Source organism: Camellia sinensis, chromosome 5 (assembly GCF_055761805.1).
Source record: "Camellia sinensis isolate YWXY chromosome 5, ASM5576180v1, whole genome shotgun sequence".
Lineage (NCBI taxonomy): Eukaryota > Viridiplantae > Streptophyta > Magnoliopsida > Ericales > Theaceae > Camellia > Camellia sinensis.
The window spans coordinates 123,975,236-124,047,324 of NC_138965.1; the positions used below are offsets into that span (position 1 = coordinate 123,975,236).

At 38.0% G+C, this 72,089-nt stretch overlaps 1 protein-coding gene across 1 annotated transcript; it reads left to right on the top strand.

The window, feature by feature from the left end:
- Positions 1-16,872: 16,872 nt before the first annotated feature.
- Positions 16,873-44,264, top strand: LOC114319585 (uncharacterized). The gene is made up of 7 exons (XM_082872057.1): positions 16,873-17,002; positions 20,813-21,326; positions 22,365-22,557; positions 25,111-25,175; positions 39,197-39,407; positions 40,287-40,614; positions 44,158-44,264. The coding sequence occupies exons 1-7, from the start codon at positions 16,873-16,875 to the stop codon at positions 44,235-44,237; spliced, it is 1,521 nt and encodes a 506-aa protein (XP_082728183.1). The 3' UTR covers positions 44,238-44,264.
- Positions 44,265-72,089: the final 27,825 nt, after the last annotated feature.

The window sequence follows — 72,089 nt, forward strand, 5'->3', positions numbered from 1 at the left end:
ATGCTTAGTTTGTGCGGATTTGTATCGTAAATTAATTAATTAGTTAGCTAATTAGTTAAAGTGTTGTAATAATTAGTAATTAGCTTAGCTAATTATTCATTTGGCTTGTAATAATTAGTCTAATTAGCTTAATTAGATTAGTTTAATCAGCTAGCTAGTTAGCTCTTATTCATTCGGACCCTCCTTTGCAAGGGCGTAATGTTGTAATAAGTGTGCGTGCGTATGTATGTCTTCCAACCCCACGTCTTTCTCCCTTTTATTTACCCGCTTTTGGTAGTTAGATGAGGGACATGTTTTAATTAGCATATCACATGCTTGCATCCATTCATCTTGTATTGCATGCACCGAGGCTCAGCGCATCATTCAAACTGCATTGTTATTTCAATACCTTATTTGAATACGTGTTTAATCGCATGTTATCAAATTGATTCATATGTCATATTAGTAGTCGAGCCTATTAATTGCATATTGCATGTGTTGCATTAAGCATATTGTATAGTTAGGAATCATGCATATTTTTTCTAACTCATATCTTCTTTGCTCGGAGTACTAGGTGAGTTTTTATGCTTTAGCATACTCTCATGAATGTAAATGTTGCCATGATTAACATGTTGCCATGAGACTATGTGCTTAAATGCTAAACTGCATGAATGCCAGTGGATGAAGGCTTGTTGTTTGAATTGGAACGATTCAACAAATGTGTGTTTTAAGCCCACTTTGTTAAGCGGCAAATCATGTTTTAAGCCCACTATGTTTGGTGGCAAATCTGCAATGTTTAAGCCCACTTGAGGTGGCAAATTCAAACTATTTTCACAAACAAACATGAGTTGAATTGTTCCAAATTGAGCGAACTAGTCTATACTTGCTTGTGCGCATCACATAGTAATGTTGGCTTAATAACCAAAATAAGAACACATAATGTTGATAAAAAAATCATATCATGATTACTAAAGGCTGATCTTTTGATTGGGCGAGCAGGGGTGCTCAATTCATGACCTTCACCTCTCGTACCTAAGTTTCCGAGCCGAGGCAACTTTGGTGATGACGGATATGTGGCCTTTGGCACAAGTCAAGGTTTCCTAAATTTTTCCAAAACAAAAAATATTTAGGTAGCAACTCTGTATTTGGAAAAACAGTCCAATTTTGACATTATTTGATTTAAAATAGATTTTCCAAAAAGATTTGTCGGATTTGGACTCTTTAGTGTTTATCAATTTTACATTGCACTTTTGAGACTAGATTTAGAACCGCAGGAGTCCGAACTGTGAGGCCTTTCTTTCAAACCTTCCGAAAGGGGGTGCGAAAAGGGCGTGCCACACCTAGGATGGAATTAGGATGCAAAAATGCACGTAAAAACACTTAACAAAACTTGTTGAAAATAGGGTCCTCGCTCGAGCGCAACTTTCTACGCTCGAGCGGACATGCAAAATGTGAGCGGTCACTCGAGCCCAAGATCTGTCACTCGAGCAGCCTGTAAACTTTTGCAAAAGTGCCGGTTGCTTGATTTTTCTGCTCAATGCTCACTTGACGCTTGCTCGAGCGCAACTTTTGTCGCTCGAGCAGCCTGCAAAACATAAAAACTTCTGGGAGCATGCATTTCACTCTTGAGCGGACTTCTAGTCGCTCGAGCGGACTTCTAGTCGCTCGAGCGGAAGTGCACGCATTCATAGTGGTCGCTTGAGCCTGGATTTCTTTGCTCGAGTGTAGGAGCAGAATTTGGGATTTCCAGATTGCATCCCCAAGCTCAAAACTCGAATCCAACTCATCAAAACCTTGCTCTTGGCCTAAAACTTGAGAAAACACTTGTAAACTCAAAAATATGATGAATTAAGGATTATATCATGAAATCAAGATGTAAAAGCATGTGGATTGTACGCAATTCAAACTCATAACTTTGAAACATATCATGCATGAGATGATTTAGCTTCATGGCTTTCAAAACATAATCGGTTGAGGTCAAATGATATGTAACTTGATGAATTTTTAATGCTAAGGGAAAAAAATAACATGCATGAGGAAAAGTTTTTGGAAAACAACTTTAAAATTTATGAAATGTACATGCATGCATGATTTAGCTTCATACCCTCAATTCTAGTTCAATTCTTGTAAGTCATCTCTTAATTCACATGAATGCTAATAATAGTTATGTCAGTTACATAATTAAATGGTTGAGTTCTTACCTTGGCTTCTCAATTGAATGCTAGATAGCTAATTGTTTGAGTTTCTAAGCCAAACTTTCAAGTTCCTTTAATTTCCTCAATTCTCTAGTTGAAATCAAGTCTTTATTTTCTCTCTCTCTTTCTCTCTCATTTGTGCTCAAAAGATGAGGGAAAATGAGAGTGTAAAATGGATTCAAGGGCTCATTTAGGCTTTTTATAGGCTTGAGTAGAAAACTCATTAGTGGCTAATTTAATCAACATTATTTATTTCGATTCTGAATCAAATTTCAATTGAACCTACCTTAAATTTCTAAAAATCCCAAATAACACATAAATCAAGTCAATTTCTGAATAGGGTGCCGATAAGGCCTTCAATTTGCAAACCAAAATGGAAACATGAACAGATCTTTCGACGTTAAACAGATATAAACGCAAATAAGACAACATACAATGCAAAATTTCACTTTAATTACTTATTAGGCATAATTACGCATGGGTTAATGTTAATCATGGATTGGGCTTGTTACACCGTACATGGTCCAAATCACAGGGGCTAAAGTAAAGTTTGCCCTTTATTTTATTTATTTATATTTTTTACCCTTTTAGAAGAAAAATGTACAAGATTACGAGTGAAGTGTGAATACAATTACTATATAAAAGAGGGGTATATTATATTTACCTCCCCTGAGGTTTGCCTTAATTACAAATATCTTTTCTATGGTTTCAAAAATTACACAAACCTCCATTGCTTTTGAAAATAGTAGTCAGATTCTCCCTTCCCGTTAAAAAAGCCTTAACGACGTTAACTTGATAGTTGAATTGACCATAATACCCTTTAACCACATTGTGAAAAGACACAACAGATCCTTAATATAAAAAACCCTTCTCATTCATTCTTTTCTAAGGTAAATTACAGTTACCTCCCCTGAGGTTTAGCATAATTACAAGTACCTCCGTTTTACAATATTCTGAACAGTTTTCTTTCCCAAAAAATAATAAATAAAAGCTTACAAAAAAAGAATAAATACTCAAGTGATCTAAATCCAAACAGATAATCTTTTAAGATTTTTTTTTTTTAATTTTTATTTCATTACATTAGCATGTAAAATAAAAAATATATAAACAATGGTTGCATTTATTTTTATAATTAGTTTATTTAATATTTTTTATTTTGTTAATGTATTGTCTAAAAAATGTCTTTAAAAAATAAATAAAATCAGTAGTTCAAAAATAATTTTTGTTTATTGCACAATTTTTGTTTATAATCATTTCATTTAATACTTAATTGTAAACAATTTTATGTAGTTAGCTGTAAAGTGTTGTCTAAAAAAATGCCTCAAAAATAATTTTTGTTTATGGCACAATTTTTATTTTTATAATCATTTAATAATTGTGAATATTTTTATTCAATTAATTCAGGTATTGGTCAAAAATAATTTGTAAATATTTAAACTCAATTATTCTTAAAATCATTAACTATTGAAATAAAATGTAAAAAAACTCATTTTATAGTGATTTGAAAATATAAGGTTTGGAAATTTATTTGACAATGGGATTAGATTATGCATTGGTGGTTATCAATAACCCTACCAATGAGTTGAGGAGAAAGAGTGTAGAAAGAGTTTCCATAAAGAGAGACAATGTAGAAAAATAAATAATAAAAAAAGAAAAGAAAAATAGAATATATATGTAGTCACTTAGGCTAAGTTTGGCATATTGCAAAAAAAGTCAAAAAGTCAAAAAGTTACTCAAAAAGTTAAAAAGTTAACACTATTTACCAAAAGTCAACAATTACGGCTGCACAACTCCCAATCCTAATTTTTTCCTACAAATTAATTTTTACAATTTTTTATTACACATTTTTCTCTCTAGTTATAACATTTGTGATTTTTTAAATTATGACTTATTGGGGTGTTTATTATGGATTGGTTATGACTCATTATGGTGTTAATTATGGCTTAGTTATGACTCATTATGGTGTTAGTTACGACTCATTGTGATAGTAGTTATCATCTATTGTAATTATTATTTTGGTTATGATTCAAAATGCTTTTAATTATACTTTATATAGTATTTAATTATGACTTTTGTTTTTAATTATGACTGAAAAAGATTTAGTTATGAACACCATAAATGTCATAAGTTGCATATAGCTCACTATTTTGAGAATATGTATTATAACATGATTCATATATATATATATATATATATTAGCTATTTATATGTGCATATATAGATATGTATGTGTTTATATATATATATATATATATATGCAGGGGAGGTAAGTGTAATTTATTTCAATATATTAAGTAGCTGAAGGGTAGTATTGGAATTTGCAAAATAATTATGGATGACATCAGCAGATCTATTTGATTTTGGACGGATGGGTAACAGAAGGGGATCTTTATATATTAGTTTCAAAAGTAAGGGATGTCTGTGTAATTTTTGAAACTACAGGGAAGTATCTGTAATTAAGGCAAACCTCAGGGGAGGTAAGTGTAATTTACCCCCAAAAAAAGTTAACAACTAATTAATTATGAAACAAGATTTTGTTAATTTTGTGGCATCGTTTGGAAAGTTGACTATTTTGGTTGACTTTATAACTATTTTAGTTTGGTTAAAAAACTTATATTTGGGAAGATAGTTGCCTTTTTTCTTCACTTTTTTTTTTTTTTTTTTTTGATTTGATAGTTGTAAGAGAAAAATTAAAATAATTATCGGTTGGATTTGATATTTTATCTTATTAACTATTTTAACCTATTTTGTCTTTATTGATTATTGGGTAAATTACATTAACACCCCCTAAGATTTATGTTTATTACAGTTCTCCCTCTCACCTTTTGGAAATTACATCCTCCTCCCTGAGATTTAAAATTTCATTACAGATTGCTTTCCCTAGCAATTTAATTTTTTTAAATACCAATTTTTTCCTCACTAGGTAAATTACATTGACACCCCTCATATTTTAAAAATTACAATCCCCTCCCCAAGGTTTAAAGTAGCATTACCAATTACTCCCTAGATTAGTATTAGTTGAAAAAAAAATTCATTGAAAAAAAAAATTTAATTGGAAAAAAAATATTTGAAAAAAAAAATTATTTAAAAAAAAATTAATTGAAAAAATTTTTTGTTAGTCAAATTTTTAAATATCTATTTAAAAACCAACGTAAACTCATTTTTTGAATTTATGTTTTTTTCTCAAATTTACAAACTGGGACAACCATTTATAAATCAAAAAAGTTATCAAACAAGTTTTTATGCTAGTTTTTAAAATTTTTGTAAACATAAATTGAAAACTGAAAACAAAATGGTTATCAAACAGGTCTCAGATGGTAAAAATGTTGTAAAATTAACAAATAATTAAATAAGTTACCAGCGTAAGAAATGACTTATTAAAAGATTCTTAGGCTATGTATGGTTTGATTTTTAGAATTTTTTTTTTAGAAATTAAAAATTAATTTGGTTAAGAAATAATTAAAAGATTCTTAGGCTATGTATGGTTTGATTTTTAGAATTTTTTTTTTAGAAATTAAAAATTAATTTGGTTAAGAAATAAAAAATAATTATCATTTTTATATAATTTTTATCTTTCGAGTGTAACAAACATAAACCTCAAGGGGTGTCAATGTAATTTTTATCTTATGTTAGTTTTTAAACAGAAATTTAAAAATTTGACTAACAAAAAAATTTTTCAAATAATTTTTTTTTCAAATAAATTTTTTTCCAATTAATTTTTTTTCAATGATTTTTTGTTTTCAACTAATACTAACCGAGGTGGCAATTGGTAATGCTACTTTAAATCTTGCGGAAGGGATCGTAATTTCTAAAATGTGAGGGGTGTCAATGTAATTTACCCAGTGAGAGCAAAATTGGTATTTAAAAATAAATAAATTGCTGGAGAGATCAATCTGTAATGAAACTTTAAATCTTAGGAGGATGATATAATTTTCAAAAGGTAAGAGAGAAACTGTAATAAACATAAAGCTCAGGATATCAATATAACTTACCCTTGATTATTTTAACCCAAATAACCGTTCACAAACAGGGCCACAGTATAAGAAGAAACAACATTAATGTCCAATGAATTCCTTACTATAAAAGCAAACAATTAACACTAGAGTAATACTATACATAACCCTTAAATTCTAAAATCTAATTTTCTCACCAAATTTTTTTATTATTAGATCCAAAGATAGTAAGATCTATAATAATAAATAAATTTCTCAGTTTAATTAGTCAAGTCAATGGAGGCTAAAAGAGGTTGTTGATGATCTTAAGGTAAAAGGGTAGTAGTTGTAGTGGTGGTGGTGAAAAGAAGTGTTTGGAGGAAAGGAAAATTTTGTTATGGAAGAAGAAAATGTTCATCATGCAAACCATGGTTATCTGTTTCATGGAGCTAGGAAATGCAGTATGTTTCTATCAAAGATGGTTGAGCTGTCAACGAAGACCGGAGCGCCGGCGATAGCTTCCATCATCTTGTTCTCCATCCTCCTGATTGGTGCCTTTATATCCGTCCATTGGATTGATGTTGTCCCTGTAAGTTTCTCTTCCATAAACTCATTTTCCCAGAAAATTCTCCAATCCGTTTTCTTTTCTCTCTTATATATTGCTTTTTGTCCGGCCTCACCATGAATCAAAAGAACAGGCAACCAAGTATAGAGATGCTAATAACAAACGTTGAATCTCTGAAGCGAGTCAAAATCTTGAGAATTTGATTTTTGTCCATGTTTTCGGGATTTACTGATGCATTTAGGGCATGTTGATTGACAGAATTAAAATATACAATTGAGATTATTAATTCGTAGGTTTAATAATTTTATGTTTGTTTTGAATTTTTTTTTTAAAATTATTAATTTAACAAATTTGTAGGATTATTAGTAATAGAATAGGGGTGTGATTATATATCCTGAGTTCGGAAATAAAATACGAAAACTCTTTTATCCTCACTAAAAATTAAAACACTTATTATTTTTATATAATTTTATATTTTAGAAGGCTAAAAATAATTTTTAAAAATTTAAAAATATTTTTTGATATTTATTTTATCAAATTAATTTATATTTTAAAAAAATAAGAAACAAACCAAACATAGCCTTTGTATTTTGTATTTTATTTATTTATTTATAATTTTTTTTCAAAACCACGTTTATGAAGAAATTTTGATAATGTAAAGATTGTGAAGAAACATTGATGGAAGATAAGATTAGAAAAAAAAAGATAAATAATTATAATCTTACATTCATATATTTTGTTATCTAATGTAAATTAAACAATGGACAAAAGATTCCTGTTCAAAAAGTCATATTTTTTTATTCAAACTTTAGCTTTTAATCATTTTTTCCCTCAAATTTATGTTAAAATTTTAAAATTTTCAGTTCATTTAGTATAGAAGTATCTAAAAACTATAATAAAAAAAAATGCAAATTTAAGAAATCCAAGAAACTTCACTGAAGAAAAAAAGGTCAAAAAACTTCTTATTTTTTAAATTTTTGGTTAACTTTTTTTTTTTTCAATTTATTTTATTTTATTGTTACTTTTGTAGCCCGTGTAGTGGAGTAGAACTTCAGGGAAATTTTTAAAAAAAAACTTTTTTCAAAGAAGTTACCAAAAATATAATAAACAAAAAAAACACTAAAATAACCGATCGCAAACCACAATCTCGGGGGTAGGTCATAAACTTCAAAATCTTAAGCCACCTCCATATAAGGCATCTCTTTTTTTGAATTTATATTATCTTCAATAACCTTCTTTTTTTTCTTTTTAAATTATGTCAAAATTTTTTATTTTTTGGGTCCGGTTTGTGTAATATATAAAGGGTTCGTTTGGGAAGTGGGTTGGCTTTTTTAGCTATTTTAGCCTGGGGCTAAAAAGTCTTGTTTGGAAAGGACTTTTGATTTTTTTGACTTTTTTAACTTTTTTGTAAAAGAAAATATGTAATGATTATGGGTTAGATATGATATTTTGTCTTATCGAGTTAAAAAGCCTATTTTATTTTTTGTGACTATTTTAGCCAAAAAAAGCCTTGCTTTTTTCTTACCAAACGGAGCCAAAGTATTTTTTTATTTTTTTTGAAAAATTCAAAAAAAAATTACAAAAAGAAAAAGTAAGCTAAAAAAAGTCCACTATTTTGCACTTTTTTTTTTTTTTTGGAATTTTTTAGACTTTATTATTATTAATTTTTTATTTCCCGAATCATCTCGTCTTGTTGAATCTAGAAATCTAAATTTTTTTGAAAATTTTTTAAAAAAAGTTCATGAAAGATGAAAATAAGCCCAAAAAAAAATTTAAAAATTCCACTATATATGTAAACTCCTAACACCCATACTTCCAAGTTATAGTTTATTAGTAACTGTAGTTACTCAGAATTTACTTTGTAAGAATAGTCTAAAAAGTTGTGTCTACAAGAGATTCTGCGGCATAAAAATATATATTAAAAAGAACTTAGAATTGAATTTGGCTTGTGGGGTGGTTGTTTGGGAAGCAGATGAAACATTCCTATTTCTGTTTTATTTTAGGGTATTACAGGTCAGTGTATTTTTTAAATAAATAATAAAATTTATAGATATTAATAATTAAATTTATAATTTTTTTTTTAATTTATAAATATTTTATAAAAATTAATTTTTCTTTATCTTTCTTCACTTGTTTTATTGATTTATCAAATCAAAAGGTTTGCTACATTCCAAAAAAGAGGCTTCTGTCCATTTTGTTGGTCAAATTATTAAATAGGTTTTGTTTGATAACAGTTATAAGTTAACTTATTTATATTTGATTAAAAAGATAAATTAATGGTTTTTGGTTCCTTTTCTTGGAGTTCTAAATAAAAAATTGTCTATGAATTATGAAAAAAAAATAAAAAATCAGAACTTATCCAGAAATTTAAATGGAGAGTGAAGATTTGATTTTGTTGTTGTGGGATCTAACCATGAATGAATATTGGTCATAGATTATAAATTTTGAGTAATTTTCTAATTTTATTTCTGAATTTGTGTAATTGACTAAACGGAAAATCTATTTTTAAGACCTACACATAAATTTCTCTAAATATTTTCTGTATATGTGTGGTTTGTAAACACCCTTTTTGTCCTTTTGGTCTACTTGTTATAATAAGATGGAAAAACAAACCTACACCACCAACATTAAGGGGAACCCCCCCCCCCCCAAAAAAAAAAAAATTAAATTAAATTAAATTATACTTGTAATCTATTGCTAAAAAAAAAAACTCATAATCTATGTGGTTTGACTTTTATGTTGATTCAATTTTTGTTTCATCAATTTTATCATTGAATTATTCACATTATGTCAATTTTTGTCTAACAAATAACATCCCATTAGAAAATTTGTTAGAATTAAGGAATAAAATAATCTATTTACTCACTCGAAAGTAATTGAAGGATTGATGTCTAATTTGAAATTGTCAATTCCCTTTTAAATAGACAATTTTATCTTTAATTTTTGTCTAATTTCTTAAAGAGTGCTTTTAATTAGACTAATTGATATAATTGAAACTATAGCGACCAAACAAAACATAAATTACATAAATTATAAAATTGTGCTTGAATCATGAATTTTGATAAAGATTTAGAAAGAGAAAGAAAAAAATGTGAAGATAATGTGAATGAAATATAAGTTAAGTTTTTATTTGTTTGTTTGTTTGTTTTTTCCTATAATTTTTTTTTCATTTTTTTTTTCATTTATTATCTACATTCATGATTTAAACACAATGTACCTATAGTTTTTTCTAAAAAAAATTTCTAAGAATAAAAAAATGTTTAAAAAAACGAAAAAGAAAAAAAGAATGAAAAAAACAAAAAAATAAAGGCATAAAGAATTGCAAACATCAACTTGTTGCCAATCCACTTCTTTTGGTTCAACTTGTATGAATATTACATGAATCTACCTTTTTTTTCTTTTTTTTTAATCAAAACATGAATCTACCTTTGGAATTCGGATTGTGGTCAACTGCCAAATAAAGTAAATCCCGAACACTGCTATTAGTAGACCATTAGAACGACTAATAGCTACAATATCAATAACTTGAGAAAATTTTTGAGAGGACACAGTGCGGCTTGTGTACAACGGATTCTGTTGTGCGTGTAATACGGTCTATTTGAGATCCTAGCTCGATAATTTGAATCGTTTATTTTTTAAGGTATGTTAAATGAAATATTTTTGTAAAATTTTATAATTATTCGAATATTGATAATCTCATGATTAGATCAAATTTGTATTCAATTTTATAATCAAAATTACACCAATCATTTATTTTTATAGATTCAAATGTAATTTGATCATAAGCCTACCTATATTCCATCAATTTATAATTGTATTTGTATATTCTATTCAATGTATCTCAAAAAGTAAACAATTTAAATTATCAAAATAGAATCTAATTAAGCCCCATTATGCACACAACAGTGACTACTATGTAAAGCCACAATAGTCACATTGCATCCTTTTTGACGCCTGTAGGAGGGCGAAAATCTTAATGATGACTTAATCACTGAAGTCGCCTTCATTAATGGAGCAATTATGATTAAAGGTGTATAGGCGAAACCCTGTCGAAAGTGGGCCAATGAAGAACCGAATGGGGTTAGACCCACTGGACTCGAAAGTATCTTAGGCAACCATTTGAGGTTTAGGCAACCATTTGTGGTGGGACCTACTACAGCCCAATATTTGAGGTGACTCATTAAGGCACTGCCTTATTAGAAGACCATTTCAACGTCACCTCCAAGGGACAAGTACTTAAGGTGCAGCCCCAAGGGAAGTGTCCGATGTGATAGAAGCCCTAGTCACTACCATATGAGGCAAGAGTCCTTAGGGTGATAGTAAAAGTATTACTAGCTTGGCACTAATAACAAGGAATAATGCTTGGGATCTTCTTTTGGGGGTCACTCCTTCATTTCCTTTGTCACGTGACGGGTGGTGATTGGAGGAGTAGGAAAAAAAAGAAAAAGAAAAAAAAAATATAACCAATGAGAGAGAGAGGGGGTCAAAGAGAGTGGGGGGAAAAGGGGGATGAATCATTGTTGAATAACAAGCTCTCAAAAACTTATTGATTGGAGTTAATAGTAGGCTTTAGACGTACTAATATATTATGGAAAATTAAAATCATGATCCCCATGAAGGTGGATGCAAGGCAGCCTAAAAGTAAGTGACTCTTTTCTATTTATCCAGACTAAGGACTTGCCTCGGTTGCAATGGCAGAACCAAGGAAGCCCCCTGTGGCTTTGTATGAGGCACAATGCAAGCTGAGTCCTGACTTTGCTGTAGGCTTCGCCTTGAAAAGTTAGGTGGCCAAAAGTAGGAAAGTCGCTGAGGTAGATACAAGAATGGCTGATAGCGGGCTATAATTCCCAAGAAGGTATGTTATGGGAAATTGTACTGTGTAAGGAAGTGTCGTGCGAAGTACCATCGAGGAAGGTATCAAAAAATAGCACCTTCCGAAGAGCGTACCAAAAATTGCACCTTCTAAGATACACACAAAAAATGACCCATATAAAGGGACATGTCTCCACCAAAGCTTGGCGGTTAGGACAAGGAATATTCCGCGTGATCCTTATTCAGCCATTTGTATATTCAGTACCAAGGAAATGCCTATAAATAAACCCATTTTCCCAAGGTTTAAAAAGAGAATTTTTGGGGATTTGGGGAGGTGCTGCCCATTTCTCTACTACCATATATTCCTTTCTAAATCGCTTGCTCTATTCTCACCTAGCTACTTACTTTCCAGCCCTTAGATCATTGACTATTAGCATAGTTTTGCCTCTTTAAGTGATACTATTAATGTTGTTCATTTTGGATTCCTGATATTTTGGTGACACTAAACCTCGTGGCTAACTAGTTCCTTGAGAATTAGGCTCCAATCTAGGTACCAAACCCTCTGGCATTCCCTTAGGCAAATGGTACAGCCTCTGATTCCACTACCCAAAGATAGATGGATCCCTTTTAGCTGAACCACTTTGTCACAATTGCCAACATCCATTCTATGGTTCAACAAGTGCGTAGCAAGTAGAAGCTGTCATCACTACCTGACCCAGATATCAAATCCCTATACCCTCACGAGATACTGATGATGCTTGACAATTTTCCTACTTTGGCCCTTAAAATTTTGTCTTTCTCAATTTAACCTTTCATGTTCCAAATTTTTCTCAGTTTTAAGCTAATTTCTATTAAAAATTAGACAAAATGTAACGCCTCAAGAATTTACATAATAAAGGTGCACCAACTACCAACCCTTACGGTAAGCATATGTAAATTCTAATATCCACGTCAAACCCAAATCTCCAACATTTGCACACATAATCATAAGAGATTTACAAAAGAAGATCTCACATGCGAATATACATTCAACGACTTTAGTACATGAATCTATAGTATGTGAAATAACTAGTCAAGAGTAAATAAATGCCCTCAAGGGCTACAAAGTCCAAGGCTTAAGCCCAGTTACACAAAATCGTTGCTCGAAGCCACATACATATAGCCCTTGCCTTGTAAAAATAATTACAACAAAACAAGAGCCTTGTGCTCTCAAAATACACTCTACGCCCTTAATTTGGCGGAATCACCATATCTTCCTGCACAAAATCCCATTGGGTGAGCACAAAGCCCAATAAGAAATTTTTAACAAAATATATACATTTTATACAATTCTCATGAGATGAAATGCATATGCCATGCTATGTTTTAAAAAAAAAATCGCATCTATATCTTTTTGAAAACCATCATGCACAATGAAATCTTGAAAATTCAACAGTTCATTAATTTCAATCAAGTTCAAGGAGCGGTAAATACAACTCAAGTAATCCCTAAGTTGGTATTTGCAAGTAGGCATAACTAGCACTACTAAATCCCCACTTTACCGGTAGCTAACCAGAAGGTACGTGGTACCTCCTCCACACGTGTTTTCAATCTTTTATCCTGGACACTCAGGCCAACTTAACCAATAACAACTATACCCCCTATTCGGACTTACCAACGTATTTATCCCAAAAATAAATCAATGAAATCTTGTTTGACAAACATTTCCTTTCTCAACATAAAGTTTTCAAATCTCAATTCAAAATTCGTAACAACCAAATGAATTGAAATGCCAATGCAACATATATCAATGCATTGTAATATTTTTCCATTGTCAATTTCCTCCATGCAATTTTCCATTGTGATCACAATTTCCATATCTCTATTCAATATAACATCATAATTCAATCCCAAGAGATAGTACAACATTATCAACAATCATGTATTTCCCACATACCAAATATCATTTTCTAAATTTGGTTTTCCAAGACAAACCAACAAGAAAACTCAATTTAATCATTTCTCAAATTTCCATGGAATCTCTTCATCATACATAATCATAGGAATTTCTCAATCATACATTCATCATCATATTTGTTAAGTATCAATTCATAACATCTCAACAATTTCTAAAAAATTTCCAAATTTCTAGGGTTTCCACAAACTGGGTTTCTTCTCATTTTGAAAGAGTTTTTTTTTTTTTTTTTCCAAGACAACACTCCTCTTCAACAATATAGCTCAAAATTTCAAGGGGCTTTTTTAGAAAACATTGTAAAAACCCACTTTTAAGATCATCTACAATTTATGAGTCAAAACCAAGTTCAATACAACAAGAGGAAATTCCAACATTAACATAACTTGCAAAAATGTATATATAACTCAAAGAAAAATATTTACCTCAAGTTCTTGAGGGAAAGAAAAGAAACCCCCCAAAATCAACAGTGTTGAAATTTGATGTCCATCGCACAAAATGTAGCCCTTGAAAAGTTCTCCAACTTTGATGAAGGAGCTAGGGTCAAAACTCTAATGGATGTGAAGGAATCAAAGGTTTGATCTAATTTGGTGTAGGTAAATGTAGAAAGAAGGGAGAGAAATGGGTTTTAGAAAGAGAGAGATATATACAAAAAGTGAGATACACTCATCCCAAAATGAAGAAAAGAAGAGAAAATCTCAAACTCAGCACCTCCCGCACGTGTGCGCTTTTTCCCCCACATACAGCACGCCCTTCACCGCACGTGCGACCTCCTCCCCCGCACATGTGCCCACTTCCCGCACCTGCGATTGCTCGTACAATTAAAGCAGTCTTGCTCTTGAGCAACCCCTCCTCACCAGACGTGTGACCTCACATTTTGCACGTGCAGCCCATGCCCCCACACATGCAATTCTGCCTCCTAGCCATACATTTTAGCAACTAAACCTGAGACACCCCAGATCCAACCTCGCGCCTTCCGAAACAAGTGAAACTCAACTTAGGAATAAAATAAGGATGATAATTTGAAGAAGGTTTCAAAAACGATAGACCCAAACAGTTGACAAGGCCTCAAGTTAATCCCCGACACTCTAACACGAGAAAGCTCAACACAAGCCAAAGAAGAACGAGACAGGTTACGCACCCAGCCATCACAAAAAATGACACATTGACAAGAACGTAGCATAAAAATATTTTATTGTATATAACTCACATTTATGAGATAAACTTCAACCACAATATAATAATATATTTGTTATATTATGTGACAGTTATTACGGCATTTTTTTTTGTCTAATTTTGAACCGAAATTAGTTTTAGGAGTAAACTGGAAAAAAACTTGAAACATAAAGGGCCAAAGTGAAAAAAAATAAATTTTAAGAGCCAAAGTGGGAAAATGGGTAACATTATCACAAAAAATGAGTTATTTTATTTTTGATCCACAAATTATAACAACTCTACCAGAAGATCACGAAACATTTATCACAAAAATGCATAACATCTTTTACAAAAATGCATAACTAGGCACATACTGTATGCATTGCACACTAATATTTTTCGTAATATTTAAAATTTAGATAAGAAGAAATTACCATTTAGTAAGAAGTGGAACAATTATTTACTAGCGGGTGAGATCTTCTTTGGGTGAAATTTTTGCTATGTTTTTTATACATAAACAATTGCACTCTCTGTGTGGTTGTAATTATTTTAATATGTGCACTGATTTATAATTTTTCCTTAAATAATGAATTTTGAAAACTTAAAATGATGCTTTTACAAAAGTATCCCCACATACAGCCATCCTTTGAGGTGCATGTTTGTTGTTATTTTATAGGTGTACATAATTTCCGTGCTCAGTGTCAATCTTTCAAGAATTATCCATACCCATGGATGCTGTAACTCTCATTAAAAAAATTTAGGGTTCTTTTAGTCTGGTTATTTTTAAGTTTTTTTTTTTTTTTTTTGGTTTTGTCCAGACAATTCTAAAAATTTTAAAATTTTTGAAAAAAGCTTAGTGAATACAAATTTATGCCTATTTTTATAAAAATTTTCAACAAAATTTGTTTCATTTTCATTGTTAGTGAACTTCTTAAAAGAAATTTAATTTTGAGGATTGTCTGGTTTAGATTGACTTATAAATTAATTATTTTTTACATAATTTTTAAAAAAATCACTAAAAATGAAAACAACCTGATAAGAAGCTAATTTATAAATTCATGCCAAGGAAAATTCTTTTTAAACATAATGTTGGGAAGAGAGAATTTAAGATAGGGACCTGACAGAAATGAGGATACTGGCACCCTAACTAATTATGCAAAATAATATCTATCATAAATTCATGTAAATGACGTAGTTGGCCATTTCTTTTTCTTGTTCAAATTATACCCGCAATCCGTATAATTCTTTGCTTGTGTTATTTCGGTTCCCAATTTTGTCCCCCCCCCACTTTTTTTTTTTTTTTCAAATCGTGTGAATTTTATCTACTTGATAACATCTATTAAGAAATTAGATAAAAATAAGAGTAAAATGATCCATTTAAAATGGAACCATTTGAGTTGGATGAAAATCCAAGAGCCTCTACACGGGAAAATTTTATTTTCACACACTTAATGACCTCAGTGCGTATCTTCTCTTAGTACACACATTTATTAATTTTGTTATTAATTAATTTTTTCAATAGAAATAAAGACGTCCACACATTTAGAAACTAAGGACTTTAACCTACTAATAGAAATATGCCCTAAGCGACAATGCCAAAGATGAAAAAGGAAAAAAAAAAAAGAATTAGGTGCAGAAGTAGCTAATGGTATGGAGTCCGGAACAAGAAGGTGAATGAGCTCGTAGAGACGTCCATACCTACGGCTGATCCCAGGAGTCTGTCCCGTCTGAGGGTCCTGCACCAAACAACCATTAGCAGAAAATGTGACAGTTAGACCAAGCTCACATAATTGACTAATGGAGATAAGGTTTAATGTAAGAGTAGGAATATGATAAACATGTGCTAAAGACAAATGAGAGGTGGAAACAGAACCAACATGACTTACGGATATAAGAGACCCATCGACAGTATGAATAGAGGGAATATGAGCATAGGGAGAGAGGAATGAAAATAGTAAAATTGGAAGTCATATAATTATAGCATACGGAGTCAAAATACCAAGAAGATGTACCTGAAGTCACAGACAAAGTAGTAGGAGGAGGTGTACCAGATGTGGAGAAAAATTGTTTGAACAGGGCCTCAACATCAGTTTGGGAAAAAATAGGGACAGACAGATCGAGAGACTCAGAGAAAACCTTAGAGGCAGCAGTAATAGTGCGATGAGCAGGCAAAGGTCTAGACTGATTCCTGGGATGATGTGAACTACACCTGGACGAGCCACCGTGAGAGGAAGGGCCAGTAGAAGATAACCAAGAGAGATTGTAAAAACAATCCTGTTGTAGATGACCAAGACCGATTTTGTTGCAGTACTGACAGGGTCTGACTGGGCAATAAACCAGAAGATGAGTAGAAAAAAGCCCTCGATTCTAACAATAAATGCAGGCAGTGGATCGTTGGGTCGGCATGGAAGAAGTCCGTGACTGAGAAGTGGCAAGAATAGAGTCTACATGATGAGTCTGGAGAGTACCGAGATGAGTCTCCTCAGATAACAGCTCTGAAATAGCCTACTCAAGAGTGGACAGGTGAGTGCGATGAAGGAGAGATGCATGCACAGGTTCAAAATGGGTAGTGAGAGCTATGAGAAATTGAACCAACCGTTGTTGATTACGATATGTAATGAATAAAGCAACATCATCAGTGTGAGGCCAGGTAGGTTTTGAGGAAGAAAGCTGGTCCCAAACAGAATACATCTAAGAAAGAAAGTCATTAATAGACTGACCAGGGTCTTGGCACATACGGTAAAGCTGACTCTGAAGTTGATACTGATGGGCAAGACCGATAGTTTGGTATCGTTCTTTCAAAAAATCCCAAATGTCTAGAGCAGGAGTAATAACAGAGTCAAGATGAAAATGTCCAAACTGAAGACTAATAAAAGTAACAGAGGTATTTCGAAGCCAAGTAATAATTTGGTAGTTCTTACTGTCCAAATCTTCTAATCGATTTTCATACTTAACAGCAGTTTCATTGGCCTTTTTCACCAGTTTGGTCACATCTCCGATGATAGTACGCTAGAGTTTCCTACCTTTTAGGAAGGAAGGCATGGCTTGGGCCCACAGAACAAAATTGGAGCCATTAAGAATAACATAAATTGGATGGGAGTCATCATGACGATCTATAATAATATTGTGGTAGGACTAAATAAATAGAAATAGTACTGTAGAAACAAAATTAGGTAAAATAGTGTGTACCAGTGAGTTCGGAAGATCGAAAATAGCCGAGAAAGGGGCGAAATCACCAAAAAATAGGCAAAATAAAGAAAAGGGCCAGAGATGACATCAAGAGGGGGTGGGTGACGTCAGCAGAAGGCATGGTGCATGTTAGCAGAATGGAAGTGCGATGTAAGATAGCAGAGAGAGCGCGTGACGCACAGTAGTAGGACGGTGCACGGAGGGCGCAAGAAAGGCTGACGTCAAGCTGACGTGAGTGACAACTGAAAGGCGCGTAAGGGTGCATGTGAGAGTGGTGATGGAAGACTTGGACGCACCGATGATAAAAACAACGAGTGTGGTGTTTGGCGATGGGCCTGGTGGGGTTGGAACCAGGAGAGAATTTCGAGCATGAAGATAAAAAAAAAAATTGTAAAATTTTGGTCAATAACGATGACGAAGCAGTGTTGTTGAGCAAAGAATGGTGTAATCTGGAACCCTGTGCTCTTTGCTTTGATAAGGCCATTGTGTACGGGCAATAAGTAAGAGAAAAATGAAGCTGGGATTTAAGACATGCGCTTCACGTTATAATGGTTGAGAGAAAATGAGAAAAAGTTGTGTATTTTATAGCTATTGAATTGAATAACATACAATATGAGAAGCCTTTATATGTAGGCTAAAAAGAAACCTAGATAAGTATAGAAATGCAAGGAGATAGAGATAGAGATACAAGGAGATAAGATGAGATATATCTAATACAGATAGATAAGTATAAAGCTAATATATATTAACTTTAACACACATATTGAAAGTTATAAGTATACCCTTCACTCATAATCATTGTACACACACCACTCAACTCTTATTTCCATACACTTGTTGAGTGACCCTGCTTCCAAATTTGTAGACCTATTGTAGACTTACATGAAGACCATTTAAGACCACAGTATGAAGTAAAGGCAAAGTCTTCTATTGAAGACCTCCATTAAAGACCCTATTGAACCTCTATTAAAAACACCATTGAAAATCCTTCAAAATATTGTTGAAGATATGATATTTTTCCATTTTTTTCATTGCATATGCCATTTCTAGATTTCAGTGCACTCCATTGTCAAAAAGCCCTCGTTTTTTTAAAAAAAAAATTATTTTTATTTTTTATGTTTTTCAGTTTGGGGATTTCGGCACTGGTTTTTTGAAATTATACATTTAATTCAAAACTTAACTTCCGAATAAAAGTGATTAGTTTGGCAAATTTCTTCCCAAAAAAAATAAAAATAAAAATAAAAACTTTCAGCAGTTGATGTCCGAATATAATGAAATAATTCGACAGTTGATGTCTAAATATAATGAAATAATTTGGCACTGGTTGTCCGACTGAAAACCGCAAAAGGAACCCAAAAAAAAAAAAGTTCTGCACGAAAAAACTAACATTTTCATATCACTAATAGAGTATAAATCTAAAGATTGAAGTAACATGAGAGTTGTTATGAGAGTATTGCTTTACAAGCAATAGAGGAGTATAGAATGTGTATCAAGCAAAATAACAACAATGGAAAAATTAGATTTAGTTTTTTTTTTTTTTAACTCAAAAAGAGACTAAAGAATATATGAGAGTTATTATGAAAGTATTGTTTTGCAAGCAATAGAGGAGTATAGAGCGTGTAGCAAGCAAAATGACGACAATGAAAAATTTTGGTTTAGTTTTTTTTAACTCAAAAAGATATTAAAGCAATATGAGAGTTGTTATGAGAGTATTGCTTTGCAAGCAATAGAGGAGTATAAAGTGTGTAGCAAGCAAAACAACAACAATGGAAAATTTTGGTTTAGTTTTTTTTAACTCAAAAAGATATTAAAGCAATATGAGAGTTGTTATGAGAGTATTGCTTTGCAAGCAATAGAGGAGTATAGACAAAATGACAACAATGGAAAAATTAAATTAAAATTTTCTTTTACTCAAAAGGTGTACATTGAGATTTTTTTATTTTTATTTTTATTTTTTTTTTGGTTTTTAAAAGATGTGTACAAAGAATATTTTCATATAATATTATGCGTGCTAGTGGATGTCCATTATGGTCATTTTAGTTTAGGGTATAATTGTCATTAAAATAATATTTCATTAAGTGTGTGCATTGAGATAATTAGGTGTGTAGAAATAGAATTTCCCCCTTTACACAACAAAATTATCTCTTTGCCCTCCTTATTTTGATTTGATTTGATTTTATTACAATTCTATCCCTAAACAAAATTACCAAAAAGTACTAAAGCCTAAAAAAATAAACCCTAATTTGAGGTGATTGGGGGTCAGCAAAGTTGTTGGTCAAGGAAGTTAGGGTTGCGGGGGCTGGTCATGGGTTGGGTAAGCTATCAGAGGTGGTTGGCAACGGAGTAGAGGTGGTGGGTATTGAGTTACAGTTTGGAATATTAAGTGTGTAAAGAAAGGATAAGAAGTTGGAGATGGGAATAATTTTGGAATTAAAGAGAGTGTAATGAGATAAAGTGTAAAAACCCTAATTTGGAAGAGGGTGTAATTAGGAAAAGGGTGTAAGCAAATTGTGTGTGTGTGTTGTAAATAGAAGCTCCTTGAAAATATTTCAATTACTTTGGGAAGAGTGAGTGAGTGAGTGAATGAATTATTTTGTCTCTTAATTTTAGTCTAATTTCTTAAAAGTATTATCAATTAGACAAAATTGACAAACTATGAAATTTTCAAAACTAAAATTGATTCAATTAAATTATAAAGATCAAATTAATTGAAGAATTAAATTATATGGACTAGTAGTGCAATTTACTCCTTTTTTATTTTCCATTAATGACTTGTGGAAGTATAAATCTATTCCATTACTCCTTTTGTTTTTTTGTCTCTTTACTTTTCTACCTAGGTACATCCAATGACTTGCAAAATAAAATGTGTGCTTTATCAAAATCATGCGAAATTGTTAATCAGTTTTGTCAATTATTAAACTATTCATAAATTTACATATATAAATGTAAACACATTATGTTTGCATCTACCATTAGTGTGTGCATATATATATTAATCTTTCTTATTAGTTGTTTTTTTAGTATGCTATTTTAGATATTTCACACCAAAAGACAATTCTACCGTCCAATAGTTCCGACATATATCTAGGCAGAATCAATTGCTCCATCACATGTCCAATACATTCTCTAGCGACAATCAAATCAAACGAATCCTCATTGTCCGAGGTGTGCCCAGAGTACTTCCAATGGATCCACCAAGACCTAAATCCATGGAAGGAAAATGGAATTACCAAAGAAATGGTAGACAGTGCTGAGAGCAAAGCATACACAAGAATAGTAATAGTGAATGGAAGAGTATATTGGAAGATGTTGAAGTTGGCGTTCCAAACAAGAGATGTGTTCAGTATTTGGGGCATATTGCAGTTGTTGAGGTTGTACCCTGGAAAGTTACCAGATTTGGATATCATGTTTGAGTATGGTGACATGCCAGTGATTCAAAAGAGAGACTATGGCGGATCATATGACAACAATGTGACTCCAATGTTTCACTACTGTGGGAGTGATTCAACCTTGGATATAGTTTTTCCTGATTGGTCCTTTTGGGGCTGGTAAAGATTCTCTTTTACTATTTATTTATTTATATTTTAAGTAGAAGTATACGTTATGTAAAGGATGTGTACCATACTACATGCATCTTATTACGTATTGCTCTAGTACATGTTAGTAACTTTCTAGTAGACTTGCAATATTTCGTGATTCAGAAATAAAATCACAGATTATACAGTTTTTCATCGAAACATTGTTTAATCACAAAATGTACAATATTATTACAAAAAATACATAATTTTATTTATGAATTACAAATTATCGTAACTCAATTAGAAAAATTACGTAATATTTAATAAAAAAAATGCATAACATGTGCTATAAATGCAATGCATGTATGTTGGATCTACTATCTCACCTGTCCAACGAATTGTTTTTGAGAGACTTGCGGGCCGAATTTTAAATTCTTAACATCTTTTTGAAAATAATTTTTTTGAATTTATAATATTGTTATTTATATAAACAGATGCATTTAAAGAGAAATTTCATGATACACATTCTAAAACGAGATGCGTGATATATGTTGTAGTTACAACGTTTATGATATTTGGTTATGATTTATTGTGATATTAGTTATGACTTGGTTATGACTAATTATTGTGTTAGTTATGACTAATTATAATATTAGTTATGACATATTGTAATTATTATTTTAGTTATGATCCAAAAAAAAAAAAAAAAAATGGTTATACCTTAGTGTTTGGTTATGACTTATTATTATTATTTTTAGTTATAATTGAAAATAATTTAGTCGTAACATTTGTGGTAATTAACACTACAAATTATGGCTTACATATGGTGGAGGATATGTACCACAAAATGACCCACATCTTAAATGGTAGAGTATTGCAGTAACAAATTTTAAATACTTTTGTAGTAAGTCAGGGAATTTAGAATTGGAACCTAATTTGTGTTCAGAATTTGGGTGTAGGGTGAAAATTGGATAAGAGTTCCATGTATAGGATGAATTTGAACAGCATATTGATATTTTTAAATAAGATTTCTGAGCTTGTAATCTAGATATTTTTGGTGTATGGCAGGCCAGAGCTCCAGATAAAGCCATGGGAAGCCCTTAGTAAGGATCTAGAAGAAGGCAACCAGAGAGTGAAGTGGATTGATAGAATACCCTATGCTTATTGGAAAGGGAACCCAAGAGTTAGTTTAGTCAGAAAAGAGCTTCTCAAATGCAATCTCACTGACCAACAGGATTGGGGTGCAGTCGTTTATGGCCTGGTAACAATTTCATCCCTTTCTTGTTACAGTAATAATTCAAAATAAATAACTAAATAAATAAATAAAAACTACACGAACAATTTTTTTTGTAGCAGCTAATGGCTCTGTTTGCTGCAGCTTAAACAAGTTGATTATAACTTGTTTAAATTAAAAAAATTGTAACAAACTGTTTGATATAATTTTTATTTACAGTTTATTAAGTAGAAATAGCTTAAATAATATAACAAAAGCTGATTATCTGAAAGTTAGAAAATTGGTACTTTTAATTTCTACTTTATAATTATTAACTATTAACTTACAGTAAGTTGCACGAAACAATGCCAATGTAGGTTGTAGTAACAAAATTTTGATATTTGAAATGTGCCCATCAAAATTAATATATATATATATATATATATATATATATATTATTTGTATAGTATTACTTTAGTTGAAACCCACATAACAAATTAAAGAATAATTACAAATATAAGAATTATTATATCAAACAACCATGAACCTAACAATAGTTAGAAAATCAACCATTATTAAGCCCAACAATCAATCACCAAACCTAAGCCCAAGGCCCACAACTGCAACTAGTTACATAGAACTTTCATAATAGGGGGATAAATAAACATCACAAATATCAAACTCTTCTTCATAAGAGTCGAATTCATAACCACACACACTATAAAATAGTGTTAGATAACCACTAGGCCAAAGACTCTGATTCAAGAGTCACATAATTATGGCAAACATGAAAACAGATTTGGTAGAGGTGGGCATGAGCCTGTTGACTTGGCCATTCTAATGCATTTATTAGGATCAAGTTGAAATGACTTTTGAAGCCTGAAAAATTTAGAAATCTCCTAGATATTGATTTGTGATTATGTATCAATTTTAAATAGTAAATAACAATCACAATCAAACAATCAAGACAAATCGACACAACGATTTAACGTGAAAAAATCACAATTGGAATGCCTCAAATTGTGATAAAAAAATCACAGGCAAAAGTCACAAAACAATCCATTAAGAAGATAAAAAGAATTACACAAGTGTACTCTTAGTTACCTAGCGAATCTATGCCCGAATTGAACCGACTCTTATATGCCTCTTCTATCACGGTCTTTACCTCAAAATTGTCTTACCCAACGTTCAATCCACAACATCGATGTCGAATCCACGACGATGAGCCACTCTAGAAACCACCAAAGCTTCAGGTCCAAATTCTACGGAATCCACCGAAGAACAACTCTTTCTTTTTTTAATAAACCAAACTAAACAAATCTTTTGATATAACCTCCTCAATTCATGTTAAACTCTCACAAATATCAAAGGAAACAAGCAAAGAAACTCCAGATAAAAACCCTAATACCCAAGGAGAAGATCTAGAAGCTGTACCCTAAAATCGGACTGAAACACATATTTATAGCAAACAGATCTGCGATCTCTGCTCAAGCGCAAGAATGGCCGCTCGAGCAGAAAAAAAGAACTCCCAGTACTTTTGCAAGCGAGTGAAACTTTTGAAAGGTCGCGATATCTGCTCAAGCGCAAGAATGATCGCTCGAGCAAAAAAACAACTTCGACTGCAATTTTGCCGCTCGACAGCGAAATGGAAAACATGAAAGAATTAACTTCACAAATTTCTCTATGAGGCACAATTTAGGTTGGATTCGCATCTAAAACTCATAGCCTCACTGAAATAAAAGAAAGAATAAAATTACAACTGAAAAGAGTTTTGTCAAACGGAATTGCCAAAGAATAAAAAACTAACAAAGTTCGTTTATTAAATGAGCTGAGTTTGAGAATGTTACTTTTAATCCAGTCTAATTTGACCCAATTATTAATATATTATATGAAATTTATATATTATGTACATGCATATATGTATTGGTATATATACATATATAATTTACTTAGTTTTATTTATTTATTTTTAAAAGCACTTATTATGTTATTATGAGGCTTTTCTCTATCTTTAGACTTTCTCCAAGAGTAAAATATAAGGTCAAACTCAATCTAATTTTTTAACTTCAAATGCCATGAGATGCAAAATGAATGGATTTCAAACTTTAAATAAAAGCCTCAACACATCACCAAAAAACTCAGCTCGAAAAAAACATTACCAAAAAACTAAAAATAAATAAACTATGCTTTAGCAAACATTGGGGCAGCTAAACCAATCCAAACCAAATCAAACCAAATCAAATCTTAAGTCGTGTCAAATGGAGTCGGTTACGTGAATCTTTCTTGTCCATTCGACTTTATCTAATGCTATTTCGTTAGTCAAACTAAGGAAGTTCATATTTCTATTTATTACACTAATCTATGTCAATCTAGATTTGTCCCTTCTCCTAACACTTCTATCTACGGTCACTATATCGCATCTACTGTCAGCTACTTTACATAAATAATTTTAGGTGATATTTCTATAGAAAATATTGAAACCCCAAATATAATACTTTTCTCCTTTTGAGTAACATTCTCTCTGTTTTTTATATTTTATTTTTGGTGGTCTCAATTTTGTTGTATAAATACAAATGCTGATAGTAAGTTGTAATTTTGTAGGATTGGAGATTTGCTCATCAACAGAGGTATAAAAATACAGATTTAGTAGACCAATGTACTCATAGGTGGGTAACCAAATTCTTATTTCTTTCAACACACTCGTGCCCTAAACTCTGAGTTGTTTTGGAGGATAAGATATTTTCTTATTTAGCGCATGTCGTACCGTGAGTTATATCTGCACAATGTAACTTTATTTTCTTAGGGTAAATTTGTTTAAAAATGTGAACAATACACACCACCTCATTGGTTTGTTTTGTACTTTTGGTAGGATCACCTCATAGGTTCAATCAATGAGATGGTGTGTATTGTTTATTTTGTGAACAAATTTACTCTCTGCATGACATAGACGGAGTTTGGCCATAGCAGAGCTATAGTTTGGTGTTAGGTATTTTGTAATTGGTAATCCCGTTTGACAAAACTTCATTCAAATGTAATTGCATTTCGCCTTTTGTATCTTCAAGTTTTTTAGAGTTTAGATGCAAATCCAACATAATTTGTGCCAGAATAGAGGAGTTTATGCTAAAGGAAATGTGTGTTTGAGCAGAGGAATTGTCGAGCCTGTCGAACTTCTTGAACCACTCGAGTGGTCAAGTGTGCGCCCAAACACTAATTTGGTTCATCCAGTGTCTCAATATAATTTCAGAGATACTGAGAGTTGTGTTTTACCCTTTGAGCGGTAAGTTTTGCGCTCGAGCAGAGTGACATGTGGAAGATTGTTTGCACTGCCTTACTAGTTTCACCCTTGAACAATCATTTTTGCGCTCAAGCGGTCTTCGGGACCCTATTTGTTATAAAGTTCTTGTTTGCTCGTTTTAGAGTTGAACCCTTCCAGAATTCTTAGAGAGGATAGAAGCAAAAGTGTTTTGTATTGGAGGATACATATATATATATATATATATATATATATTTTTTACCTTAATGATTTAAGGGTGATCGATGGATCAACGAATTTCATATTGACATTCATCAAGGGATTTCTTTCGTTTAATTCAAATTCAAAAGAGAGGTGTTCATCAATGGATTATGGGGAATTTGACCCTAAAGCTTTGGTGAATTCCGGAGTGGCTCATCATCGTGGATTCGACATCGGCGTCGTGGATTCAACGTTGGGTACAACAATTCCGGGGTGAAGACGATGGTGGAAGAGGCACATCGGGTTTGGTTCAATTTGGGCGTAAATTTGCTAGGTAATTAAGGGTTTTAGTGTGTAATTCCTTTATCTTCTTAGTGGATTGTTTTGTGACTTTGACTCCGTGATTTTTTATCACAATTGGAGGTGTTCCATTTGTGGTTTTTTTCACGTTATATCACTGTATCAATTTTGAAAGTCCTACGTGATTTGTGATTAGATCAAGATTAACTAATTCCAAAACCCAATAAATTCAAAACACTCAACCTAAAATCATCAAACACTTACGAGAGTGATTTTAGTTTGTTTGTTTTTTAGAATAAACAATAAATCAACACAAACGATTTTTTACGTGGAAAAAACCACAATTGAAGAACCTTCAATTGTAATCAAAAACCACGGGCGAACCGCCACTATCAATCCACTACTGAAGAACGAAAAGATTACAAAGAAATTGTGGGGACATATTTTTTGAATACCAACACGTGGCATGGTGACGCCGACGTGTCAGCCGAGGTGCCACGTGTCCTGGTAGTTAAGCCGAGGTAATCGCGGAGAAGCCGAGGTCATCTCCTAAGATGTCGGAATCCGAAGATAAGGGACAAGAGTCCTGGAGCAAAGAGGGGACTTAATTAAGATAAGGATAAATCTCTTAGGGAGTTTATCTCTATCTCCTAAAGAGTCCAGAGTAAGCACTAAGATTGGAGTTCATAGAAGTCATACTTCTAGTTGGACTTGGATTGAGTACATTATAAAAGAAAGGCACCCCCGTGGGTCTAAGGGATGTAATTCATACTTTGAGTATTCAGTTTAATACTTGATTATCCTTGAGAATCATACTGACTTGATCGTCGGAGTGCCCCCGGGTGGAAGAACCACCGCCGGAGCTTTTCTTTTCTGTTACAGGTTGCTGGAGTCATCTATTCTGCCGGTGCTTAGCTGCTGATCACTAAACGGGCAGTGTGGTCAGATTTTTACCCACACAATTTGGCGCCGTCTGTGGGAACGAAGGAAGAATAGATGGCCAGTAACGGACAACAAGGAAACGCTGGGGACGATGCTCCTTCTGGAAGCAGCAGACCGATTAACCTTGACACCGAAGGAGACAATCGCAATGCAGAAGCCCGTGACCAGGGTCACAGGGAGAACGACGATATCCAGGAAGGTGACACAACAAAAAGATCAAACCAAGGAAAATACTACAATGAAGACAACCTCCAGGTATGGAGGGACAGGTGCCTACGCAGAGACGAGGAAGTAAAGGAATTAGCAAACAAGTTGGCGGACCTCCAGTCGGTCGTCAACTTCATGATGCAGAACAATGTTATGCAACCACCATACCCGCTGCAAGATACGCCAATGCCAGCAACCAACACCCAGAAGGGTGGAGGAAAAACAATCCCCGAGGTCCCTCAACATACCAGGAGCGGAAGGCATTCTCACCGGCCTTCCAGGGAAGTCGGACGAGAAAGGCCGAGGCAAGAAGAGTCCCGAAGGACGCAACACATGAAGAATCCAGACCCCAAAGAACATCGACATGTTCAGGGGCAAGTACTCCACTTTGACACAACCCATGAAGAGAGACCCAAACGGACCCACCTCGAGGCCGAGAGCAGTATACCAAAAAGACTAAAATCAAAAGACAGCCGAGCTCCAGGGAGGAGCAAAGAAGACTTAAGGGACTACCTCAAGAGGAGGCAGCAAAATGCAGAGGCCGAGGTAAACTCCCCAGTAAAACCGAAGACAGCCTTCTCGGTAGAACTGGACAAATTCGAACCACCCAAGAGGTTCAGTATGCCGAGGTTCCAAATCTATGATGGTAAGTCAGATCCAAACTTTCATGTTGGGCTATACCTAAATTCAATGGCACTATATAGCGGGAACGAACCATTGCTCTGCAAGGTATTCCCCTCATCCTTTGGGGAAATTGCATCTGATTGGTTCCACAAGTTACCGAAAGGAAGTATAAAGACATGGGAAGGCCTGGCCGAGATGTTTGTGGCCAGGTTCGTGACCAACAAGCTGCAACCCCTGAGGGTTGATGCTTTGATGGCTCTAAGAATAACCAAGGAAGAAGGCCTTAGGGCCTATGCGAAGAGATACTACGAGGTGTTCAACCGAATACCTGAATGCAACCAGGAAGTAGCAGTCGTGTCTTTCAAGAACGGCCTGAAAGATGACTGCCCACTACGGAAGTCTTTGGCAAAAACACTGCCAAAGAGCATGGAAGAACTCATGGCACGAATTGAGAAATACGCCAGGGCCGAGGAAGATACGTCGGGAAACAAAGAGGTGAAGCAAGAAAAGGGAAACGGCTCGCCAAAGCGAGGCCGAGTCAACAATGGACCCACCAGACAAGAAATAGAATTAAGAAATAAACAGGCGGTAACCACGGTATTCCGGATCCCAATCCATAAAATCTTGGATCGGATTCGGAATCAACCATACTTCAGGGCTCCGGAAAGAGCACCAGGGGAATTCATGGGAAAAAACGTCGGCAGACGTTGTGCCTACCACAATGAAGGAGGGCATCCAACTCAAGGTTGCAGAGCCTTAAAAGCACACTTGGAGGACCTAGTAAGGCAAGGCCTTCTAAGGGACCTGGTCGATGAGGCCAGAACAAGGGAAGAACAGGCAAGGTTGCCTCAAGCACCAGCAGCACCCCCTCCCCCAGCACAGCTACCACAGACAAGAGAACCAAGGGTGGTCAATGTGATCCACTCAAGGGTCAACGAAAACGAGGTCAGAGGTGAAACCCAGAGGGTAAGACATTTACAGCATATCCACCAAGTTGGGGACAAGAGACATCGGCCAGAAGAATGCCAAGGGCCAACGATAGCCTTTACCGAAGCCGACCTAGAACTGGTCCAACATCCGCATAATGATGCCTTGGTAGTATCCCTCCAGGTTGGGGAATGCCAAGTAAAACGCATCCTAATAGACCAAGGCAGCTCCTGTGATATCATGTACGTCAGATGTTACAGAGAGCTAGGCCTTCACCCCGATGACCTAGAGGAATCCAGCGGCCCGATGGTCGGCTTTAATGGGACGCCAACATGGCCACTGGGCGCAACAAGCTTGGAGGTACAAGCCGGCACTAAAAAGATCAGGACAGAATTCCTGGTCATTGACACACCCTCACCATACAACATCATCCTTGGAAGACCGTGGTTGCATACAATGGGGGCAGTTCCCTCGACGTTGCACCAACTACTCCGATTCCCAACAGAGAATGGGATTGAAGAAGTCAGAGGGGATCAACTACAAGCCAAAAATTGCTCAATGGCAGCGATAAAGTCCACCTGTAGTATACAGGAGCCAAAGAAAGCAGAAGTTGAAGAGGGAGACATGGAAGTCCTGGAAGACGTCGGGAAAGAACCGACCGAAAAAAGCGAAGAAGCGCTAAAGAAAATCCTCGTCCAGGAGGGCGACGAAGAACGATTTTTTCTTCTCGGCTCTGGCTTAGCTAAAGAGGAAGAAAAGGAACTAGAAGATTTTTTAAGGGCAAACATAGAGGCATTCGCCTGGACACCCTATGAAATGCCTGGCATTGACCCCGAGGTCACTTGCCACATTCTGAATGTCGACAGATCGGCAAAACCAGTGATTCAACGAGCCCGAAGGCCGACGTTATTACACGTCGAAGCGGTCGAGGAAGAGGTAGACAGACTCCTTGAAGCCAGGGCAATCCGAGAAGTTCAGTACCCAACGTGGCTGTCCAACACAGTAGTGGTAAAAAAGAAGAATGGTAAGTGGAGGGTTTGTGTGGATTTTACCAGCCTCAACAAAGCTTGCCCCAAGGACAGCTTCCCTCTGCCCAAAATCGACCAACTGGTAGACGCCACTTCGGGACACGAAAGAATGAGTTTTTTAGACGCATACAGAGGGTACCACCAGATTGCTATGTACCCTCCAGATGAGGAGAAGACCGCGTTCATCACCCCGAAAGGCCTGTACTGTTATAAGGTAATGCCTTTTGGGCTGAAAAACGCAGGAGCAACCTATCAGAGGTTAGTAACAAAGATGTTTAAACATCTGATCGGCAAAACAGTAGAAGTTTACATTGACGACATGGTCGTAAAGACCAAGGAGTCAAAAGGTCATCTTGCCGACCTAAAAGAGGTCTTTGACATACTCAAAAGGTATCGGCTCCGACTCAACGCCGCAAAGTGCGCCTTCGGAGTTGGGTCAGGTAAATTCCTAGGCTATCTCGTAACAAGAAAGGGCATAGAGGCCAGCCCAGACCAAATCAAAGCCATCCTGGAGCTACAGAGCCCAACATCGGCAAAGCAAGTCCAAATGCTCACCGGAAGGGCCGCAGCCCTGAACCGATTCATCAGCAGAAGCTCAGACAAGTGCAGACCCTTCTTTAACCTGGTAAAAAAAAACACTGACTTCCTATGGACAGAAGAATGTGAAGCTGCCTTAGCCGACCTAAAAAAGTACCTGACCTCAACCCCGGTCCTTTCTAACCCAGTCCCAGGAGAGGAATTATTTTTGTACTTAGCAGTCTCTGAACACGCAGTCAGTGCTGTGCTAATCCGAGAGGAAAAAGGAGAACAAAAGGCTGTCTATTATGTAAGCAAGACTTTGGCAAGTGCAGAAACAAGGTACCTACCATTGGAAAAACTAATGCTAGCCCTGGTAATGGCTTCAAAGAAATTAAGCCATTACTTTCAGGCACACAAGATCGTGGTTCTAACGGAGCACCCACTGAAGTCCTTATTGCATCAAGGAGACTTAACAGGAAGGATAGCAAGATGGGCAGTGACACTGGGTCAGTTTGACCTGGAATTTAGACCAAGAACAGCAATAAAAGGCCAAGTTTTGGCCGACTTCGTCGCAGAACTCACACCTGAAGCCATCACACCTCGGGCCCCGTCAAGCCAAGATGAGGACCATCCCAATAAGCAGAAAGAATCCCAGTCAAAAACCAAAAACCAAGAGAAAGAAAAACTCAGACCATGCAGCATCTACATCGGCGATTCGTTCAGACTATTTGTCGATGGAAGTTCAAACCGCCAGGGAGCAGGAGCAGGAGTACTGCTGATATCTCCAGATGGAGAGATTGTAGAACAGTCCATCCGACTGGGGTTCAAAGCCTCCAATAATGAAGCAGAATATGAGGCGTTAATTGCAGGACTAAAGCTAGCAGCAGCAGCAGAGGCAGACGAGGTAATTGTTTTTTGTGATTCGCAATTAATTGTTAACCAGTCAACAGGAGAATTTGCAGCCAGAGACGAAAGAATGTCGGCATATGCAAAGGAAGTCATCCGACTGGCGGCCCTATTCCAGAACTGCAGATTACTCCAAGTCAGCCGAGATGACAACACCCACGCCGACGCGTTAGCCAACCTGGCCAGCTCAATTCAAACTAGAAAAACAAGGACAATTATGATCGACTACATGTCGGCCCCGAGTATAGATAAACAGAGCACCGAACATGAAACAATGTGCGTGGGCCTTGGACCAAGCTGGATGGATGCAATCATTGTATTCCTAAAAGAGGGGAAGCTGCCAGAAGACCACAAAGAAGCACATAAAATTAGGCTGAAATCGGCCAGATTCAGCCTAACAGCGGAAGGCCATCTCTACAGGAGGTCCTTCACTGGACCACTTTTAAGGTGCGTACACCCCCTGCAGGTTGAAGATTTTCTTTATGAGATTCATGAAGGCATTTGTGGAAGCCATGCTGGGGGCAGATCGTTAGCCCATAGGGCCATTACCCAGGGGTATTGGTGGCCCTACATGCAAAAGGATGCCGAAGCCTATGTAAAGAGGTGTGAGCAATGTCAAAGGTTTGCACCTTTGATACATCAGCCAGCTGCTGACCTAAACCCAGTATCCAGCCCTTGGCCGTTTGCCCAATGGGGCATGGATCTGATTGGACAACTCCCCCAGGCAACTGGGCAAAGAAAATATTTACTGGTAGCAACGGACTACTTCACAAAATGGATAGAGGCAGAACCTCTTGCCAAAATCCGAGATGTGGAAGTCAAGAATTTTATTTGGAGAAACATAATCACCAGATTTGGGATTCCAAGAGCAATAGTTGCCGACAACGGAACACAGTTCGACAGCAAACTTATCAAAAACTTCTGTGCGAAATTCAAGATCAAAAACTATTTCTCAACTCCAAGTTTTCCTCAAAGTAATGGGCAAGCAGAGGCATCCAACAAAGTAATCCTGGATGGAATAAAGAAGAGGCTCCAAGCAGCAAAGGGAAAGTGGGTGGACGAGCTGCCCAACGTACTTTGGGCATATCGGACCACGCCGAGAAGATCAACGGGAGAATCCCCTTTTGCCATGGCCTATGGCACAGAAGCAGTCATCCCATTGGAGATCGGCATCCCAGGGATCAGAACCCAGGGAGTAGAGAACGGCACCAACGACATACTCTTAGCCCGAGACCTAGATTTACTGGAAGAACGAAGAGAGAAGGCTGCAATTCAGCTTGCAGTATACCAGCAACAACTTGCCAGAGCTTACAACAAGAAGGTTAATCCAAGGGATTTTCAAGTCGGCGACTTAGTCCTAAGAAAAGTCGTAGGAAACAAAAAAGATCCCAGGGAGGGCAAGCTTGGCCCAAACTGGGAAGGACCCTACAGAATTACTTCAGTACTAGGCAATGGAGCATATCGGCTTGAAGACAATGAGGGCAAAGCATTGCCCAGACCTTGGAATACTTGTAACTTGAAATTCTTCTATCATTAGATAAACATCATTGTTTGGCCGATATTATCAATAAAGTCTTTTCAGAATTCTTTCAACGTGTATGATTAATGGTTTTTTGAAGACATATCAAACTCAGGCAAGATAAGCCGATGTTTTTCCTTGATTCACTTGTTGAAATTTGTAGCAATTTACAAGTTGGAATCAAGCTGATTCCTTACCTTCACTTGTTGAAATTTGTAGCAATTTACAAGTTGAAGTTAAGCCGATGTTTTTCCTTGATCCACTTGTTGAAATTTGTAGCAATTTACAAGTTGGAATCAAGCTGATTCCTTACCTTCACTTGTTGAAATTTGTAGCAATTTACAAGTTGAAGTTAAGCCGATGTTTTTCCTTGATTCACTTGTTGAAATTTGTAGCAATTTACAAGTTGGAATCAAGCTGATTCCTTACCTTCACTTGTTGAAATTTGTAGCAATTTACAAGTTGAAGTTAAGCCAATGTTTTTCCTTGATCCACTTGTTGAAATTTGTAGCAATTTACAAGTTGGAATCAAGCTGATTCCTTACCTTCACTTGTTGAAATTTGTAGCAATTTACAAGTTGAAGTTAAGCCGATGTTTTTCCTTGATCCACTTGTTGAAATTTGTAGCAATTTACAAGTTGGAATCAAGCTGATTCCTTACCTTCACTTGTTGAAATTTGTAGCAATTTACAAGTTGAAGTTAAGCCGATGTTTTTCCTTGATCCACTTGTTGAAATTTGTAGCAATTTACAAGTTGGAATCAAGCTGGTTCCTTATCTTTACTTGTTGAAATTTGTAGCAATTTACAAGCTAAAGTTAAGCCGATGTTATTCCTTGATCCACTTGTTGAAATTTGTAGCAATTTACAAGTTGGAATCAAGCTGATTCCCTATCTTCACTTGTTGAAATTTGTAGCAATTTACAAGTCGAAGATAGGCCGACGTTATTGCTTAAGTTCTCATAGCAATATCTGGGTTGTATAAACCCTAGAGAAGATGCTTAACACTTGTTGAAATTTGCAGCAATTTACAAGGTTATGTTAAGCCGACGTATGATCACCCGCTGAGGTATACAGAAAATTAACGGGTCGAAGCAAGGGTTAAGTATATTGTTTAAACACTTGTTGAAATTCGTAGCAATTTACAAGTAGGTCAGTATCTTGCCGAAGTAAAAACCTTGCAGTTATACTCGGATGATTCAGCTGGAATATCCTCGGCCACCTTCTCCGCTTGTATTTCGGCATCTATCTCTGCTAAAGTTGTGTCAAGACTTCTGTCAGTCAGAAGAAGGTCAGATGATGGACACCCCTGAACAGGTTCCCTGGGCACTTCCTCAGCCTCATCACCCACTTCATCTTGAGTTAAGTCTAAAATTTGCTCAGCTGGAAGAAAGGACTTGGCCTCAGTAGCGCCCTTGGGTTTTCTCACCAAGGCTTCACCTTCATCTTTCTCTTCGTCTTCATCCTCAGCTTCTACCTCGGTCTCTGATTCATCCTCAGCTTGACTTGGAGGAAGAAATGGTAGAAGATTAGCATCAACCTGGCGCAATGGCGAGTCAGCAGGGAGGTCAAGCTTCTTTATCAGAGACATCCAACCAAGGGAAAATCCCCTGTTGCATGCCTGCCTGACTTGAAGTTTGTATTCTTCTGCAACGTCGGCCATGCCTTGAGCATAGGCCTTTTCATCGGCCTCCTTGACTTCGGCCTCCTTGGTGGCCAGAGCTTGTTGAAGTTCTTTTTGCGCTTGAACCTTCTGAGCCTCGGCCTCCCTTTTTTCGGCTTCAGCTACTTTTTTAACGGCCTCAGCAGCTTCGGCCTTCTCAAGAGCTAAGGTTTGGTTCTTCGTCGCAGCCTCGGCTTGATCCTCTAGTTTCTGCATTTTTACTTCAAGAGCCCTTAATTCTCTCTTCATCGAGGTCGCTTCCCTCTTCATATCAACCAATCTTTGACGATTCTCAAAGGATTGCATTGAAAATGAATGGGCATGTTGGATAGCCTGAATGCAAACAGAAGTATCAGAAAATTTTCTCAGAAAGAAACAGAAGGAAGAAACATAAATACAAATAGAAATACTTACTTGAGCAGAGTGTTGGAGCATCAGAGCGTAATTTTCATACTCACTGAATTTGGCATTTCGCTCCAAGTCATTCGGTAGAAGAAGAGCGGTGCTAAGGGCGACAGCAACGTTGATATCATCAGCACTTTCACTAGCCATGATAGGCCTGTCCTCCAGAGAAAGATCAGGGGCCCATGGGACGTCGGGCTTCTTTGAAGCCGAGGTCGTCGCAGACGATGACCTTGGCCTCTTTGTTTGTGTAGATCCTGAGGGTTGGCCCTCAGCAGACCTTTTGGTTGAAGTAGAGGTTGATTTTTTGCTTTCAGCTAGCTTCGAAATCGGCAGAGCATCCTCAGCCTCGGCGTCTGAAGCCTTGGCCTTAGGCTGAGCCTTTTTTACTCTCTTTTGTTTGGGAGGGAGCGTTGATTGCGCCGGTGCGGCTTCGGCATTAGTTGGAATATCGGCGAGAAGGTCTTGGACGACAGGCCTCGGACGAACCATCTCGGCAGTCTTTACTAGCCTTCGTCGGCGTTTACGTTCAGGAATTGGTATTAAGAAGGGAGCCGAAGTTGATGGAAGATCGGCTGGGTCAGATGTGGACTCTTGATCTGTCCGAGATGTAGAAGCAGTTAAGGTTGTGGCTGTTGGTGGAGAGAGACTCTTCTTCCTTTTTCGAGGGACGTCGGGTAAAATGGATTTGTGTGTGGGGACAAAGTTTAATAATACTGGGGCTTTTCGTTTAAGGATTGGAAGACCAAGAAGTGTTCTCAGATCTGGTCCTGGGAAGAAGGATTGACGAAAATTTTTCGGTGGTTGATGAAGATCTGCAAAGAATCAGACGTCAGAAACAACAAAAGTATTTAAGTGTTGAATGAAAACAACTAAGTGTTGACTCAGGGCTCTTACTCTTGCCCTCTGTAAGTGTTCGAGGAAGAGGGTAAAGGTGGACATCTTCATCTGGGCCAAATTCCCAATTTCCAGAGGCAATAAGATAGTCATCTCCAGCCCCCTTGTTGGAGTCTGGAAGGTCGGCTATAATCTTGTACTGAGTGGATCTCGGCTTAAGGTAATATACAAAACCCCTATCCTTCAGATCAAGAGGGCACATGGTATAACAATATTGAAGGTCGGCGAGGGTGATTCTGAGGTTTTCTTGCCTAGCTAAGGCTATAATACCATTAATTATCCTATAGGAATTGATAGTAAGTTGCATGGGGTTTAGCTTATAGAAATAGAGAACTTGACGAAAAAGGGGATCGAGTGGAAGCCGAAGTCCACATTCGATAAACGCAACTACTGGAAAAGGCATTGTATGATCTGTAGGCACGATAGTGTCATTATCCCCAGCCAGCTTAAGATGAACGTCGGCTGGGATAGAGAATTCTTGCCTAAAGTATTCAAGACTTGTTGGGGTATTTACCCTGTGCCTCCACATACCCATTGTGTCGGCCTAAATTAAGAGGAATATGTTTCAGAAGACGGGCGTTTTTCAGGTTTCCCTAAAGATTAAGGGTTCTACAGACAAATCCCAAATCTACGAACTATTAAGATAAAGATCGAGGGCACAGATCTGGGGCAGATACAAAAAAGAGAAAACAAAAACGAGGTTTCAGATTCAAGAACAGAGGTATAATTTTCAGAAACAATAGAGGTACAGGAAAAAATCAAGAACAGCGGCGAAAAGAATGATGGAAAAGCATAGAGGTTCAAAATATAGCCACAAAATTCAAAATACAAATAAATCCCAGACCTCGAGTAAGATCAGTAATGGCAACAGACTGACAATAGCGCATAAAGAGAATGAAAGAAATTAAAGGAAGGGGACTTACCAGGAGAAGTGAAGCCAGGGCAATACTCGTCGAACCCAGAAACCAGTTGCGACAGCAAAAAAGGCTTTACAAGAAATACGGGACTAAGAACAGTTCCAGAGAAGAAATCGAAGCAATGGTAGATTTGAAGAGGAAGAACGAGCTTTCAGAAGAGAAAGAGTAAAGAAGATGGAAAGAAAAAGTGAAGAAAAGATAGAGGCAAAAGAAGTTTTGTCAAAAATTTGAAACGGCGGCAAAAATAGGGCAATTATTGCGCCTAGGGTAACGCACGCGTCAGACGGCGCAGACGAACGAACAGACAGCTTCCAGGCGCGTCACTGACACGCTCCAATAAAAACGAAACACGTGGAAGAAACAGTTAGACATGGATGACAGCTCATGTGCATAGGGGAGTACGACCGAAGCCACGTTCTCCGAAGAGAACACGTCGGCTGAAAAAAGATAATCTTGGCAAAGCAGTCTTCTTGAGCCATTATTCAGAAAGGAAGTAACAAAAAATTCGGAATAGGTTCCATCACCTCAGAATGCCGAGGTAATAGAACCTAGGGGGCAGTTGTGGGGACATATTTTTTGAATACCAACACGTGGCATGGTGACGCCGACGTGTCAGCCGAGGTGCCACGTGTCCTGGTAGTTAAGCCGAGGTAATCGCGGAGAAGCCGAGGTCATCTCCTAAGATGTCGGAATCCGAAGATAAGGGACAAGAGTCCTGGAGCAAAGAGGGGACTTAATTAAGATAAGGATAAATCTCTTAGGGAGTTTATCTCTATCTCCTAAAGAGTCCAGAGTAAGCACTAAGATTGGAGTTCATAGAAGTCATACTTCTAGTTGGACTTGGATTGAGTACATTATAAAAGAAAGGCACCCCCGTGGGTCTAAGGTATGTAATTCATACTTTGAGTATTCAGTTTAATACTTGATTATCCTTGAGAATCATACTGACTTGATCGTCGGAGTGCCCCCGGGTGGAAGAACCACCGCCGGAGCTTTTCTTTTCTGTTACAGGTTGCTGGAGTCATCTATTCTGCCGGTGCTTAGCTGCTGATCACTAAACGGGCAGTGTGGTCAGATTTTTACCCACACAGAAATCATACAAATTACCCAACCCTAGTCAATTTGTCTCTGAATCTTCTGTAACTCTTTTCACCACACCTTCGTCACGGAATTGATTCTGAAGTTGATTCCACACCACAACTTCACTCGTCGAATTAACGACTGCGTAGACTCAAACGCCTTTTGGATCCTACGCTTTGATCTTCGGAATCCACCGAAGAGAACTCACTTGAAACTTAAGAAGCAACCTCCTTGATGTATGAATTTTAATGCATAAGTTCAGAACTCTCTTAAGAACATCAAGGAAAAAGATCAAAAATCTCCAAAGAAGACTTTAAACACAACCCTAGTTTGTTTTTCTCAGATCTAGGAAAACCACCTCCACAAAAACACCCTTAGCAGTTTTAAATAGAAAACTGGATCTGCGATCTCCGCTCGAGCTCACAACAGCCCGCTCGAGCGGACTGACCAAAAACTGCACGCGAAGAAACTGAGATGCGCTCGAGCGTAGGAGTTTCCGCTCGAGCGTAAAATCGCACCCACCAGTATCTGTGCTTGCCCTGTCAAAATGCTGAGACCTGCTAATCTACGCTCGAGCTCAAAAGTCTCCGCTCGAGCGTACAGTACAAAAACACAAAAACATAGTTTTGAATCAACACAAGGTTTTGTCTCCGGATTTGACAACACAGGGACCTAACAAATTTGCCATTGTTTTGTTTGCAAATATAATTCAATTCTTATTTAATTGGATTAGATCTATAATTGTTTGATTGAGATTTGTTACTCATTGCTAAAATTTAATCCTAATTACAAATCACTATCTTTAATTTTTTTAGGTTTTTCGCTTGGCTTGGCTATAGCTTGGCCATAACAGAGTTCATTTGATCCATGTATTCATAAGTGTTAGTTGCTTATTGAATACCTCATTGTAATAGTTATTTTCACTCATTTTTAAATAGCTTATTTATTGTGAGTCACTTAATGTTTTTAATGCTAAAAGATATTTGGTGGCGAGCTATCATTGGTGAATTTCCTTTGATGGCGAACTATCTTCGTAATAAAATAAATAAATAAATAAAAGTACTATTTATTTTGCTTTGTTTATTAGTACCTTTGTTTACAATAATTTTTTTTTGTCTAATATATTTTAATGTATTGCAAATTTGGGTATGAAAAATGTAAATATAGGCCATGTTGCAGTCTAAGTTTTTTGTACAGAAGGTTTGGCTACCAAGAATAAAATCATGGTTTTGTCCCCACTACCAAATGTTTCATTTCATTCATTTTCATTATTAATCTCATTTCTTTTTACAAATTTCATGCAGATACAAGATTTATGTTGAGGGAAGAGCATGGTCTGTGAGTGAGAAATATATTCTAGCATGTGATTCTATGAGTCTGCTAGTAACACCCCATTACTATGATTTCTTCACAAGAAGTTTATTACCCTCAATTCACTACTGGCCAATCAAAGAGAATGACATGTGCAGATCTATCAAGTCTGCAGTTAATTGGGGAAATAAACACCCAAAAAAGGTAATCAAATTTGTCTATAATACAACATTCACAATTATTAGCTGAAAATATTTATTGCAAATTAGTTCATTGGGCTTTAAAACAATGTAAAGTGTTGGGCCTAATAATATTTTATTTGCCGTTTATAGCATTTTTGCTATATGCGTTATAGTTGCAACATAAATTTATCTAGTCTTTTAGAACACCATATGGTTGTATATCCAACCAATAGTATTTTATGATTTTCTTATATTATTCTTTGTTTTTTTTTTTTTTAAATCATGGAAATACACAATCTCTTACTATTAGATGAGCAAACTGCCAATGCGGTATTTATGAAAAACTACATAAAACCCACCTTACTTGCAAGAGGCAACATATCAAGTTGCCACGTATTAAAGTTTTTTTTTTCATTTGTTTGAACGTGCAATCGCTTTGTGTTAATGGCCTTTGCACTTGATGGCTTCACTCCAACACTCTATTAACAGAAGTTAGGGGTTCAAGTTGCCTCCCTTACTTTGTAATATATCATGATGTTCTTATAATGTGATGCAATCGATTAATGTCTAAGTTATAATGTGTGTAGCTATTTTCTTGTTAATTGACTACAAATGTTATTTTCTTTCAACAATATTATATTTGAAATGTGTGGAATAAATTCACCTGAACATGACCCACATTACACCCAAGTATAACTTTATACTACACATTGAAATTCTCAATAATTTTTTGCATATTTTTTCTTAGTTTATAGGATTTCTACTTTCCTTTTGTTGAATAAAATGTTGTAATGTGTGTCTCTATACAAGTATACGAATGTTATGGAATTTTTATATGATTTTTTTTTTTTTTTTGTCTACTCATTAACTTATTTTTTTACCAACTCCATTGTGACTTTAGGTTCAAGAGATTGGAAAGGCTGGGAGCAAGTTCATCCAAGAGGAGCTAAAAATGAAGAGTGTATATGACTATATGTTTCATTTGCTATATGAATATGGAAAGCTTCTGAAATACAAACCAACTGTACCAGAAGGATCAGTTGAAGTGTGCTTAGAGACAATGGCATGTTCTGGACCAGAGTTGGAGAAGACGTTTAAGATGAATTCCATGGTGAGCGGTCCAGCGGATACAAACCCATGCACCATGCCTCCACCTCATGATCCTACAGCCCTTCAATCTTTTCTTGAGAGGAAAGCAAATCTAACAAAGCAAGTGGAGAGGTGGGAGGCAAGTGAAAACACATAATTGGAAGAGACCAATTTAAAGAACATTTAATTCTGCAATCATTTTCAAAGTAATTTTTAATAATGCCTAATTTAGTTTCCTAAGAGAAAGTATGTTGAAGTATCCTAGTCCTTGAACAATTTTTTTTAAAATTTTTTATTTATTTATTTGTTATTATCTTTTAGAGTTCTTATTTTTAATGCATGGATGGATCTATTCTTTGAGCTTAGGGCATCTTCAACAGTTAGCTAAATGAATCTCTTTAATTATGTTAGGGCTTATTCAATTGTATGTTAAAACACCTGTTATAAAATCAAAATTTTGTGAGACATTTTTCCAAAAATATCTCCGAGAGATTTTATTTATTTATTTATTTATTTATTTTCATTCCAAATGATAGCATTGTCAAAATTTGGAAAGCTTTTTACCTCTTTCTAAGGATGGGTCACTACAACAAAAAGTACCTATAACCATATTGGTTGGACAACGTGTGATGACTAGCTTTGTCATGCTTTTCTTTCCTTTGTTTTTCTTTGGAAATTGTTGATTTTGGATGTTTCCTCATTAGTTCTCATCCTTGTTCATTTTCAGGCTGCCTTTCTTTTGTTCGGAGGGTGCGTGGCCGAGTCCGGAGTGCCTGGGAGCGAAGCGGGACTTTTGGGTGACTGGGCCAGGGCCGCACGTGCGGAGAAGGGCCGCACGAGCGGTGGGCTAGGCCGCACATACGGTGAGGGTGGAGTCTCCTGGGCGAGCATTCTGTTTGACAGCCGCACGAGCAGAAGAAGTGGGCGGCATGAGCAGTGGAGGTGGGCCGCTCGAGCGGTTTGGGCCGCCGCACGTGCAGGGAGGGGCGCCGCACGTGCGGCCAACTGGGCAATCCGAGCTCTGTTTTTTTATAACATTTTGGTCCGAATGTGTAACACATTTTGCTCATCTCTCTCTCACTCTAAACTCTATTTTTCTCTCCCTTCTCTTTAGAAAACTTCCTCAAACATCACAACTCTTTGATTTTGCAAATTCTTGGGTCAAGATCTTCATAATCTCTTTCAAGATCTTCAAGATCCAAAGCTAGGGCTTCATTTAGGTGGAGGAAAATCCAAGGCTCTCTCCCATCTTTTAACTCTAGGGTTTCATCTTGTTCTCCATCAAGCTTGAGGTAGGGTTTTCCTTTGAGTTATATGTATGTTTATGCAAGTTTTAGTTGGTTTTTGGTGAGCTCCTCCATGTATTTCGAAAATGGAGATTAGGGCTCAAGAGATTGGTGATTTTTGTTGAAGAAAAACTCATCTTACTTCTTTAAAAAGGGATTTGTGAAATGTTGAGCCATAAGTGTTGAGATTGAGATGTGTTATGGGATTTATTTATTTATTTATTTATTTTAAAGAGATGGAAAATGTTATGATATTGTGAAAAACCTAAAAATTTGGGGCTTTTTTGAAAACATGGAAATTTCATAGAATAAATTTCTTTTCTTGTGTTAAACAGGTGAGTGTGTGTGTGTGGGTTTCACAATGTAGTAGAAAAGGGAAAGTTGATAATCCTCTTGATGTAGAGTAGGGGACTTATTTTCAAAACTATTGCTAGGAGCATGAAAATATATATTTTGTGAGATGATAATTGTTAAGCACCATGGATTGGAGAATTGAAACCTTGATAGTTGACATTGAGAGTTTCTTATAGTCTTGAAATGAATAGAATGCCAAGAATTATACATGATGAGAAGTTATTGCTATGTTGATAGATTTGGTAATGCATGTGAATATTTTGTGTGATGGCATTGGAGGAAAGAGAATGAAAGAAATGTTATGAGATATTAATTGTTGCATCATATCCCCATATAAACTTTTGTCATCTTTGCACCTCTTGGCATGAATTAGAAAAATGTTTACATTTGAAAGAAATTGGTATTGTAACGAGAACTATGAGAATGTTAAAGGGGTAAATACGTGGTAAGTTCAGTCAGGGGGTGTAGTTGTACTTGATAAGTTGGCCTGAGTGTCTATGGTGAAAGACTAGAAAACCGCGTAGATAGGTGTCGACCCTTCCGGTTAATACCGGTAAAAATGACAATTTGGTAGTACTCGTAGAGTCTACTTGCAAACACCAGTCTGGGGATTACCAGTGTCGTATTTACCGCCCCGTCATGATTTAAGATTGGAAGTTTGGAAATTGTCGAGATTTAAAATGTTAACTAAAAGCATGGTAATTTTCAAGAAAAGCATGACATGAGGTTACCTTTAAGTGGCATGGCATAACATGTGCATTTACATTAAATGTTGTGAATCTTGCATAAATGTACACACTTTGTTAAGGATTCTTTACTGGGCTTTATGGTCACTCCTATGAGTTTTGGTGCAGGTAAAGATGTGGTGATCTCGCCGAATTGAAGGTGTGGAATTGTTGTGAAGAGTAATGGTCTTTTTGTGGTTGTGATTAAATTGCTAGCCAAGGGCTATTTTTGTATGGGTCCAAGAGACCACTTTTGTGTAACCGGGCTTAAGCCTTGGAAGTTGTAGCCCATAAGGGCATTTCATTTATTTTAGAACTTTATGTTTCACATGCTATAGATTCATGTGTAATATTACCTATGAATGTATAGTTTGCATGTGGAATCTTTTCTATGAACCATGGAGATTAGGGATGAAAGAATTGGTGAATGGTTATGTTTAATTAGTTAATGTGGCTTGGTGTAGCATATCGTTGGAGTAAATTTTTGGGGCGTGACACAACGTTTTTTGAAAAATGCTGTGGAACACATAAACGTAAAATTAAAAGACGCATTATGCTCTCTTATAAACAAGCATTCCACTTTTATAACGGTGTTCCGTCTCCTCAGACTCCAATTTTCTTTCCGTCATTTTGTTTTTCTCTCTATTTCTCTCTCTTATCATTTTCTCTCACTGTCCTGGATTAGGGTTTTCTGTGTCTCTCCCTCTTATCGTTTTCTCTCACTGTCCTAGATCTAGGGTTTTTTGTGTCTTTCCTAACTGTCCTAGATCTAAGGTTTTTTTGTCTCTCTCTTATCGTTTTCTCTCACTGTCCTAGATCTAGGTTTTTTTTTGTCTCTCTCTTATCATTTTTGTCTCTTTCTGTGTCTTTCCTCATTCTCCTTGAGAGATTCACCAGGTTCAATTTTGATTATTTGTTCAGATCTAATTCTAAATCCATCGATTCTTGAATCGATTTGGTTGAAATTTCTTGACGGTATTTTGTTTTTCTTGATTCTGATTCTGATAATTTTCTAGAGGAAGATAGACCAGTTAAGTGAAGAAGGATCGAGATCATCGGGATCAAGATAGGGATTGGGATCGAGATCGGTCGAGTAGGAGCAAGAGGAGGAGAGAAGATAGGTTGACTCATGAGAGTAATAGAGAAGATGGTGGTGAGGACAACTTAGAGGAGAGCGTGAATGATGAGGAGGACGATGACGATGACGATGACGATGGTGATGGAGTTGCCACCACAACCGGCGGTGGTGGTGCGGTGAGGATGTTACCGCCGCCTAATCCAACGGCGTCGATGTCGTCTTCATTGCCAAACCACCACCATCAGCACTGGAAGAGCTTTCCTCTGCAACTACAAAATCGTTCTCACCAGTACCTGGTTGGAAACCAGCCGATGAAATGATAGGCTTTTCTATTCCAAGAAAACTAGAATAGGTGTGGATTAGACTATGTTCTGAATCGCTTATTTTGTATTGTGAGATTGGGAAATTTTGCTAATCTGTTGTTGTTTTTTTTTTTTAAAAACAAAAAAAAAAAATTGTATAGCGGTATCTTGGTAACTGAATTTATCATTCATTGATGATAATCTAGTGCTTCTTGAGACTAGTTATAAATGTCAATCTGTCATGACCCGAACCCGCCCTATGGGTTAAGGACATAACCGGCCAGTAATCACGAGATTACCTACGGCCTCAAACCAAATAAGACAAAGCTCATCAGAGTAAGAGGGGCCAAACGGAAGCAAAAATTTAAAACTGTCCACAGAGCCGTGCTTATATGCACATCATAACATTCCATACAAATACATGTTAATAACTCACAACAGAATACGGTATCATAAAGTTCTGTACAGACAGGATCATCCAAAACTAAGTCAACCCATAAAAACTATAAACAAGCTTATACAAAAACTTCGCCAACATGACAACATAGAACAAAATGACAAAAAGGCGAATGCGGGTCTCATGCGTGAGACACAAGGGCTGACTTTCCAAAACCTCTGTTGTTCCACATAGACTTCACTGGGGCTGAGTTTGGACTTCTCTGGGCTCACTTACAAATACATGAATGAGAGTGAGCGATAGCCCAGTGAATAATATCTAACAAAGAAGTTACAAACAATATGTAGAACAACATACTTCAAACGGCCCTGGGCCCAATTCAAATTTGCATTTAACATATATATATATATATATATATACACAATTAACATCGGGTGACTGTGGTTTCAAACACATTGGCCTTTGGCCCATTTATCCTTCCATATCAAACTGGCCCTTGGCCCCTTTCAAACTTTTATTATGTCAAAGCGGCCTCGGGCCCATTCATTCATGTCAAAACGGCCTCTGGCCTATTTACACTTTCATGTCAAATAGGCCTTTGGCCCATTCACACTTTCGTGTCAAACTGGCCTCTGGCCTATTTATACTTTCAAAACAAACTGGCCTTTGGCCCATTTATGTTTTTGCATCAAACTGGCCCTTAGGCCTTTCAAACTTGTCATATCAAACCGGCATTTAAGCCTTTCAAACTTGTCATATCAAACTGGCATTTAAGCCTTTCAGACTTTCATTTCAAACCGGCATTTAAGCCTTTCAAACTTGTCATATTAAACTGGCATTTAAGCCTTTCAAACTTGTCATATCAAACTAGAATTTAAGCCTTTCAAACTTGTCATATCAAACTGGCATTTAAGCCTTTCAGACTTTCATTTCAAATCGGCATTTAAGCCTTTCAAACTCGTCATATCAAACTGCCATCTAAGCTTTTCAAACTTGTCATATCAAACTGGCATTTACGCCTTTCAGACTTTCATTTCAAACCGGCATTTAAGCCTTTCAAACTTGTCATATTAAACTGGCATTTAAGCCTTTCAAACTTGTCCACCATTCAATATTAATGAACTTTACAAAACTTACACAGAAGTAAGCAATTGGACAACAATATGTGTTTCAGTTATTACTCACAGTGATCGGCTTGTGGATTTGCCCTAGAGCTTGACCCTACACATCACATGACACATATGGGTCACAAATAATTCAATCCGTTCTAAATTCACATTTTCCTCTTTAGGCTTCATTCTTATCTCTTTAACTCAATTACAATGCTCAATGCATGCCTAAGAGTACTTATAAGTGAAAAGGAACAGAAAAACAGAATACATAATGCATTTTCAAAATTTCAGAAAACAGGGTCCCCGCTCGAGTGTGGACTTCCCCGCTCGAACGGACCCTTAAGGCCTGCAAAAGTACTGGTTGCATGAAAAATAAGCTCGAGCGTGGAATAGGGCACTCGAGCGGAATGCCTGTCTAAGTAGCTCCACCGCTCAAGCGTGAACTCACCCGCTCGAGCGGACACCAAGTCTGCAAAAAGTACTGGGAGCACGTTTTTCCCGCTCGAGCGGCCATTACCCCGCTCGAGCGGACATCAAAATTCTGGGTTTTCCAGATTGTGTTCTTGAGCTCAAATTCAACATTCCAACCACATTTCATGCATGCTAAGGCTCAAATTTCACATATACACATACTAACATGGTACCAATACAAAATTACAACATTAGGAAGCTCAATTTCTTGATTTATCTACATGCATGTCCCAAAATATGTCAAACTCATCACCAAGATGCTCAAATTCAAACAATTAAGACTTACACTCGCATGATTTGTACATGCATGTGGGAGATGCTCATCATTCTCAACTTAATTGGTGAAGAGGTGGTCAAAACATGAGTTTCCTTTAATATTTCACATGGATTATACATATTTGTGCTCAAACATGCAATTTCAAAGCAATTTCTTACATGCATGCACATATCAAGCTTCAATTCAACAAAACCAACCCAATTTCATTTCAATCTTACTCTTGATCACCCAATTAGCTTGAATACACAAAATTACAAACTATAATCCAAGAATTACTCACCTAGAAGCTTTAATTCTCACAATCTATAACAAATTCTTGAATAATCTTCAAGGTTCCCAAGCTTTAAGCTAAAATTGCACAATTCTCTCCTCTCTCTCTCTCTCTACAGCCGGCTCTCCTCTAATTTTGAGTCCTAAATCAGTCAAAATGAAACAAGAAGAGAGAATAGAGGGTGTAGTGCCCTTAACCAACAAAACCCACTATTGGCATTATAATAATAATAAAGTAATGGGGCACTAATTTACTAATTTAGTCAACTTAATTTGATCCAAATCAATTTTTAATTAAATTTCACCGTAGGCTCTAAAAATTATGTCAATCACAATGGCGCAATCAATTTCGAGTTCTGTGGCCGATAAGGCCTTCAATTTAATTGCCAAAGCAGATAATCAAACAGATATTCCTACGATGAACAGATAGAAATTCAAAACCACATATATTCACATAAATGGTACACAAAATCGTATCAAACACGTAATCATATGCATAATAAGGGCCAATTAACATAATTCGGGACAAGGTTATCACACAATCATTAGATTGAGTGGGTTTTTATCTTTTAATCTATACCTGCTCTGTCGTGGTCTGATACATCTCATCTTTTTCCTTTTTGTTTCTTAATCTCTCATTTGTCCTCACTCTATCATGATTGATTATTTACTACTAACATCTATTTGGTTTTCATTCTCCATTTTTTCATTCTATAATCCAGGTTTAAGTACTACCTTTTCTGTTTTGGGTTTTGTTCACCACACATTCATTTTTCCACAATATCAGTCTTCTTTCTCATAAATCATAAGTATTGAGATACTACCTTTTCTGTTTTGGGTTTTGTTCACCTTACCTTCATTTTTCCACAATATCAGTCTTCTTTCTCATAAATCATAAGTATTGAGATACTACCTTTTCTTGTACATTTTCAAATTATGACTATAGTTTTAGCTTGTTATTTTTCTCATCTTGTTACATAACATCAAAATGGAACCAAATTAGGGAAAGACTCCAACCTTGGATAAACAATATTGTTCTTGATGTAGTTGTTCTCAATTGTCAAAACTTCCTTTCATTTTTTTTTTCTTCTGCATTTCTACTTCCTATGTCATATGACCGTGGTCTTCAAGTTGAGAAAATAAAAATCATTTGTAGTGTTTGATTGATCTTTTTTAGCAAGCATGTCTCTTCAGTTGATTGATCATACATTATAAACTAACTGGTTGGTGAATGCAAGGGTGTTAGTTTCCAATGTATGATCACTCTCTCTCTTCTTTGTTTGTTGTGCTTTGGTTGCTTTGAATTATGCATCAGTTTCTGTACTGTGCGTGTTGATAATAACGGAACCATCATAATTCCATTATAAACTTGCAAGATTTGCATGTCTTTGTTGTTAAAGTTGTTCCAATTTTGAGGGTTTTATTTCTTTCATGATGTTATCAAGAAATGCTTAGTGGTAATTAAAGCATTACGAGCAATAGGCGATGGGTTTCTTCGTTTTCTCGATATTGATTAATATTGATTCTAAGTATTTTTGGAGGTTAGGGTTCTTGATATTCTTGCATTGAAGAACAATATGTGTGTGTTTTGAACTAATATAATTTCTCATAGTGCTTTAAGATTGTAACGAAACTGCCCATCATCATCTGATCATGTATTCATGAAACTTTTGTTTTCAATCTGCTATAGGAGAAATTGATGGAAGCAGCCATCTTAACAGATGTGTAAGATGCTCATCTTTAATGCAATTTTTTTTATAACTTCTTTTTAACGATTTGTTATGAATTCTTCTTATTAAAGATTAGTGCTAGACACAAATTTTGATCTCTGTTGTAATCAGCAAAACAAATGCAATTTGGATGAATCTTGATCATCATTTTGCTAACTTGATCACAAAATTTAAATTTATCAGGAACAAAAAAAAGGACATGTTCATATTATATTAATTGTTGGGTTGCATGATGGGTTAGTGATAGATTTTGCAAATTTACTTACTAGGTTGCATGGCGAATCTTTTTTGTGCAATAACACTTTTAAGATCATCATTTTTTAGTCTTCAACTGATAATGGCATGCTCAATGGCTAATATTTATTGTGTTGATAGTTAATGGCTACTGTAAGAATCCAACTATCTAGTTTATTTTTTTCTGCCTAACTTCTTTCTTATCAGACTGAGTTTGTCTTTTTTTTTTTTTCTTTTGATTACAGTAAAAAAGGCTTTTATGATCTTGAGAATGACAAAGAATGGAAGGATGATTCAAGTATATATCATCATTTTGCTGAAAAGGATTGGATGACTGGAAGATGAAGTTATTTTCAGAGTTTGGAAAGCATACTCCATTTTTTTTTTATTAAAATGTAAAAATATTAGTAATTTTTTTGTTTGTTTGTTTGTTTGTTTGTTTTTTTTTTTTTTTTTTGTATTGAGTTAACATATTGTGTTTTAAGGGTTTTTTTTTTTTTTTTTTTTTTTTTTTTTTTTTTTTTTTTTTTTTTAGTTATGGAAAATTGAAAAATGGATACTGACTCACATTATGGTATGTATTTTGAAAATGGTGATGGTGATGGATAATAGGTTTGCTTTGAACAAAAGTTAAAACATCATTAATTATGAATTTTTTTTTAAAAAAAAGAGAAAAGGTGGCGTTTTTCATAAAAACGTCACAAAATATCGTCATGATTACGTCATTCTAACGGACGTTGTTAACAGATGTTACTAATTAGTGGCGTTTCAAAAAAACGTCGTCTATACTATTTAGTGGCGTTGTTAAAATGCTACAAAGATAAGACGGCGGCCACATCATCGACGAATTTTGTAAACGTCACATTATTTTTTGCGGCATTTTTATAGCCTATTGTGGCGTTTTACAAACGCTGCTAATTCTTGATTTTCCTGTAGTGGGTATCGACTGGTGGCTTGCCTAGTCTGCCTAGATTAAACATTAATTAACAGATTTCAAGATAAGAATATTTAGTTTTGGAAATTATTTTTAAGTAAGAAATTAATTATTGAGATGTTTAAATAAGAAAGAATTTCTCTCTTATTATGGGGTTATATGTAATTAGTGGTTGTTAGGTTTGGACTTGTGGGCTTGGTATATTGGTTGTGTAAAGTTTCGTTGACTTTCTAGCTATTAAGGGCTAATAGTCTATCTGATGATATAAATATTTTTCATATTTTTAAGGGTTAATTACTTATAGGTCCTATTATAAGTACTTGTGCACCATTAAGTCCCATAAGTGTTTGTATAGATAAAAAAGTCTTAATGAATAATAAAAAATAAAAAAAAAGATAAAAAACTCATAGAAGTGTTAGTAACGTTTTTATGTGACGATTTTCTAAATATGTAAAAAATTGACAATTAATAAAGTTTTTCTGTAATAAGTTTTTTAACTGTCGCTAAAACTATATATATATATATATATATTTTATGAAAACATTGCTAAAAAATATATATAAAAAAAAATAAGATTTTATGGTGACAATTACAAGTCAACAGGACTTTTTGATCCACAAAAAGTCAAGAGGACTTATTGGTGCACCGTCTTCCTAGTAGGATTTGTCAATCAGTTCCTCTATTTGTTATTACTCTTCTATTGATTGTCAAAAAAATAAAAAAATAAATAAATAAATTTGAACAAGAAAGAAATTGAATGAGAAAAAATAATTAAGGATTGAATTAAATTGAAAGGAGTATACATAGCTTTGTTAATTTTTAGATTTTGTTTCTTCTAAAAATTTAAGATAGACCATTGGAGAAAATTGAAAACCCCACATATATGGATTGCAATGATGAACATCCTTTATAAATAAAAAGAATTTTTTTTTAATTTGATTATTTGTCGTTTTTAAATGAGATAGGTATTAATAAGTGGATTTATTGTTCAATAAGTTCTATGATAATTAATGGTGTTTTTTTATCAAACATTATTAAAAAAATGTCACTAATTATTAATTTTTAGCGACGAATTGAAAATTTTATTATAAAAAATGTCACTAATTATAAATTTTAGCGATAGTTTAAAAGCAAGTCACAAAAAAGCGTCACTAACTTTTAGTGAGAGTTTGAAAAATTCGTCACAAAAAAAGTCATTAATTGTAAGTTTTAGAGATAATTTATAAAAATCGTGACAAAAAAAAGTCATTAATTGTCAATTTTTAGCGACATATGCAAAAACTTGTCACAAAAATTTATTTTTAGTGACGATTTTACTAGGACTTATTATCAATAGGACTTGATGTAAATTAAGTCCAACTATTTAGACCTGTTGGTACTTTACCCATTCTAAATTTTGTAGATTTTTTTTTTTTTTTTGTATAATTTTTTGATAAGATTATGGAGAATTAAGTTTTTATGAATAAATTACAAATACATCCTTTGAGATTTGTTTAAAATATTAATTGTCCCTATGGTTATGAAAATTACATCATATCCTTTAAAATTTTAATTACATAGCAAATAATCTATTTCATTAATTAGCCATTAAGTGAACTAACAATTTTAATGATGTCAGCAATATATTAGAGCCATGAGTTTGATTTTCTGTTTCCTTCGATGTACCAAAAACGTTGATGATTTTTCCCTCTCATAATAAACTCCTCTCCTTGAATGTTCCACTTGATTAGGGTCGCTTTTCCTTATGAGTAATCCTAGAAATCTCAAAAGATTTACCAAAATTTCTATAAATGTCTTACATGAGTGTGGGACCTGCATTGAACCCACATGGTATAGGTCCTACACCCATGTAAGACATTTGGTAGAAATTTTGATAAATCTTTTGACGTCTCTAACATATTCCTTTTCTTATTGCCTATCTCAGTGTTGGGGATCCATCTAATCTTTTCTTTTCTATCTTACTCCCTAATGGATACTTTAAGAAGCACTGTGCATTGATCATTCTCTCTAGGGGTGTAAATTTGGCTCGGCCCGGTTATGTACTGATCGTTCTCTCTAAGGGTGTAAATTTGGCCTGGCCAGGCCCATGTCGGGCCTTGTTGGATCCCGCCAAAATTTGAGCCGGCTCGGCTAGGCCCACAGGCCAGAAAATTAGGCCTAGACCCAGGGGATATTCTTGCCATGGGTGGGCTAAGCCAGTGGGCCTGCGCAGGGCTTGAACATTTTTTTATATTTTTTTCACCAAAATTTTATTTTTTTCACCAAAAAGGACATTGGGTCTCAGGCAGGCCTTGAGCAGACTGATGGGCCAGGCTTCAAAATGATGGCCCAAGCCCAGGCCTAGGGTCTCGGGCTGAGCTCGGGCCCGAGCCTAATTAGGCTGGGCCCAATCCTAGGCCTAGGGCCTAATTAGGCCGGGCCCACCCCAAGCTGCGGGCCATTTTTACACTCCTATCTTATCATATTTTTGCTTAGGCCTCTTTTGGGTAGAGGGTTAAAAGTCACTTTTTGGCTTTTAACCTATTTTGGATCACATCAGTTCTCTACTTTTTATACATTTTTTTTAAAAAAGTTAAAAAGTTAGCTTTTAACCAACTTTCAAAAACAATCTTTAATCAAAACAAAATAAATAAGTCTGAGTATATTAATAAAATTTTATGCTAGTCAATATGCTTTAATCCAAATCTTTGGATTTTGTTGTTGAGGAATCAAAACCGAATTCAGTGTTTTGGTTTAGTTTAATAAGAACTTCACCTTTATTTTTAAGGATTAATGCAGTGGTTTCTTTTCAATCCAAAATTGAATTGGAGCATGTTGTTGGGCCTTCGTTGCCTCATCATTGACCCATATCGATGATTCAAACTATTTAATTTATAGAGCTCGTTGAGTACTTCATCGTGTAAAAAATCATGTTGGTTGAATATACATAATCACTTGATTAGATCAAATTTCTTTCAGCGGTAATTATTATTTTAAAAATAAATTATTTCTTTATGATCTGATCAAGTTGTTATTGATATCCGATAAACGTGAGTTTTTTACAGGGACAAAATACCCGATGAGTCCTATACATTGAATGATTTGGATTGCAAAGATGAACCCAAAATGAATCTATAATGAGCCGAATTGGACCATCTAATTGACTTGTCCCCTAGAGATAGTCCAAGTAAATTTACAACAACCCATAGAATCCCACAGTTGGTTTAATTGAAGACATGCTGAGAGATGCTCTATAAATAGAGGTGTAATAATGGCCCAGGTCGGCCTGTGGCAGGCCTCATGGGCTCTCGCCAAAATTTGGGTCGGGTCAGGCTAGGCCAACTCATGGGGATAGAAAATTAGGGTCAGGCCCAAGGGATATTTGGGCCTTAGAGAGGTAGACAGGCCTGAATAGTTTTTTTTTAAAAATTTTTTCTATCAAAATTTTATTTTTGTCACCAAAAATGACACTGGGTGTAACGACCTCGACCTGTGATTAGCTTATAATCTTTTATTCAGAAGGCCTAATAAGTGATTCAAATGAAATACTACGTTAATTGCATGTGTTATATGTTATTTGTATTGATATATGTCTGTTGTAGAAAAATCTGTCTATGTTTCTGTTTCATTATGCGAATTGAAGGCCTTATTGGCCATAGAATACGAAATTGATTTGGTTTATGTGTTATTTAGAATTTTTGGAAATTTATAGTAGGATTAATTGAAATTCAATTTGGAACGAATTAATTAGGATAATTAATGCCAATTTGATTAGTTTAAGCCAAGCTTAATTAAGTCTCATTAATCAAGCCTATATAAGTCACAAATGATCTCTAGAATACACTTTACACTCTCATTTCTTCATCTTTGAAGCAACAAAAATGTGAGAGAAAGTGAGAGACTAAGAGAATTGAGATCAAGCTTGAGGTTTGAAAGGAATTGCTAGGAGACTCGGAGAATTGCGCAAGATTATCTCTAAACCTTAAAGAATTGAGAACCTTAGGTAAGAATCCTAGCCTCTAGCTTTGTAATTTAATTGGTTAATGCATGGAATCAAGTGAAAGAGGTGAATTAACATGAGAATTGAGCTAAAGAATCAAAGTGAGAATCAAGTCATGCATGCATGTGCATTTCATGGAGTTTTGAAGTTCTTTTCAAAGATTTCTCTCATGCATGTGGTAAGTCTAGCATGGTTTTAAAAATTCATAACATTTCTCATCATTGGACCTCATTTGATCACGTTTTGAAAGCTTTGAAGCTAAGACAATACATGCATGGTATACATACATACAATTCAAGTTTGCTTTTGAATAATTCACTTGCTTTTGGGCCTTGATTTTGTTTAATGATCTTTAATTCATTATGTTTTGTAAGTTTACAAGTGTTTTCTCAAGTTTTGGGCCCAAATGAAGTGTTTTAAGGCTTTAAATTTAAGTTTCACACCTTGAACAACAATCTGGAAATCCTAGAATTCTGCATCTACGCTCGAGCGACCACCCTTTGTTTTGTGTCTCTGCTCGAGTGAAGAAGTCTAAGCTTGAGCGTAAAATATATGCTCCCAGAAGTTTACATGGTTTTACAAACCACTCGAGCGATTGAAGTTGCGCTCGAGCGAGGACCCTGTCTTTGGCTCGAGCGATTGTCGAGCGTAAAAATCATACAACCAGTACTTTTGCAAACTTTGCAGCTCGCTCGAGCAACCAAAGTTGCACTCGAGCGGTCTGCCCTGTTTTTGAAAATTTGACTAAGTGTTTTGAAGCATATTTTGGTATCCTCATTGCATCTTAGGTATTCCTAAGCCTTAATTAAGACATAATAATGAAGATAAAGACTAAAAACACACCAAGATAGAAAAGGAATAAGTTAAGTGTTTTTCCAAGTAATGCTTCAATATGTATTCGCTATGTGTTTATGTAGATCACGTGCCATAGGCTATCCAATCTGTCGGCTCTGTCCATTTTGTTATCGGAGCTATCTGTGAGTAATAACTCTGTAAAGTTATGTTTGATTATAAGTATTTTCAAAATTATAAGATATGAACTGTATTATGAAATGCTATTTTATGAATTGTGAATGAATGTCCAATTTTATGAAAGTATTTGTGGCATCCTTAGTTCACATGGCCCTCACCCGGGAGAAATAATACGGTGGCATGTGTTGATATGGCCCTTGCCAGGGGGAAGCAATACCGTGGCTTATGATTATATGGCCCTCGCCCAGGGAAAACAATATCGTGGCTTATGATCATATGGCCCTTACCTGAGGAAAACAATACCGTGGTTTAAATATGGGCCTTGCATGGAAGAAACAATGCCATGGCTACTTGTGCACAGGATATGGACCTTTGGGGTTGTCAGTAACGACTATGCATATGTGTCCCAGGACCAAGATGATATGATAGCTAATGAATGTACCACATATAACTGCTAATGATCTCTGGTTACGAATATGAATTTGAATCTGTTTCTAATATGAACTCTGATTTTTTAAACTGTTTGGACATCATTTATAAATCCTTTACTCTGTTGTTATTCACTGGGCTCCAACTCACCATCTTATTATGTATGTGGGTGATCAAATGCGTAATCAGGCTCAGTAATGGCATCTTGAAGATATGTTTTGTATCGACCAACCACTATGCCTCCCGATGAGGTTCCCAAGAAGTTTAATGGTTGAGTTCATGATTTGTGTAAAAGATTTCTACTTTCTTTATTCAGTTCGAACAAGTTTTTGTATAACTATTCCTCCGGCTAAGTCCTAGTGTGACTATGTATATATGCGATGGTGATGTAAGACTCTGTTATTATGAAGTTGCGTATGTGTATAAATAAAGGTTTTAAATTTCAGTCCCACGTATGTCAACACAGCTCTATGGACGTTGGATGTTTACTATTACTTCCACTAGCCCCTTATTATATGTTAATTTGTTCAGAGGCCTTTGCTAATCCCAAGATTACTAGCCGATTACGATGCTAAACCTATCGGGGCAGATTTGGGTTGTCACAGAGTGGTATCAAAGCATGTGTTCTACCACACACATGAGTCCATATGGGCTATAGGATGTCCTAGTAAAAATTAGGGACATTACATCTGTATGTGTGAGTGTGTGATATCAAATTAACATATCTGAAGCAATTGAAATGAAATTGAACACCATGAAAAGGAATTATTTGCTTGTGTTTATTAGTGCTCTATTTACCTATAGCAAATGGAAATTCCAAAAAGTGATGGTACTGCTGAATCTTCCGAGGCCAGAATGAACCGAATCGAACGAATGCTTTAAGCCTTAACAAAAACAATTATGGAACAACAAAGACAACAACCTTTGCCTCCTCCACCTCCTTCGATCCAAGCAGAACCGGTAAACAATGACATCACCAGCTTGACTCAGAAATTCAATAAGATGAAGCCACCAACTTTCTTGGGTAGAATTGAACATTTAAAGGCTGAAACGTGGATGCTAGAAACTGAAAAGTTATTTGAAGTCTTTCCATGTACCGAGACTTAGAAAGTTTTGCTGGAAACCTACACCTTAAAAAACAAAGCCTGACGTTGGTGGATGCGTGTCCATAAAAGCAGTGGGACTTTGACTTGGGATCAATTCAAAGAGATCTTCTATGACAAATACTTCCCTTAGTGTTTCCGATATAGAAAGGTGTCTGAATTCCAAGAACTCAAACAAGGCAATATGTCAGTGGCCAAATATGAGGCCAAGTTCATTGAATTATCCCATTTTTCCCCACACATAGTGGACACAGATTATAAGAAAACTCAAAAATTTGAAGGAGGACTGGATCTGGATGTGTTTGATCAGGTAGGTTTTTTAAAACTACCCAAATATGTGGATGTACCTTATAAAACTTTAATGGCTAAAGCTAACTTGGCTGCAATGAGATAAACAAAAGCTCCAATAACTAAATGGAAGGGCAAGAGATCTGGGTACAAGTTCAAAGGTCGTTCATTTGTTACGAACAAGAAGCAAAACACAGGATCTACACCTACTTGTTCAAAATGTGGAAGAAAACATAAGGGTGTTTGTTATCGTGCTTCTAGTGCGTGCTTCCAATGTGGCAAGATTGGCCACATGATGAAAGATTACCCACTCAAAGCTGAAAGTGCCAACCGTCCTACAGCAAGTTTAGTCGGATCCGTTTCTGCACTAAGATCAAATGTAGGAACTAATGCTGGGAGAGAACCCTTAAGGCAAGGTAGAGTGTTTGCACTTGTGCCCGGCGATGTACAGAACATTGAATTCATGGTGTCAGGTATACTCCTTATTTGTGCTCAAAATGCACATGTGTTGATAGATTTTGGTTCTACACATTCATTCGTGTTCCATTCTTTTTCTCTCAAATTGACTAGACCACTAGAACCCATGAATTACTTGTTATCTGTATCTACCCCTTCTGGAAGTACTATGATGTGTGCTTATGTGTATCTTATGTGTGACATCATGATTGGAGATGTGTTGTTATACATTGATTTGCTACCTTTAGACAGTGTTTATTTTGATTACATATTGGGTATGGATTAGTTAACTAAGTATTGTGCAACTATTGATTGTGCGAATAAATTTGTAGTCTTCCGACCACTTGGTTTATCTAAATTTGTGTTTGTTGGGAATGGGATAATTCCACCACCGTATATGATTTCTGCTTTGAAAGTTGTCAAATTGCTAAGAAAGGGATGTCGGCGTTATTTGTGCAGTGTTTTAAACGTGACTTCTGATAGTCGTAATGTGGAAGCTATTCTTGTAGTTAATAAATTTCCTAATGTGTTTCCAAACGAACTACCCGGTGATTTGATGGATAGAGAAATTGAATTTACCATTGAAGTAGTGCCTGGAACACAACCAATTTCCAAAACCCCTTATAGAATGTCAACCTCATAACTGAAAGAATTGAAAGTCCAACTTCAAGAATTGTTAGACAATAAGTTTATTAGACCGAGCACTACACTTTGGGGTGCTCCAGTTTTATTTGTTAAAAAGAAAGATGGGTCTTTGAGACTATGTGTAGACACCCCATTTCTGACCGTCCTCAAGACTTGGACATCACCGTTTGAACACTCGGTGATTATCCATGTTTGTGTTCGTTTGGAGTTCCCGGAGGCCTCGGCTCGCGTGCCTTGCCTCAGGATCCCCGAACTCGACCGTTTAGTATCTGGTTTTGCACCAAACACTTGCATTTTGCCTTTGAGAGGCAGGGTGAGGCTTGTAGACCATCCCCACCCACCACCAGCAGTGGCTAGAGGCCACCGGCTGGTGTTTGCTGCCACCGGCAATGTAGATTGCCGGCCGACACTCTTTGTTGCCGGTCAGCACTATTTGTTGCCGACCGGCACTCCTTTTGGCCAAGATAGCATTTTTGGCCGGCCGATTGCTGTTCATCTGCTTTTGCAGATATTTTTAGACAGCTGTCCTGCTATTGCATCCCTCCATACACGTGTATGGAGGGATCTCCCTCTTGCAAAGCTTGTCTTGTAAGCTTTACAAGACAATATAGAGAGAAGCTCTCTCTAAGGCAAAAAGAGAGACTTAGGTCAGAGAGAGAGATATTTTGAGAGCAAAAAACAGCCATTGTTGAGCTCTTGTTCTAGGGTTAGAGTTAGATACACACTCTATCTCTCTTTTCCTCTCTTTTGTTCACTAGGTGCTTTGTGTCTTACTATTGCACACAAACACCTAGTGTTTCACCTTCCTCTTGGATTTGAGTTTCTAAAGAGTTTGTTTTGAAGTTTTGGTGTTGGATTCAAGCTCAAGGAAGCCATTGGAGCACCATTGTTGAAGAGGACTACAAGGGTAAGAAACTTACACCTTTATTCCCCATTTTTGCATTGATTTTCCACCTGTCTTAGAGCTGTTTTTGTGCTTATTGTATAACATAAAAAAGTTCTGTTTTTAAGCCCTCTTTATTGTTTATTAAGAGTGTTTTTTTGTTTGAGGGTTGTTGACCACCCTTAGGCCTCAAAAGGCCTCATTTTGAGCCATTTTGTGTTAGCTCCGGGATTTTGGTGTTGAGGTCTCTTCACCACTGAAATCTTGAGGGATTTCAGTGGTGAAGATGATGCTTTAAAGTCCCAAGAAGGAGAGGGCCACCCCCTCTCCTTGTTGTCCTTGAAAAGGGCATGTTTTGGCCTCTTAAGGAAGCCTATGCTTGAGTGTGTGTTGAGCATGTTTGGTTTGTTTTTCATGCTTATATATCCATAATATAACATGATTTCAAGTTGGTTTTGGAACTCCATGCATGCTTAGCATAGTTGCCATGTAATGCCTTATTTTTGCCTTAATGTGCCTTAGGTTGTTAGTCTTTGTTGGAGCATGTTTTAGGCTTAGTCTTGTGAAGATTTTGTGCATATCTTGCCATGTTTTAGCTCTGTCCATAGTCGTTTGGGTTGATCTTTGCATGCTTGATATAGCTCCTTTGTATTTGGGCTTGTTAGCCTTGAGTATGTGTATGTGTAGCATGGCATCTTTGCATTGTTTTGGTGATTTGGGATCATTCTACATGTTATTTCAGTCCCATTTCCATGCTTGTTTGATTGCCTTGCATGCCTCTTTAATGCTTTGGAAGCATGTGTTGCATGCTCCTTGTTTTGACCATTTGTGCATGCCTTTGTTTTGAGCCATTTAGGTGCCATCTAAGTGGTCCTTCGGGCCTTATGTTATGTGCTAAAACTTTGTTTTGGGTCAATAAGTTCATACCATGTTTAGTCTTGCAAGTGTATTTCAATGCTCCTTGGATTTGCTTTGAACACTTAGACTATTTGTTGCATGTTTGGCTTGATTTGTTGCTTGGTTTGGCACCATGTATTGGCATGATTTCAAAGCTTATAATGCATGCTAATTGTTCATGTTTGTCCCTTTCAAGTGTGCTTGAATGTTGCTTGATTTGTGCTTAAGTGTTGGTCCTTATGTGCATGTGTGTGTGTATGCCATTTAGCCCTAACTTTTTAGCACTTTGGCCACCGTTTTAGGCCTTATTAGAGCTGCCTAATTCATGTATAAGACCATCTTAGCATTAGTTTGCATTGCCATATGTATGCTTGTATGCTTGCATAAGTGTCTTGCCATGCCATGTTGCATCCTTAGCTTGTATGCCTAGGTTGCATTGCATCTTGCATGCATTCCTTGTCCCTTGACTTGGGTGATAGGGATTGGGAGTTTTTGTTTGATTGGTTTGCATACATTTGAAATCAAAGTTGCATACTTGGTTCTTTGGGCCATCATGCATGGAAATGCGTGATTGGTGGTCCGAGAACCGAGGCACATGTCCCTTTGAGTCATCACAATGATAAGAGACATGGTTGGTGCATACATGCCTTGAATTGTGCTGCCATGCCTTGTTTTGCCCTCTGTTGCTGTGAGTTGCAGGTTCTGCAGGAATACTCTGCCGACCGGCAGTGTAAGGTGCCGGCCGGCAATCTTTTTCTGCCGACAGCTTCAATTTTGTGCCGATGGACACATGCCAGTGCCGGTGATGATCCCACTCAGCCGGTGGTATTACCCAGTGCCCAGGGATGTAACCCTGAGGTTTTGACAGCCTCCAGAGGAGTGAAAGAAGGAAAACAGAGGCAACTTGCGCATGGCGGCGTGCTTCCCGAGGCGTTTTCCTGTTTTTTTTAATTAGTCTATTTAATTTGTTAATTAAATTAGGCAATTTGTAATATTAATTAGCTTGCGTAGTTAATTAATTTGTAATATTTATTCGGTCCCTCCGAGCGAGGGCAAATCTGTAATAACTGTGCGTGGGTGGTGTGTATGTCTTCCAACCTCACTTCTTTCTTCCCTTTTACTTACCCGCTTTAATGGTTAGTATTAGGGCACGTTTAATTTAGCATACCTGATGCTATGCATGTGTGCATCCATGCATTTGTATTGCATGCATTAGGCTCGGTACATCACGCTAATTGCATCAACACTTCAATTCCCAAACTGAATACGTGATAATTGTGCATTGTCACATGACATGTTTAGGATAGCCGAGCCTATTCTAACAACACTTTGTATGCGATGCATTAGGCATTTAACATGGACTTGGATCATGCATGTTTGCTAACAAGTTCTTTGTTTTGGCACGGAGTACGATGTAAGTATTTCCGCTTTAGCATTTCGCATGTGTGTGAATGTTAACATGACAGTATGCTTGCCATGCGGCTAGATGCTTATGTGTTAAACTGTTTTGAATGCCTGTGGGTGAAGGTTGGATTGTTTGAGTTGGAAGAACTCATTGAAATCCGTGTTTTAGCCTACTTGCGAGTAGCAAATTCCAAAGCATTTTCAAAACGAACGGATATGCAATGTCTCTTTCCAAATTAGGCAATCTAGTCTATACTTGTTTGATGCGCGCATAACATAGTAATTCTAGGCTAATAATTGGTTTAAGAACACATAGCGTTTTCAAAATTGGATATCACGGTTAGTAGAGGCCGGTCTTCGGACCGGGCGAAAGGGGGTGCTCATGGCTGACCTTCCCCGATCGTACCCAAGCTCCCGAGCCGAGACAACTCCGGTGATGACGGACATGTGGCCTTCGGCACCGAGTCAGGGTTTCCTAAATTTCCCCATTTTAAAAATATTTAGGTGGCGACTCTGTATCTGGCAAAGCAGTCCATGTTTGGCACTACTTTTTCAAAAATCTGTTTCTCAAAACGATTTGCCAGATTTGGACTCTTTGGTTCAGATTAAGAACCATGACACAAGTTGAGTCCGAACTGTAGTAACCCCAAATGAACAGAACGGGACTCATCCTCTCGGGGCGTTCGGGGGACGTCTACAGTTTCTGGCGACTCTGCTGGGGAGTTTAGAGAGCTTGACTCGAACTCGTGATATCCTGTTTTGATTTTGCTTATGTGTTTCTTTGCATTTCATGTGCATTGATGCGCCTAGGAACACAGTGTTTGCCATTTGCCATTCCTGAACGGTTTGCCGGAGGCTTGTCTTGTCAAGGCATGTCCATAAGGCTGACCGGCTATGGGCTCTGACAGCATGGGAACACAAACCCCGGTTTACCGAGGCACCCTTTTGACCATTCGACCTAGTGCATATTCGGATCCATAGTGACCATTCCAAGCTAGGACAGGTTGCTTACCCGATGCTAAGTTGTTTGAAACCGCTGTGTGCGTAACCCTAGTTCCTGACAAAATAGGACAGGGAAACCTTACCCCAACATAGGGGTGTTTTGTTCTCTTTACTTGCTATGTGCTTTTAGAGTGTTGCTCTACAGGAATGCACATGTCAGTTTGCAAGTTTGAGTATCAAACCTGAAGACACCAGTATCAGTATCAGTATCAGTTGTGGGAATCAGTTATCCGCGGGTATCAGATTCAGTATTTTTGGGAACAGAAATCTGGGAACAGTGATCGGCAGTAGGGTACAGTTGTTTGGCTACACCCGTGTTTGATCAGTTTGGGCTGAAATGCTGTCTGTTTTTCTTTCAGTTCAGAGAGTTGCAGAGTTGATACAGAACAGCCAGTGTCTCCCCTTTGCTGAGGCAAGATTTATGGCGACACAAAGTTCAGAAGAAGTTGTGGTTATGACGGCTGCATTGGAGCAGGGGACCGCTCCACAGAGTGAGGCCAGCATCAGTATGTCATATCCGTCCAGGTCGCCCGTTGTGCACCCGGTTTGGGCTCCCCAGTTATACCAGGCTCGTGAGCCCACCACCTTCGAAATGATGGGAATGATAGGTGACCTCCAAAGGTCTGTGGCAGACCTCGCCTATGGAATATCGGCTTCACCGCCAGCGGCGCCATATGCCGGGAATTTCGTACCACAAGAGCCCCCGCTACTGGGGCGGATCGTAATAGAGCTTAGCCAGCCAGAGGTGGCTTCCGGCTATAGCCACGACATGCCAGCACCAACCCAGACCCTTGATCAGGCTGAGGCCAGGGGAAAGGACAAGGCAAAGGTAGACGCCGACCCTATTGAACAACTGCTGTGGGCAGTCGAGGCTCTGAAAGTCAGAGGAATGAGCAAGCAACAAACATCTGCAATAGTGACCAAAGCTGTAGATGACACTTTCCCCGCTCCGATCAAAGGCAGTTCAAGCCAGACAGAAAACCGGGACGGGCCCCGTCATGCCCAGACAGTTCCTGTAGTTCCCAACCCTGCACCGGGAAAGGTTCAAAAAGCCAAGGCAGCGCCAGCTGATCCTTTCGCCAGCGTATCTGGCAAGAATCCTCAAACTGCAAAGTATCTGCCCCGAGGGCGCAGGGTCTTTCACGACCTCCACATGCCTTTGTCTAGGGCATTGCTAATACTGGCGAAGAATGGGCACCTTAAGCCTTTGGAGCCCCGGCCACTCCCGAAGAATCTCCCCGCCACCCATGATGCTACCTTGTACTGCGCGTACCATCAACAGTCCGGTCACAGTACCGATGGATGTTCCCGCCTTCGTCATGAAGTGCAGGATTTGATCGATAACAAGGTTATCCTACCACCCACCTCAGGCAAGCCCGTCACCACTCAGTTGTTGGATTTCGAGGGCTCAGATACTGCGAGTATGTAAAGTGAACCGCCTGTGGGCAACATTTGGTGTATTTTTGAAGCGTCTGGCACGCATTTTTGAGCGTCGGTGAAACCAAGTTTTGTAAATCCTGGCTTGGATATCGAGTCAGTCTTTTGTTTTGAGTCTGTCTCTTTGTCTTGAGTCAGTCTTTTTTGCTTAAGGGTCTGTTTGGTTGTATCGAGTCAGTCCCCGTTGTATATAATACCAGGTGATTCTGGGGTTGTTGTCCCGAACGCCATTTTATTTGTTTTTGTTTTGAGTCTGTTTCTGCCGAGGAGCCAGTTGCACCAACAGAGCCGATTGAAACAGCTGTTGCTATCTCAAACTTCATGCTTGCTTTCAGCATAAGTGCCAGAGAATTCGATTGGGCTGACAGTACATCTCGCCTGCTCTCCTGCGCGCTAAATTCATTGCATTAACCTAAGTTTTCCAAAAACAAACTTTTTAAACACTGCGGTGATGAAAACGAAGAGGATGGAATTCCTCGGGTTTTGCAAAATTTTGATCATTTTGAGAGAAGGAGAGGCGTGCTAAGCCTGTTTATGAATAAAATCATGCTTGTCGGCGTGAGTACTGAGAAGGACCCTGGCCTGATCCAGATTGGTTCCACACTATCTTCGGCGCGAGCGATTTGTCGCTTTCTTAAAAACTTTCAAAAACAAATGTTTTACGCGGCCCTGTGAAGACCTGTGTGGAATCGCTCTTGAGATTGCGCAGCCTAGGATCGCTCTCAGCCTCAAGATTCAACCTATTTGTTTTTCGAGTTTGAACCCGTTCAGAACGTTCAGAAAGTTCAACGGACAAACGCCATGAAAGGCCCGTGTGGCCAGTTTTGAAGTAGCCTTCGATCAAGAAGCACCCAAGCCGAATCAGAAGGAGTGGATCTCGCCGGAAGAAGCTCGTGGAGCAACCGTGATGGATTCTTCTGCAAATCAGTGCAACAGCCGTTCTCCTGGACACAGAGAGGCTTCAATTCCAAAAAAAAAAAACCATTTGGCATGGACTTGCTACACTTTTATCCTTTGAGAGGCTCGCTGGGTCGAAAACCCGGAAGGGCGGCCCAGGCAAAAGTTAGAGCAAGAGAAAAATACCAAAAAGAAAGAAGAAAGAGAAAGAAAAAAAAAGAGAAAGAAAAAAAAAAGAAGAAAATTAAAAAAAGAATGGAAAGGAAATAGAAAATGAAAAGAAGCTCGCAAGGTCGAAAACCCGCATTGGGCGCCTTGGCAAAAATGAGAGCCAAACAAAGTGAAGGTTAAAATACCCGAGTGGACCTTAGCCGGAACTACGTAAGGCTTGATTCCCATGTTTGGGATACGTAGGCAACTTCATCATGAAGTCCAGCCCCCAACGCTTTCATAGCGTCTCAGTCCATGCAATGGTTTCGATTTCATCCCCAAAGTCCAGTGGCCAACACCCTTCAAGGTGATTGTGTCCATATATATGTTGTGACCGTCTTCGTCATCTCTGTGTCCGAGAGTTCGACCACCGCCAATGAAGACTGTCTGCGGATTGCTGCGGCACCATCCCAAACAAGGGGCAACTTTCCGTTGCCACAAGCCGTCGTGAGACGCCATTCAAACTAGGGGCAACTTTCCGTTGCCTCCCGCCCCCTTTAAACCAGGGGCAATTTTCCATTGCCTCCGATCCGAGGTTGCGCATCTCGAAGGGTAAGTTCTATGCTTGTTAAGCATCAGCTGTTTGAAAAATAGTTTTTGAAAATTTTTACTGAGGTTGACTATTTTCTCGAAAACTATTCCATTTTCCAAAATCGGACCATTGTCTTGGACCCAAAAAAGGAAAATTTTCAGTGCTTGCTGCCTGACTTGCACGGTTTTCAAGTCAAAAATCGAACAAGTATGTCAATCCGACTCTCATTTTGATCAAAACTGTTTTAGTAGAAAGCAAAAACAAAGAATGGTTAAAATGATGAACTAGGGGCACAGTTGAGCCAGGCGTTCTGTCTTTCCCCCGTCATCGACGTACTTGCCAGAAGGGCGCTCTACCCGCCAGAAGAAATAGCCGTGAGCTAACGGCATTGGGCTTGAACCCACACCGTTCTATTTATCCATCAATCACCCCGGGGAGGGATGAAAAATGAGAGAATGAAGAATAGAGAGGTGTAAGTTGAGAGAAAAGTGAGGAAAAGGGTTTTGAGAGAAAATCCGAGCTTGAGAGTCGAGTGATGTGAGGATCACAAATTAGAAAGGGTGGGAAACAATACCCAGTTTGAACTGGCTCCCCGTGGTCCGAGGTCCCCCATCTTCGCTAAAGCGCCTGCGTGTCGTGTTTCTTTGATTTGACGGTCTCGTCTTTTGTTTTTAGTCTTTCCCGAGCATGTCTCGTTGTGCTTAGGTCGTGTACCTATATTTGACTCCTCCCTGCTGTGTTCAGTTGTAGGCTCGACATCCCGGTTTGAAAAACCCTTATTCAATTTCAAAAATCGTTTATACTCAGAATGCTGTGCCATTCTCTATATTTGAGTATGCTTCAACTCCAACCTGTTCCGCCTTTGAGCTCCGTCTTGTCAGATTGGGCCGTTCACTCAGGATTTGCTGTGTGCAGAATGAACCGAATACTGTGTTGTGGGCCGTATGCAGATTAATCCCCAGTAGAGCAAAGGCTATGTGCCCAGAATCAGGCAGTGGGTTACTTGGGTTATTTTGCTGTTGGCTGTTTAGTTATCTGATTATTACAGTGCAAGTGTTCAATTTTCAGACAACCAATCAATTTCATTTACATTGAGGTGTAACATGATGAGATGCGATGTAATGCATTAAATGTGTAAATGTAAACACTTTTTCAGATAAAAAGTCCGTTTCATTTCACTATCTTTTCAAATGTACAAGTTTTGGAAACAAAAATCTGCCTGCGGCAGTACAAGGTAATCTATCTACCAACAAAAAGAAAAGTACAAGAAAGAAAGGATAGCAAAAATCTGCATCTATGTCCAGCGACTCCGGGGGGCCGTCAATCCGTCCTAGTCCTCTTCCTGGACGAGGGTCCAGGAGCATCATCAGCGTCATCATCGGAGCCCGAGCTAGAACCGTCTCCGGTCTCCTCCTCCGATGACTCGGACTCCGCCTCTGACTCCTCGTCGTCGTCATCATCCGGGACTGGAGCTCGCGAGCTACTCCCGACGTGAGTACGCCCTCCCCTGGTACGGGGAAATATCCTGCCCTCCTCATCTCTCCCCCGAGCAGGGACGGAAGGTCCGGCCGGAGCACCTCCTGCCATGGGAATCTGGAAAGGAGGCTGAAAAGGTACACAAAAGCGAAATGCATCAGTATGCCGTGAGCAGTTTATCAGTACAGAATGCAGTGTGTGAGTACAGTGTATGAATGCCGTGAGCAGTTTATCAGTGTAGGGTACGTTGCAGAATACAGTGTATGCAGTGTGTCAGATACCGTGAGATCAGTGTATCGGGTGTTGTGCCGTGCATCAGATTATGCAAGTCAGTATATGAATGGTTTCAGGCCAGTGTCAGAAGGACATACCGGTATGCTGTAGACGGCTAGGAGGTCAAAAGTCCGCTAGAGCATCCCCATCATCAAGGCATTCATCGCCAACGACTGACGGGTGTACCCCGAAGAAGTCTGCAAAAGTATCAGACGCATCAATATTCTGTGGAATATCAAGTAAACTGAATTGAATAACTGTACAAAATGCAGTAGAACATACCGGAGGTAAATCGGGGACGCCGATGAGCTCGTGACCAGCCGGTGGAAGGGCGAAGGGGATCTGATAGGTCGACCCACCCTGCCCCTGGAAAGTCAGTACAGCAGGCAAGGCAGGCCAGCCAACTCCTCGTCCTCCCTACACTCTGCCCCTACCACGGACCCGGGCCCTCCTCGAAGATCCAGCCCCTCCTCCCGCTCCGGCCCCAGCCGCCGATGCTATAGGCCTAGCCCCCTCTGCTCGACGACCGCTCAGGGGGCGCATCAGGTACGTCCGCACCTACTCCTGATAGTCGCCGGTGCCTCGGAAGCCGGCCTCCTCCCAACCGATGGAGTAATCATCCAGCTGCTCAGTGGTAAGCCCCTCGGTCTCCCTCATCTCTGCAGGAGGGTGAGCCGGGACTATCTGCTCAGGTAACCCGCGGGTCTGGCGTAGAAAACGCTCCCCCAGGTACCAAGCCCGACAGACCGGGCCCTCAAGCAGAATCCAGAAACGCGAGGTCTCCTCAGCACCAGGGAACCGACCCCGCATCGCTGACGGCAAGGAAGCCCATGACCGCCAAGTGATCTGAAAGTGACAGACAGTTTGTTATCTACTGTTATTGAAATATGCAGTGGGAAAGCGAAGCTAAATAAACTAAAAATAAAACATACCTCGGCCGGGGTGATGGTGTCAAAATATCGGCGGAAGAAGCCGAATGTCTCTCGTGGTCGCCGGGTGCATCTCCCGTCGAAGCGACTCGAGAATGGGACAGCCGGAGGAGGCTCCGCGACTGGTACGGGTGCAAGCCTAGGGAAGTAGGCGTAAACCCACGGCTGCAAAATAGATGTCAGTATGACCATCAGATAAAGCAGAATATACAGAATAAAGCAGAAGTGGCAGAGCCGTGTGTTGTGCAGTGTATTGTGTGCAGTGTACAGTGTGAGCAGTGTACAGTCAGTGTAAAGCAGAATGTATGTGTGTGCCGTGTGTACAGTATACAGCGAGTGTAAAACAGATTACAGTGGGTGCAGTGTACAGAGTACAGAGAATCTCAGACAGAAATGAAAAGCGGAGAAGAAGTATACCTCCCAAGCCCGCCAGTAGCCTCCGAGGAGCTGGCCGCTGCCGCGAGAAGCCGAGCTCATGTACCCATAGAGAGTGGCCAGAGCAGCGCCACCCCAGTCATAGTGCAAGATGTCCCGGACGTCCACCAGTGCGCTGAGAAGACAGAGAGGCACGGTGTTCGCCCGGTCGGCGAAGATAGTAGTCCCGAACAGGAACATGAGGAAGCCGCGAGCATACCTCTCCTCGTCCTCCGGGGTCATCTGCGCCTCCTCCTCCAATACGGGCTAGACCCGAAACTGTACCTCGAACCAGGAATACCGCACAAAACCTGGACGAGCTAGTGGCGGCGCCTCCCCCAGCAGATAAACCTGAGCGGCGGTCCACTCATCCATGTCGGTGTCAAAGGGGATCGGATCACCCCCTGCCCCGATGCCTGTGAGCATCGAGAAGTCATAAGGGGTCATCGTCATGTCCCCTGAAGCAGAAAAGTGGAAAGAATCGGTGGTGTCCCACCACCTCTCCGCCAAAGCAGCAAGAAGAGGTCTGCATGTGGACAACCTAGAGAGCCCTCGGCAGAAGGTGCCGAAGCCCGCTCGGTCCATGATGCGTCGGACCGCATCAGGGAGCTCATCATACCACTCCCGTGCACCAGTATTCCCATACCCGCGAATGGTATGGGAACCCTCCTGCAAACAGAAAATGACAATTGCAAGACAACATTCAAAATGCAGTTTTGAAAGGACAGATATGGCATGTATGCAAGTTTGTCAGATTCAGGCAAATACCGGGTGCCGGTGTGCTTACAGTGAAATACGTGTGCTGTGTCAACGTGCTTGGGTGTTTCAGAACAGATATAGCATGCATGCAGGTTTGACAGATTCAGACAAATACTGGGTGCCAATGTGTATGCAGTGAAATACAGTGTGTGCCGTGTGTTTGGGTGATTCAAGGCTAGTGCAGTGTGTGTGCATGTGTTAGTCTCAAACAGATATCAGTTGTATGTATGTTTACAGTCAACTATGGTCTACGGCATATCAGATTTCAGCAGTTAGAGAATACAACTAACTATGGCAGTTTTGTATCCTACATTGCAGAAAGTAAAGCAGAAAGAAGGGAGTTACCTCGGAAGTGCCGAATGAAAGATGGGAGGTAGGCTCACGCAGCAGTAGCTCAGGCGCCACATGCCTCTCAAAGCTCCGGAACTGACGCAGGCCATCTGGGGGCAGAACATGGATCGTCGGCCGGTAGGTCGCCGGGTCGAACGGGCGCTCGCTCAGTGGTAAGAGCTCGACCCCGTGATCCATCTCGTGGTCCGGGGGAGTCCCGCCACGTGGAATGTCCTCCGCCATGTAGAGAATGATGTGAAAATGGCCCGGAAAAGGAAAACCGGGTCGGAATACGAAGAGTCAACCAAAAAGTCAACTCCCGAGAAGGTCGGAAATGGCCGGGAAGGCCGGAATGTGAAAAGGCACGGAAATGAAGAGGAAAGTGAGGGGAACAAACCCCGAAAAGGCGAGAACGCCAAACAAGGCACCGAAACGAGAATGTGATCGGTCGAAAACGTCCGAAACGCGAAGAGAAACGCGAATCTGACGACGAAACGGGCGTAGAACGCGAAGAAACGGAGAAACGGGAAAGAGAAACGCTCTAGAGAGAGAGTGTGAGAGTTTTCGGCGGCCAAGGAATGAGAAAATAGGGTTTGAAACCCTATTTTAAAACACCCAAGGTGAAAAATCAAAACTTCCCCGCACCAGCAACTGTTTGCCGGTCGGCAATTTTTTGTGCCGGCCGGCACTTTTTTGTGCCGATAGAATTGTTTTTGTGCCGATGGCCAGCCGGTGGCCTCATCTTTCAGCCGGTGGGGTTCCCACAGCCTTGTTTAGGCCATTTGAGTTGTTTTGGGTCTTCATAGCTCAAGAAAGTGCAAGAAAGTGCATCTCCGACGCTCAACCGGCCTCCGTTCTGACCGCAGACCGTGGCTTCAGTGCGTGGCACTCGAATTCGTGCAAGGTGTATCCTTTTTGTATCCTTTTAAATTCAAAAGTTGCCCCATGTGTGTTGCACGAGTTCATCACACTACTTCGGTGCATTACATCACGCTGTCATGCGCCACACATTTGCATTGTTATGCACGTGTTACATGCATTGCAACACGCACCCCTTTGCATTGTCGTGCACATTTCTCATGCATCATCATTGCATTTCCATTCCATGCATTGTCATGCATCCTGGAATACATGCATTGTTGCGCATTTAAGCCCATTTACGCTCCGTGTGGCATGCGTGTCACACTTGGCATCGCACTGTTTTGTGCATTTCAAAATTGTTCGCGCTGTTCTGCGCATTACACTGTTTTGTGCATTTCAAAATTGTTCGCGCTGTTCTGCGCATTGCACTGTTTTGTGCATTTCAAAATTGTTCGCGCTGTTCTGCGCATCGCACTGTTTTGTGCATTTCAAACCTCGCGCTGTTCTGCGCATCGCACTGTTTTGTGCATTTCAAACCTCGCGCTGTTCTGCGCATCGCACTGTTTTGTGCATTTCAAACTTCGCGCTGTTCTGCGCATCGCACTGTTTTGTGCATTTCAATTGTCGCGCTGTTTTGCGCATCGCACTGTTTTGTGCACCTCACTTGCATCTTGCATGTATCCATTTCGCGCTATTTTGCGCATCTCATTGCATTTTGCATGCATTCTATCGCACTGTCCTGTGCACTCGCGTTGCCTAACGCATAGCGCTATTTTGCGCATCATACCATCGTGCAATTAGCGGTCTGGCGAGACCTTAAACACGTACGGTCTAGGAGACCTTAAATCCTTGGGAGGTGCGAAACCTCCGGTGCATTGATGTACACATTTTTTTATTTGGCATATAAGTCCATTTGCATCAACTTACATTCCATACGGCATGCGTGCCTCATTCTTGCATTGTCATGCATATTGCTAACAATATTGTACCTGTTCAGTTTGTTTTCTTTTCAGGAACGATATTGTATGTACGATTCATTTGAGGCTGGAGCGACCAGACGAACCGGACAGGTATTTAGCGGTCTGGCGAGACCTTAAACACGCACGGTCTAGGAGACCTTAAATCCTTTGGAGGTGCGAAACCTTCAGCGCATTGTCACGCGTCTTGTAAATACCCCCGTGGTCTGGCGAGACCTTAAACACGCATGGTCTGGCGAGACCTTAAACACGTACGGTCTAGGAGACCTTAAATCCTTGGAAGGTGCAAGACCTTTAATGCATTGGTGTACACACTATTGCTTTGTACATATCTTAAGCCGCGTGTTGTCGCGCATTCCATGCAACATGCATTTCATACATCATTTGCATTTCAAAAAAAAAAAAACAAACAAAAACATGCATTGTCATGCATATATTTTGCATTCCGGTCTAGGAGACCTTAAATCCTCTGAAGGTGCAATTCCTTCGGTGTTTGTCGTGCCCGAACGACTTTCGGTGGTCTGGTAAAGCCACCTGTCTGTGTTTGCGATGAGTTCCTAGAAGACCAACTGGGACGATGGAAACTAGAGTTCGAATGGCTTATGCCTAGAACGCAAAGGTTCGGGAGTTCCGAGACTAAAGTCTGGTTTAAATACCCAGGGGTTTACCCTCGGCTTGAAATCTGTATGGAAGCCCCATAGGTTAAGGCGGCATGTCTACGCCTCAGTTCCGGATACTGAACCAACCTAGTATATCACCCTGTTGGTAAGATAGGGAAAGTTACAATCATAGTCATTGCATCATAGTGCATTGTCATGCATTTGCATTGTAGCTTGCATGCATCCATTGCATTTTCCCCAGTAGGTCGCATTGCACTGCATTGTCATGCATTTTGTATCCATATCCATTTCATTGCATATTTGTAGATATTGCATTGTAGATTGCATGCATTCATTGCATCATCTTCCGCCTATGGCTTGCGCCTTTCCAGGTTGAGCTTGGTCTGGTATGTGCCCTTACTTTTCACGTAAAACACAGTTCTGCATGTGTATCGCGCCAATTCCACACTGGTATGTTGGTTGAGGGTTGCGGCACCTTTTCTGTGTTGCACATGGCTTGTATGTGTACATGCCTTTCATAGGCAAGATTTGGTTTGGCCTGCGTGCCATATTCATGTATTACATTGTAGTGTAATTTTTGCATCCGGCATTAGGATCGTAGTCCTTTCTCCAGCGGGTCGTTTCCCCACTTATGTCAATTCCACCCAATACTTGTTCTTGCGTCTGTCTACA

Excerpts from the sequence above, each read along its gene's own strand:
- LOC114319585 (XM_082872057.1), top strand. The coding sequence starts at position 16,873 with ATGACCAAGACCGATTTTGTTGCAGTACTGACAGGGTCTGACTGGGCA. Across the intron at positions 21,327-22,364 it reads GATTGGTCCTTTTGGGGCTG|GCCAGAGCTCCAGATAAAGC; the intron begins GTAAAGATTCTC and ends GGTGTATGGCAG. Across the intron at positions 40,615-44,157 it reads GCAAGTGGAGAGGTGGGAGG|ATCAGCACTGGAAGAGCTTT; the intron begins CAAGTGAAAACA and ends CAAACCACCACC.